Source organism: Salmo salar, chromosome ssa17 (assembly GCF_905237065.1).
Source record: "Salmo salar chromosome ssa17, Ssal_v3.1, whole genome shotgun sequence".
Lineage (NCBI taxonomy): Eukaryota > Metazoa > Chordata > Actinopteri > Salmoniformes > Salmonidae > Salmo > Salmo salar.
Window position 1 is genome coordinate 29,194,340 of NC_059458.1, and position 69,739 is coordinate 29,264,078.

Sequence of the window (69,739 nt, forward strand, 5' to 3'; positions counted from 1 at the left end):
ATTGACTCCCAATCAGGAACAACGATCCCCAGCTGTTCCTGATCAGGAGTCACAAGACCAACACAGAACACAAGACTGCCACGTCCTGACCCCAAAACTACAACAACAGCTCCATCTGCTGGTCAGGACGTGACAACCCCAAATCAATGTAGTTCTCATCATATTTGCGCCTCTTCGATGGTCCAACGTCCCTGTCTGTTCGGTGCTTTCCCGGGTAAGGGGGCAGTAGCACTTCAGGTTGCATCAGATTCACAACTGTCAGTGTCCATGCTAGCTAGGCTAACAACAAATGTAGAATTACTGATGCTAGCATTAGATGTGTCGTGGAAGTAGAACAACTTGTGTCGTTGGCAGGTGCAGGTGTAGTACTGCTGGTAGTAGCAGTACTACCAGTAGAGCTGGTATGTGTCTCTATGGACTCGGGCCTTACTTTTTTTAACCATTTATCAATTTTCGAGCAAACGGAATGAGCAGCAGCTACTACGTTTTGCTACATACGGACCGTTAGTGGAATTCCCACGAGAGAGTAACGGTTAATGTGATTGGATGTTAATTATTTAACGAGGCAACCTGTATTTGACATTGTGTGGTTATTTCGCTGAACACTAGATGGTTTAATTTTATTTTTGGCAGTGAAACGAGGCTACTCAGGCGAGAAAAAAACCTCACCCAAATGTACAGCCCCGTCGGAAAATAGAACTGGACTGTTTGAAAATGTTTTTTTAAATGTGAATCACATTTTTATTTGGCGTACCCCAGTTTGGGAATACCTGGTCTAGACCATCTATCAGATGCTGTCTGGTCCAAAAGTGTATGACATTATTGCCACGTAGCATTGAATGCAAAGGATGCCAGCGAGCATTTGGCCTCCCTTGATAAAAAAGAAGTAGAAAATAATAGCCAATCAGCGTTGAGCTAAACTGAGTGAGCTCAACTGTAAATGGTCCTGGAACACCAAAAAAAAGTGTCAAGGGAAGCCAGTTTGGATTTGGCGTCACTCCTATCAAATCGCATCTAGAGCATATGTAATTGACAGAAACAACTTGAATTGTTGCATCTCGTTGTGTTGTTGTCCTCCAGTGGCTAGCTACCTAAAATTGTCCCTTTCCTAAACTAGCCATGGATGGAGATAGGGATTTGGACTTGTGGTTTTACTTAATTCTCCGTACTGGCCAATGACTATAATGGCGATTCTGATCCAACCATTAATTAATATATTGTGCCCCTGGTCTGAGAGGATGGAAGTTCAACATGTAGCTAGATGTAGTAGGTTAATGTTAACTAGCTGACCTGGTGTATTGTTGTCCATGAAAGGAAGTTAGTCTAGTGAGCAAGTATTTTAGCCAGGTAGCCTAGGACAACAAAAACTAAAAGTGTGTACTGTATGACAGAGTCATCGACCGTTTAAGCAACATGAAAGAGGAGGATGGCATTGGCATTACTCTACAAGTAGGGTGAGTCAACATGTTTTCTACTTGCATGAATGTGCACGTACACACACACACACACACACACACACACACACACACACACACACGCACACAGAAATCAGAAACAATATTCTTTGTGGACTTCGATTTTGTGATGAAAGAAAAGGTGTGGATTAATTTATTCTGCCACTGTCTTCTTATTGTCTCTGTCTTTAGGCCTATATATCACGGTGTCAAGGCATATCAACTAACAGGTTATAGAGCAAACAACTCAATTATCACAACACACAGGTTGTAATATTACTTTTTTATCTGGCTTCCCCAGTGATTTTACCCACACACCGCTACTGGAATTGACACTTGACAGTAGGTACCAATTGGTAAATTTGATGAGGGTGGCAGGTTAGCCTGGTCCCACCCAGATCTGTTTCTTGTAGCATGACAATGACCACAGGAGTTGGCTTTACAGCACAAAAAGATCAAGGATCAGGCTAACAACAGGTCATTTGGGTGGAACGCATGGCCAAAATGGCCACTAATATGTTAGCATATATGACTCAGCTCAATGGATGTCCGGAGGACCAGGATCATGTGACCCACAGCACGGCCTCAATGGCCCCCCTCACTTCCTCTCTAACTCTTGGTGTGTAACAAAGAAAAAGGACACTAGGGGGTTAACATGGGTTATGCACAACAACAGAGGGAGCAGACACCAGGGGGTTAACATGGGTTACACAAGACAACAGAAGGAGCAGACACCAGGGGGTTAACATGGGTTACACACAACAACAGAGGGAGCAGACACCAGGGGGTTAACATGGGTTACACACAACAACAGAGGGAGCAGACACCAGGGGGTTAACATGGGTTACACACAACAACAGAGGGAGCAGACACCAGCTTGGATGTTTCCACTCCATGTCAATGCATAACTAGCTCTGCATCTCAAATGTACCACCAGTCAGACATGACTATTCATTACATCCAGACTGGAAATATCATGCCTGTCAGTCAGTTAACACACAGACACACAGAGACACACACACTCACACAGAGACACACAAACTCACACACACACAATAAATTGCATATGAATCACAGTACATATGAATATGTGTGACCTTACACATGTTATTCACCCAAGTCTAAATAACCTGCATCCCACATGAGCCACCACCCTCCTGGCTGTCATGTTGCCATGGTTACAGTCAATACCCAAACTTCCCTTTGACATATGTAATCCACAGAGAATCAAGTTAATTTATGACATTTCTATCTGCAATTTTCCACGTTTGCCAACTGAACATGGCCCAGGATTCTCAGAGGCCTGGGCCCTTAGGCCTCCTCAGAGTACGAGTGCCGTTCTAGGGTCATGCCCCTATGTCCATGTAATGTTGATCATTATGGTGTAAATTACTAAACTGATTCTAGATCAGCAATCCAACTCTTAGACAAATTTTCGGAATAATATGGGCTTTGATTTTGTCAACTGGTCCTCTGCAGTTGCTCTCTACCATCCTACCACAAAGTGGCAGTATGGCCGAAGCCAAGCATGGTGTTGATCAATGCTGAGGTTAAGGAAGAAGCAGACCAAGCAGGTTATCTACATTTACTTCGGTATTTTATTAGGAGACACATTAGCAGTTGCAAAAGCAGCAGAGAAGTAGCGAGAGAGAGAGAGAGAGAGAGAGAGAGAGAGAGAGAGACAGAGAGAGAGAGAGACAGACAGACAGACAGACAGACAGACAGACAGACAGACAGACAGACAGACAGACAGACAGACAGACAGACAGACAGACAGACAGACAGACAGACAGACAGACAGACAGACAGACAGACAGACAGACAGACAGACAGACAGACAGACAGACAGACAGACAGACAGGAGACTGCTAGGAGAGGACAGAGGAATAGCCAGAGAACTGAATGTGTATCTAGGTTTCCTGTTAATCTGGGCAATGGAAAGTATTGGAGGACCTCAATCAATCCGTCAAGGGGTCAACTCATCTCCCTTTCTCTGTCTTCCTCTCCCTCCCCATCTCTTATCTTTCCCTCTGTCCATCCATCTCTCCTACTTGGTTTATCTGTATCTTTCCTCTGTCCATCCATTTCTCCTACTTGGTTTATTTGTATCTTTCCCTCTGTCCATCCATCTCTCCTACTTGGTTTATCTGTATCTTTCCTCTGGCCATCCATCTCTCCTACTTGGTTTATCTGTATCTTTACCTCTGTCCATCCATCTCTCCTACTTGGTTTATCTGTATCTTTCCCTCTGTCCATCCATCTCTCCTACTTGGTTTATCTGTATCTTTCCCTCTGTCCATCCATCTGTACTACTTGGTTTATCTGTGTGGTGTGTGTGTGTGTGCGTGTGGTACCTATTTTGCAATCTTTTAACAAACTATTTCTGGATGATGGTATCTGGATTTTCTCTCATGTTTAGAGTCCTATCCTAACAGAGTGAGCCCAGTGCCATTGTCACCAGAAACCCCAGATGCATTGGTCATCCTCTGGTGACAGTCAGTAGGTGGTGTCTGAGTTCCTCTCCGGCCCACTCGGTAAGAACATTTATGGCAAGGGGGTTTTCACATACAGTCCTCTTTAAAATAACCAATATCAGTCCTCTTTAAAGTGAACTCTGGGGTAAAAAAAGCTGAAGACCTCAGTTCTCTTTGTATTTAAACTCCTTGCCAGTTCACTTCACCTATTCTGTAGTCCAAGTTCTCTTTGCTATGTTTAGAAAGGAAACAAGATAATTTTTCAACATGCACTCAGGGTTTTTATAAAGTGCAGGACAAGGCATTCCATCAGAATGTGTTATTGGAGACAGATTTACCTACTTACATTATGGAAGCTAATAGACTGCAGTTATAAGATGAGACATAATAATTGTAATCAGAAGATACTATTAACATGGAAATATTATCGGTAACTGAATTTTATTTATTTATTTTATTTCACCTTTATTTAACCAGGTAGGCTAGTTGAGAACATGTTCTAATTTGCAACTGCGACCTGGCCAAGATAAAGCGTAGGAATTCGACACATACAACAACAGAGTTACACATGGAATAAACAAAACATACAATCAATAATACAGTAGAACAAAAGAAAACAAAAAGTCTATATACAAATGAGGTAAGTTAAGGCAATAAATAGGCCATGGTGGCAAAGTAATTACAATATAGCAATTAAACACTGGAATGGTAGATGTGCAGAAGATGAATGTGCAAGTAGAAATACTGGGGTGTGAAGGAGCAAGATAAATAAATAAATACAGTATGGGGATGAGGTAGGTAGATAGATGGGCTGTTTACAGATGGGCTATGTACAGGTGCAGTGATCTGTGAGCTGCTCTGACAGCTGGTGCTTAAAGCTAGTGAAGGAGATATGAGTCTCCAGCTTCAGAGATTTTTGCAGTTCGTTCCAGTCATTGGCAGCAGAGAACTGGAAGGAAAGACGACCAAAGGAGGAATTGGCTTTGGGGGTGGCCAGTGAGATATACCTGCTGGAACTCGTGCTACGAGTGGGTGCTGCTATGGTGACCAGTGAGCTGAGATAAGGTGGGGCTTTACCTAGCAGAGACTTGTAGATAACCTGTAGCCAGTGGGTTTGGCAAAGAGTATGAAGCGAGGGCCAACCAACGAGAGCATACAGGTCGCAATGGTGGGTAGTGTATGGGGTTTTGGTGACAAAACGGATGGCATTGTGATAGACTGCATCCAGTTTGTTGAGTAGAGTGTTGGAGGCTATTTTATAGAATAAATAGCAGAAGAATAAATATTGTAATTGAAAATTGTCCACCCAATGTAGGCTACTGCCCCTTTAAGAGACATAATTGCTTGTCCACCCAATGTAGGCTACTGCCTCTTTAAGAGATATCATTGATTGTCCACCCAATGTAGGCTACTGCCCCTTTAAGAGCTAGAATTGATTTTATGTTGTGATTCTCACCAAATATGTTGTCTTCTCACACTATTCCAACCCCACAATCAATAAACAGCTTATGAAACTCTCTTAGCCTATAGATTACATATTACAAACAAATAATCTTGAACTAAAAACTCCACACATATTTTGGAATATCTGTGCATCCTTGACAATCGCTCATTAATAACCAAAAACAGCAAGCGATTTTTCTATCAACTGGCACATCATCATCTTCTCTCTTTTGTGACACCAATGTGAGTGGTTATGGCAGGGGAAACGGTGCTACAGCAGTCTAGTGAGAGGGGTTATGGCAGGGGAAACGGTGTTACAGTTGTCTAGTGTGAGGGATTATGGCAGGGGAAACGGTGTTACAGTTGTCTAGTGTGAGGGATTATGGCAGGGGAAACGGTGCTGCAGTAGTCTAGTGTGAGGGGTTATGGGAGGGGAAATGGTGTTACAGTAGTCTAGTGTGAGGGGTTATGGCAGTAGTCTAGTGTGAGGGGTTATGGCAGGGGAAACGGTGTTACAGTAGTCTAGTGTGTGGGGTTATGGCAGGGGAAACGGTGCTGCAGTAGTCTAGTGTGAGGGGTTATAGTAGGGGAAACAGTGTTACAGTAGTCTAGTGTGAGGGGTTATGGCAGGGGAAATGGTGTTACAGTAGTCTAGTGTGAGGGGTTATGGCAGGGGAAACGGTGTTACAGTAGTCTAGTGTGAGGGGTTATGGCAGGGGAAACGGTGTTACAGTAGTCTAGTGTGAGGGGTTATGGCAGAAGTCTAGTGTGAGGGGTTATGGCAGGGGAAACGGTGTTACAGTAGTCTAGTGTGAGGGGTTATGGCAGGGGAAACGGTGTCAAGTAGTCTAGTGTGAGGGGTTATGGCAGTAGTCTAGTGTGAGGGGTTATGGCAGGGGAAACAGTGTTACAGTAGTCTAGTGGTTATGACAGGGGAAATGGTGTTTCAGTAATCTTGTGTGAGGGGTTATGGCAGTAGTCTAGTGTGAGGGGTTATGGCAGGGGAAACGGTGTTACAGTAGTCTAGTGTGAGGGGTTATGGCAGGGGAAACGGTGTTACAGTAGTCTAGTGTGAGGGGTTATGGCAGAAGTCTAGTGTGAGGGGTTATGGCAGGGGAAACGGTGTTACAGTAGTCTAGTGTGAGGGGTTATGGCAGGGGAAACGGTGTCGCAGTAGTCTAGTGTGAGGGGTTATGGCAGTAGTCTAGTGTGAGGGGTTATGGCAGGGGAAACAGTGTTACAGTAGTCTAGTGGTTATGACAGGGGAAATGGTGTTTCAGTAATCTTGTGTGAGGGGTTATGGCAGTAGTCTAGTGTGAGGGGTTATGGCAGGGGAAACGTTGTTACAATTGTCTAGTGTGAGGGATTATGGCAGGGGAAACGGTGTTACAGTTGTCTAGTGTGAGGGATTATGGCAGGGGAAACGGTGCTGCAGTAGACTAGTGTGAGGGGTTATGGGAGGGGAAATGGTGTTACAGTAGTCTAGTGTGAGGGGTTATGGCAGTAGTCTAGTGTGAGGGGTTATGGCAGGGGAAACGGTGTTACAGGAGTCTAGTGTGTGGGGTTATGGCAGGGGAAACGGTGCTGCAGTAGTCTAGTGTGAGGGGTTATAGTAGGGGAAACAGTGTTACAGTAGTCTAGTGTGAGGGGTTATGGCAGGGGAAATGGTGTTACAGTAGTCTAGTGTGAGGGGTTATGGCAGGGGAAACGGTGTTACAGTAGTCTAGTGTGAGGGGTTATGGCAGAAGTCTAGTGTGAGGGGTTATGGCAGGGGAAACGGTGTTACAGTAGTCTAGTGTGAGGGGTTATGGCAGGGGAAACGGTGTCGCAGTAGTCTAGTGTGAGGGGTTATGGCAGTAGTCTAGTGTGAGGGGTTATGGCAGGGGAAACGTTGTTACAGTTGTCTAGTGTGAGGGATTATGGCAGGGGAAACGGTGTTACAGTTGTCTAGTGTGAGGGATTATGGCAGGGGAAATGGTGCTGCAGTATTCTAGTGTGAGGGGTTATGGGAGGGGAAATGGTGTTACAGTAGTCTAGTGTGAGGGGTTATGGCAGTAGTCTAGTGTGAGGGGTTATGGCAGGGGAAACGGTGTTACAGTAGTCTAGTGTGTGGGGTTATGGCAGGGGAAACAGTGTTACAGTAGTCTAGTGGTTATGGCAGGGGAAACGGTGTTACAGTAGTCTAGTGTGTGGGGTTATGGCAGGGGAAACGGTGCTGCAGTAGTCTAGTGTGAGGGGTTATAGTAGGGGAAACAGTGTTACAGTAGTCTAGTGTGAGGGGTTATGGCAGGGGAAATGGTGTTACAGTAGTCTAGTGTGAGGGGTTATGGCAGGGGAAACGGTGTTACAGTAGTCTAGTGTGAGGGGTTATGGCAGGGGAAACGGTGTTACAGTAGTCTGGTGTGAGGGGTTATGGCAGAAGTCTAGTGTGAGGGGTTATGGCAGGGGAAACGGTGTCGCAGTAGTCTAGTGTGAGGGGTTATGGCAGTAGTCTAGTGTGAGGGGTTATGGCAGGGGAAACAGTGTTACAGTAGTCTAGTGGTTATGACAGGGGAAACGGTGTTTCAGTAATCTTGTGTGAGGGGTTATGGCAGTAGTCTAGTGTGAGGGGTTATGGCAGGGGAAACGGTGTTACAGTTGTCTAGTGTGAGGGATTATGGCAGGGGAAACGGTGTTACAGTTGTCTAGTGTGAGGGATTATGGCAGGGGAAACGGTGCTGCAGTAGTCTAGTGTGAGGGGTTATAGTAGGGGAAACAGTGTTACAGTAGTCTAGTGTGAGGGGTTATGGCAGGGGAAATGGTGTTACAGTAGTCTAGTGTGAGGGGTTATGGCAGGGGAAACGGTGTTACAGTAGTCTAGTGTGAGGGGTTATGGCAGGGGAAACGGTGTTACAGTAGTCTAGTGTGAGGGGTTATGGCAGAAGTCTAGTGTGAGGGGTTATGGCAGGGGAAACGGTGTTACAGTAGTCTAGTGTGAGGGGTTATGGCAGGGGAAACGGTGTTACAGTAGTCTAGTGTGAGGGGTTATGGCAGGGGAAACGGTGTCGCAGTAGTCTAGTGTGAGGGGTTATGGCAGGGGAAATGGTGTCGCAGTAGTCTAGTGTGAGGGGTTATGGCAGGGGAAACAGTGTTACAGTTGTCTAGTGTGTGTCACGACAGTGACGGATGGTGGCGCCCCTCCTCGGCCGGGCGGAGCTCGGCGGTCGTCGTCGCCGGCCTACTAGCTACCATCGATCCCTTTTTGTTTCACTTTCGTTTGGTTAGGTCTAGGTAGGCACACACCTGTTTTGGGTTAGTCATTAGTAAGGGGGGGTTATTTAGGTTAGCGTAGGATGTATGTGGTTGTACGTGATTGTGTTGCTTGTCCGGGTTTTGTGTGTTCGTAAGAACGTGTATTTAGTTTCTCCTTCTGCCAGTGGTTTCTTTTATTTTGTGTACACCACCGCAGAATCGTTCAGGGCTGCGCCCCTATACCCTGTCGACCACGTACAGTGCTTCAAATAAAGAAGGGTGGTCACGAACTCTCTCTGTCTCCTGCGCCTGACTCTACCTCTCCTGTTGTTCCTCGAGCCAGCCCGTGACAGAAATCACGTACCGTAACTAAATGGAGTCAGCAGGAGCTTCAGCGCCAGCCATGTCCATGGAGGAAACCGTCGACCAACACTCCACCCTGCTCCACCGGCTGGGGAACGCCATGGATCAGGTGTTGGCGCGCCTGGAGAGCTGGGACCGACGCGCTCTCGGCCCCCTGAACGCGGCAGGCCAACAGCCTGCGCCCCACCAGCACCCACAGCACCCAGTACCAGTGGGGTGAAACTCGCTCCCCCAGGGAGTACGATGGAACGGCCGCTGGGTGTAAGGGCTTCTTGCTCCAGTTGGAGTTATACCTGGCGACCGTTCGTCCCTCTCCCTCGGGGAGGAGAGCGTCAGCGTCCTCGTCTCCTGCCTCACGGGTAAGGCCCTGGAATGGGCAAACGCCGTGTGGGACAGTCCGGACTCAGCCAGGGACAACTACCCAGAGTTCACCCGCCGCTTCGGGCAGTATTCGATCATCCCCCGGAGGGGAGAGCGGCGGGTGAGCGGCTGTTTCACCTGAGGCAGGAGACGAGGAGCGCGCAGGACTTCGCTCTCGAGTTCGGACCCTGGCCGCGGGAGCAGGGTGGAATGAGAGGGCCCTTATAGATCACTACCGTTGTAGTTTGAGGGAGGACGTCCGCCGGGAATTAGCCTGTCGGGACACGACCCACACACTGGACCAACTGGTGGATCTGTCCATCCGACTGGACAATCTGCTGGCCGCCCGCGGACGTCCGACCCGGGCCCCTGCTCATTCCACCCTCCAGTCCTCCTGCTCCCACGCCTATGGAGATAGGGGGGGCAGCAGCCAGGAAGACTGGAGGGGAGGTCGCTCCTGCACCTCATGTGGTCGCAGAGGGCACACTGTGGACCGGTGCTGGGGAGACTCCCCTAGGAGTCCAGAGGGCAGGCAGAGCGCTCCTTTGACACCTCAGGTGAGTCAGCACCAGCCTCACCCAGAGCCCCCTGTCCGTCACATGTATGTGTCAGTGTCCTTTCCTTGTTTCTCCCCTCACTCCCGGTTTAAGGCGCTAGTCGATTCAGGCGCAGCAGGGGAGTTTTATGGACCGTGGGGTCGCGGCTAAGTTAGGGATTCCCCTGGTCCAGTTGGACCAACCCTTCCCCGTGCACGCCCTAGACAGTCGACCACTAGGGTCAGGGCTGGTCAGGGAGGTCACTGTGCCTCTGGTCATGGTAATGCGGGGGGGTCATGAGGAATGGATTAGTCTTTTCCTCATCGATTCCCCAGCATTTCCAGTGGTTCTAGGGATTCCCTGGCTAGCCACCACAACCCTAAGATTTCGTGGGGACAGAGGGCTCTTAAGGGGTGGTCAAATGAGTGCTCGGGCAGGTGCATAGGAGTTTCCACCGGTGCGACTACGGTGGAGAGTCCAGACCAAGTATCCACCGTGCACATTCCCTCAGAGTATGCCGATTTGGCTATCGCCTTCAGTAAAACGGGCGACCCAATTACCACCTCATCGACGAGGAGACTGTGCGATAAACCTCCAGGTGGGCGCTGCCCTTCCTCGTAGTCACGTTTATCCCCTGTCTCAGGAGGAAACAGCGGCTATGGAGACATACGTCACTGAGTCCTTGAGGCAGGGATACATTCGGCCATCTCACTCACCCGTCTCTCGAGCTTCTTTTTCGTGAAGAAGAAGGAGGGAGGTCTGCGCCCGTGCATTGACTATAGAGGTCTAAATGCCATCACAGTGGGTTTCAGTTACCCACTACCTCTCATCGCCTCGGCGATGGAGTCATTTCACGGGCGCGCTTCTTCACGAAATTGGATCTCAGGAGCGCATATAATCTGGTGCGTATCCGAGGAGGGGACGAGTGGAAAACGGCATTTAGTACCACATCTGGCCATTATGAGTACCTCGTCATGCCGTATGGGTTAAAGAATGCTCCCGCAGTCTTTCAATCCTTTGTGGATGAGATTCTACGGGACCTGCTCGGTCAGGGTGTAGTGGTGTACATCGATGACATTCTGGTCTACTCCACTACACGCGCCGAGCATGTGTCTCTGGTGCGTAAAGTGCTTGGGCGACTGGTGGAGCATGACCTATACGTCAAGGCTGAGAAATGTGAGTTTTCCAAACCAGCCGTCTCTTTCTTGGGGTATCGCATTTCCTCATCAGGGGTAGTGATGGAATGTGACCGCGTTTCAGCCGTGCGTAATTGGCCGACTCCCACCACGGTGAAGGAGGTGCAGCGGTTTTTGGGATTTGCCAATTACTACCGGAGGTTTATCCGGGGCTTTGGTCAGGTGGCGGCTCCCATTACCTCACTGTTGAAGGGGGGCCCGGTGCGGTTGCAGTGGTCCGCGGAGGCGGACAGGGCCTTTAGTCGTCTGAAGGTTTTGTTCACCGACGCTCCGGTGCTGGCGCACCCGGACCCCTCTTTGCCCTTCATAGTGGAGGTGGACGCGTCCGAGGCTGGGGTAGGAGCCGTGCTGTCCCAGCGCTCGGGCGCCCCAAAGCTCCGCCCCTGCGCCTTCTTCTCTAGGAAGTTGAGTCCGGCGGAGCGTAACTATGATGTGGGGGACAGGGAGCTGTTGGCTGTGGTCAGAGCCCTGAAGGTGTGGAGACATTGGCTTGAGGGGGGCACGTCACCCTTTTTCTCATCTGGACTGACCACCGCAATCTGGAGTATATCCGGGCGGCGAGGAGACTGAACCCGCGTCAAGCCAGGTGGGCGATGTTCTTTACGAGATTTCGGTTTAACATCTCGTGATATCCCAGGTTCCCGGAACACTAAGGCCGACGCACTGTCTCGTCTCCATGACGCCGAGGAACGGTCCACCGATCCCACGCCCATACTTCCAGCCTCCTGCCTGGTGGCACCGTGGTCTGGGAGGTGGACGCGACATCGAAGCGGGCGTTACGGACGGAGCCTACTCCTCCGCAGTGTCCAGTGGGTCGTAAAGTACGTTCCGCTCGATGTTCGCGATCGGCTGATTCGGTGGGCTCACACGCTTCCCTCCTCGGGTCACCCAGGGGTTGAGCGGACAGTGCGTGGTCTTAGTGGGAGATACTGGTGGCCCACCTTGGTGAGGGACGTGAGGCACTATGTCTCCTCCTGTTCGGTGTGCGCTCAGAGTAAGGCTCCCAGGCACCTGCCTAGAGGGAAATTACAACCCCTCCCGGTTCCACAACGACCATGGTCCCACCTGGCGGTGGATTTCTTGACCGATCTCCCGCCGTCTCAGGGCAACACTACGATCCTGGTCGTTGTGGACCGGTTTTCTAAGTCCTGCCGTCTGCTTCCGTTACCCGGTCTTCCCTACGGCCCTGCAGACCGCAGAAGCCTTATTCACCCACGTCTTCCGGCACTACGGGGTGCCCGAGGATATCGTCTCAGATCGAGGCCCCCAGTTCACGTCCAGAGTGTGGCGGGGCGTTTATGGAGCGACTGGGGGTTTCGGTCAGTCTGACCTCGGGGTTTCACCCCGAAAGTAATGGGCAGGTGGAAAGGGTAAACCAGGAGGTGGGCAGGTTCCTGCGGTCCTACTGCCAGGACCGCCAGGGGAGTGGGCAAGGTTCGTGCCATGGGCCGAAATGGCTCAGAACTCTTTGCGCCACTCCTCCACCAACATATCACCATTCCAATGTGTGTTGGGTTATCAGCCGGTCCTGGGGCCATGGCATCAGAGCCAGACGGAGGCCCCTGCGGTGGAGGAATGGGTTCAGCGCTCAAGGGAGACCTGAACGCTGTGCAGGAATCCCTGGAACGAACCAGGGTACGACAAAAAGCGAGCGCTGACCGGCACCGCAGCGAGGCCCCGGTGTTCACCCCAGGGGAGAGAGTCTGGCTCTCGACCCGGAACCTGCCCCTCCGCCTGCCCTGCCGGAAGCTGGGTCCGCGGTTTGTGGGGCCATTTAAAGTCCTGAGGAGAATAAACGAGGTGTGTTACAGATTACAACTTCCTTCTTATTATCGCATTAACCCCTCGTTTCATGTGTCTCTCCTCAGGCCGGTGGTAGCTGGTCCGCTGCAGGAAAATGAGGTCAGGAGGTCCCTCCACCCCCTGGACATCGGGGGGCCCCCGGCGTACACAGTCCGGTCCATCTTGGACTCCAGACGCCGGGCGAGGGGCCTGCAGTACCTCGTGGACTGGGAGGGGTACGGCCCGGAGGAGAGGTGCTGGGTACCGGTGGAGGACATACTGGACCCAGCGCTCATCCGGGAGTTCCACAGCCTCCATCCGGATCGCCCCTGCGCCTCGCCCTCCGGGGCGTCCTCGAGGCCGGCGTCGGCGCGCTGCGGAGCCGCGCGTCAGGGGGGGAGTACTGTCACGACAGTGACGGATGGTGGCGCCCCTCCTCGGCCGGGCGGAGCTCGGGCGGTCGTCGTCGCCGGCCTACTAGCTACCATCGATCCCTTTTGTTTCACTTTCGTTTGGTTAGGTCTAGGTAGGCACACACCTGTTTTGGGTTAGTCATTAGTAAGGGGGGGTTATTTAGGTTAGCGTAGGATGTATGTGGTTGTACGTGATTGTGTTGCTTGTCCGGGTTTTGTGTGTTCGTAAGAACGTGTATTTAGTTTCTCCTTCTGCCAGTGGTTTCTTTTATTTTGTGTACACCACCGCAGAATCGTTCAGGGCTGCGCCCCTATACCTTGTCGACCACGTACAGTGCTTCAAATAAAGAAGGGTGGTCACGAACTCTCTCTGTCTCCTGCGCCTGACTCTACCTCTCCTGTTGTTCCTCGAGCCAGCCCGTGACAGTGTGAGGGATTATGGCAGGGGAAACGGTGCTGCAGTAGTCTAGTGTGAGGGGTTATGGCAGGGGAAACGGTGTCGCAGTAGTCTAGTGTAAGGGGTTATGGCAGGGGAAACAGTGTTACAGTAGTCTAGTGGTTATGACAGGGGAAATGGTGTTACAGTAGTCTAGTGTGAGGGATTATGGCAGGGGAAACGGTGTTACAGTTGTCTAGTGTGAGGGATTATGGCAGGGGAAACGGTGCTGCAGTAGTCTAGTGTGAGGGGTTATGGGAGGGGAAATGGTGTTACAGTAGTCTAGTGTGAGGGGTTATGGCAGTAGTCTAGTGTGAGGGGTTATGGCAGGGGAAACGGTGTTACAGTAGTCTAGTGTGTGGGGTTATGGCAGGGGAAACGGTGCTGCAGTAGTCTAGTGTGAGGGGTTATAGTAGGGGAAACAGTGTTACAGTAGTCTTGTGTGAGGGGTTATGGCAGGGGAAACGGTGTTACAGTAGTCTAGTGTGAGGGGTTATGGCAGGGGAAACGGTGTTACAGTAGTCTAGTGTGAGGGGTTATGGCAGAAGTCTAGTGTGAGGGGTTATGGCAGGGGAAACGGTGTTACAGTAGTCTAGTGTGAGGGGTTATGGCAGTAGTCTAGTGTGAGGGGTTGTGGCAGGGGAAACAGTGTTACAGTAGTCTAGTGGTTATGACAGGGGAAATGGTGTTTCAGTAATCTTGTGTGAGGGGTTATGGCACTAGTCTAGTGTGAGGGGTTATGGCAGGGGAAACGGTGTTACAGTTGTCTAGTGTGAGGGATTATGGCAGGGGAAACGGTGTTACAGTTGTCTAGTGTGAGGGATTATGGCAGGGGAAACGGTGCTGCAGTAGTCTAGTGTGAGGGGTTATGGGAGGTGAAATGGTGTTACAGTAGTCTACTGTGAGGGGTTATGGCAGTAGTCTAGTGTGAGGGGTTATGGCAGGGGAAACGGTGTTACAGTAGTCTAGTGTGTGGGGTTATGGCAGGGGAAACGGTGCTGCAGTAGTCTAGTGTGAGGGGTTATAGTAGGGGAAACAGTGTTACAGTAGTCTAGTGTGAGGGGTTATGGCAGGGGAAATGGTGTTACAGTAGTCTAGTGTGAGGGGTTATGGCAGGGGAAACGGTGTTACAGTAGTCTAGTGTGAGGGGTTATGGCAGGAAACGGTGTTACAGTAGTCTAGTGTGAGGGGTTATGGCAGAAGTCTAGTGTGAGGGGTTATGGCAGGGGAAACGGTGTTACAGTAGTCTAGTGTGAGGGGTTATGGCAGGGGAAACGGTGTCGCAGTAGTCTAGTGTGAGGGGTTATGGCAGTAGTCTAGTGTGAGGGGTTATGGCAGGGGAAACAGTGTTACAGTAGTCTAGTGGTTATGACAGGGGAAATGGTGTTTCAGTAATCTTGTGTGAGGGGTTATGGCAGTAGTCTAGTGTGAGGGGTTATGGCAGGGGAAACGGTGTTACAGTTGTCTAGTGTGAGGGACTATGGCAGGGGAAACGGTGTTACAGTTGTCTAGTGTTTAGGGATTATGGCAGGGGAAACGGTGCTGCAGTAGTCTAGTGTGAGGGGTTATAGTAGGAGAAACAGTGTTACAGTAGTCTAGTGTGAGGGATTATGGCAGGGGAAATGGTGTTACAGTAGTCTAGTGTGAGGGGTTATGGAAGGGGAAACGGTGTTACAGTAGTCTAGTGTGAGGGGTTATGGCAGGGGAAACGGTGTTACAGTAGTCTAGTGTGAGGGGTTATGGCAGAAGTCTAGTGTGAGGGGTTATGGCAGGGGAAACGGTGTTACAGTAGTCTAGTGTGAGGGGTTATGGCAGGGGAAACGGTGTTACAGTAGTCTAGTGTGAGGGGTTATGGCAGGGGAAACGATGTCGCAGTAGTCTAGTGTGAGGGGTTATGGCAGGGGAAATGGTGTCGCAGTAGTCTAGTGTGAGGGGTTATGGCAGGGGAAACAGTGTTACAGTTGTCTAGTGTGAGGGATTATGGCAGGGGAACCGGTGCTGCAGTAGTCTAGTGTGAGGGGTTATGACAGGGGAAATGGTGTTACAGTAGTCTAGTGTGAGGGGTTATGGCAGGGGAAACGGTGTTACAGTTGTCTAGTGTGAGGGATTATGGCAGGGGAAACGGTGCTGCAGTAGTCTAGTGTGAGGGGTTATGGCAGGGGAAACGGTGTCGCAGTAGTCTAGTGTGAGGGGTTATGGCAGTGGAAACAGTGTTACAGTAGTCTAGTGGTTATGACAGGGGAAATGGTGTTACAGTAGTCTAGTGTGAGGGATTATGGCAGGGGAAACGGTGTTACAGTTGTCTAGTGTGAGGGATTATGGCAGGGGAAACGGTGCTGCAGTAGTCTAGTGTGAGGGGTTATGGGAGGGGAAATGGTGTTACAGTAGTCTAGTGTGAGGTGTTATGGCAGTAGTCTAGTGTGAGGGGTTATGGCAGGGGAAACGGTGTTACAGTAGTCTAGTGTGTGGGGTTATGGCAGGGGAAACGGTGCTGCAGTAGTCTAGTGTGAGGGGTTATAGTAGGGGAACAGGTGTTACAGTAGTCTAGTGTGAGGGGTTATGGCAGGGGAAATGGTGTTACAGTAGTCTAGTGTGAGGGGTTATGGCAGGGGAAACGGTGTTACAGTAGTCTAGTGTGAGGGGTTATGGCAGGGGAAACGGTGTTACAGTAGTCTAGTGTGAGGGGTTATGGCAGAAGTCTAGTGTGAGGGGTTATGGCACGGGAAACGGTGTTACAGTAGTCTAGTGTGAGGGGTTATGGCAGGGGAAACGGTGTCGCAGTAGTCTAGTGTGAGGGGTTATGACAGGGGAAATGGTGTTACAGTAGTCTAGTGTGAGGGTTTATGGCAGTAGTCCAGTGTGATTTGTTATGGCAGTAGTCTAGTGTGATGTGTTATGGCAGTAGTCTAGAGTGAGTGGTTATGGCAGGGGAAACGGTGTTACAGTAGTCTAGTGTGAGGGTTTATGGCAGTTGTCTAGCGTGAGGGGTTATGGCAGGGGAAATGGTGTTACAGTAGACTAGTGTGAGGGGTTATGGCAGCGGAAACGGTGTTGCAGTAGTCTAGTGTGAGGGGTTATGACAGGGGAAATGGTGTTACAGTAGTCTAGTGTGAGGGGTTATGGCAGGGGAAACAGTGTTACAGTTGTCTAGTGTGAGGGATTATGGCAGGGGAAACGGTGCTGCAGTAGTCTAGTGTGAGGGGTTATGGCAGGGGAAACGGTGTCGCAGTAGTCTAGTGTGAGGGGTTATGGCAGGGGAAACAGTGTTACAGTAGTCTAGTGGTTATGACAGGGGAAATATGGTTACAGTAGTCTAGTGTGAGGGATTATGGCAGGGGAAACGGTGTTACAGTTGTCTAGTGTGAGGGATTATGGCAGGGGAAACGGTGCTGCAGTAGTCTAGTGTGAGGGGTTATGGGAGGGGAAACGGTGTTACAGTAGTCTAGTGTGTGGGGTTATGGCAGGGGAAACGGTGCTGCAGTAGTCTAGTGTGAGGGGTTATAGTAGGGGAAACAGTGTTACAGTAGTCTAGTGTGAGGGGTTATGGCAGGGGAAATGGTGTTACAGTATAGTGTGAGGGGTTATGGCAGGGGAAACGGTGTTACAGTAGTCTAGTGTGAGGGGTTATGGCAGGGGAAACGGTGTAACAGTAGTCTATTGTGAGGGGTTATGGCAGACGTCTAGTGTGAGGGGTTATGGCAGGGGAAACGGTGTTACAGTAGTCTAGTGTGAGGGGTTATGGCAGGGGAACCGGTGTAGCAGTAGTCTAGTGTGAGGGGTTATGGCAGTAGTCTAGTGTGAGGGGTTATGGCAGGGGAAACAGTGTTACAGTAGTCTAGTGGTTATGACAGGGGAAATGGTGTTTCAGTAATCTTGTGTGAGGGGTTATGGCAGTAGTCTAGTGTGAGGGGTTATGGCAGGGGAAACGGTGTTACAGTTGTCTAGTGTGAGGGACTATGGCAGGGGAAACGGTGTTACAGTTGTCTAGTGTGAGGGATTATGGCAGGGGAAATGGTGCTGCAGTAGTCTAGTGTGAGGGGTTATAGTAGGGGAAACAGTGTTACAGTAGTCTAGTGTGAGGGGTTATGGCAGGTGAAATGGTGTTACAGTAGTCTAGTGTGAGGGGTTATGGAAGGGGAAACGGTGTTACAGTAGTCTAGTGTGAGGGGTTATGGCAGGGGAAACGGTGTTACAGTAGTCTAGTGTGAGGGGTTATGGCAGGGGAAACGGTGTTACAGTAGTCTAGTGTCAGGGGTTATGGCAGGGGAAACGGTGTCGCAGTAGTCTAGTGTGAGGGGTTATGGCAGGGGAAATGGTGTCGCAGTAGTCTAGTGTGAGGGGTTATGGCAGGGGAAACAGTGTTACAGTTGTCTAGTGTGAGGGATTATGGCAGGGGAAACGGTGCTGCAGTAGTCTAGTGTGAAGGGTTATGACAAGCGAAATGGTGTTACAGTAGTCTAGTGTGAGGGGTTATGGCAGGGGAAACGGTATTACAGTTGTCTAGTGTGAGGGATTCTGGCAGGGGAAACGGTGCTGCAGTAGTCTAGTGTGAGGGGTTATGGCAGGGGAAATGGTGTCGCAGTAGTCTAGTGTGAGGGGTTATGGCAGGGGAAACAGTGTTACAGTAGTCTAGTGGTTATGACAGGGGAAATGGTGTTACAGTAGTCTAGTGTGAGGGATTATGGCAGGGGAAACGGTGTTACAGTTGTCTAGTGTGAGGGATTATGGCAGGGGAAACGGTGCTGCAGTAGTCTAGTGTGAGGGGTTATGGGAGGCGAAATGGTGTTACAGTAGTCTAGTGTGAGGGGTTATGGCAGTAGTCTAGTGTGAGGGGTTATGGCAGGGGAAACGGTGTTACAGTAGTCTAGTGTGAGGGGTTATGGCAGGGGAAACGGTGTTACAGTAGTCTAGTGTGAGGGGTTATGGCAGGGGAAATGGTGTCGCAGTAGTCTAGTGTGACGGGTTATGGCAGGGGAAATGGTGTTACAGTAGTCTAGTGTGAGGGGTTATGGAAGGGGAAACGGTGTTACAGTAGTCTAGTGTGAGGGGTTATGGCAGGGGAAACGGTGTTACAGTAGTCTAGTGTGAGGGGTTATGGCAGAAGACTAGTGTGAGGGGTTATGGCAGGGGAAACGGTGTTACAGTAGTCTAGTGTGAGGGGTTATGGCAGGGGAAACGGTGTTACAGTATTCTAGTGTGAGGGGTTATGGCAGGGGAAACGGTGTCGCAGTAGTCTATTGTGAGGGGTTATGGCAGGGGAAATGGTGTCGCAGTAGTCTAGTGTGAGGGGTTATGGCAGGGGAAACAGTGTTACAGTTGTCTAGTGTGAGGGATTATGGCAGGGGAAACGGTGCTGCAGTAGTCTAGTGTGAGGGGTTATGACAGGCGAAATGGTGTTACAGTAGTCTAGTGTGAGGGGTTATGGCAGGGGAAACGGTGTTACAGTTGTCTAGTGTGAGGGATTATGGCAGGGGAAACGGTGCTGCAGTAGTCTAGTGTGAGGGGTTATGGTAGGGGAAACGGTGTCGCAGTAGTCTAGTGTGAGGGGTTATGGCAGGGGAAACAGTGTTACAGTAGTCTAGTGGTTATGACAGGGGAAATGGTGTTACAGTAGTCTAGTGTGAGGGATTATGGCAGGGGAAACAGTGTTCCAGTAGTCTAGTGGTTATGACAGGGGAAATGGTGTTTCAGTAATCTTGTGTGAGGGGTTATGGCAGTAGTCTAGTGTGAGGGGTTATGGCAGTAGTCTAGTGTGAGGGGTTATGGCAGGGGAAACGGTGTTACAGTTGTCTAGTGTGAGGGACTATGGCAGGGGAAACGGTGTTACAGTTGTCTAGTGTGAGGGATTATGGCAGGGGAAATGGTGCTGCAGTAGTCTAGTGTGAGGGGTTATAGTAGGGGAAACAGTGTTACAGTAGTCTAGTGTGAGGGGTTATGGCAGGGGAAATGGTGTTACAGTAGTCTAGTGTGAGGGGTTATGGAAGGGGAAACGGTGTTACAGTAGTCTAGTGTGAGGGGTTATGGCAGGGGAAACGGTGTTACAGTAGTCTAGTGTGAGGGGTTATGGCAGGGGAAACAGTGTTACAGTAGTCTAGTGGTTATGACAGGGGAAATGGTGTTACAGTAGTCTAGTGTGAGGGATTATGGCAGGGGAAACGGTGTTACAGTTGTCTAGTGTGAGGGATTATGGCAGGGGAAACGGTGCTGCAGTAGTCTAGTGTGAGGGGTTATGGGAGGCGAAATGGTGTTACAGTAGTCTAGTGTGAGGGGTTATGGCAGGGGAAACGGTGTTACAGTAGTCTAGTGTGAGGGGTTATGGCAGGGGAAACAGTGTTACAGTAGTCTAGTGGTTATGACAGGGGAAATGGTGTTACAGTAGTCTAGTGTGAGGGATTATGGCAGGGGAAACGGTGTTACAGTTGTCTAGTGTGAGGGATTATGGCAGGGGAAACGGTGCTGCAGTAGTCTAGTGTGAGGGGTTATGGGAGGCGAAATGGTGTTACAGTAGTCTAGTGTGAGGGGTTATGGCAGTAGTCTAGTGTGAGGGGTTATGGCAGGAAAACGGTGTTACAGTAGTCTAGTGTGAGGGGTTATGGCAGGAAAACGGTGTTACAGTAGTCTAGTGTGAGGGGTTATGGCAGGGGAAACGTGTCGCAGTAGTCTAGTGTGAGGGGTTATGGCAGGGGAAATGGTGTTACAGTAGTCTAGTGTGAGGGGTTATGGAAGGGGAAACGGTGTTACAGTAGTCTAGTGTGAGGGGTTATGGCAGGGGAAACGGTGTTACAGTAGTCTAGTGTGAGGGGTTATGGCAGAAGACTAGTGTGAGGGGTTATGGCAGGGGAAACGGTGTTACAGTAGTCTAGTGTGAGGGGTTATGGCAGGGGAAACGGTGTTACAGTATTCTAGTGTGAGGGGTTATGGCAGGGGAAACGGTGTCGCAGTAGTCTATTGTGAGGGGTTATGGCAGGGGAAATGGTGTCGCAGTAGTCTAGTGTGAGGGGTTATGGCAGGGGAAACAGTGTTACAGTTGTCTAGTGTGAGGGATTATGGCAGGGGAAACGGTGCTGCAGTAGTCTAGTGTGAGGGGTTATGACAGGCGAAATGGTGTTACAGTAGTCTAGTGTGAGGGGTTATGGCAGGGGAAACGGTGTTACAGTTGTCTAGTGTGAGGATTATGGCAGGGGAAACGGTGCTGCAGTAGTCTAGTGTGAGGGTTATGGTAGGGGAAACGGTGTCGCAGTAGTCTAGTGTGAGGGGTTATGGCAGGGAAACAGTGTTACAGTAGTCTAGTGGTTATGACAGGGGAAATGGTGTTACAGTAGTCTAGTGTGAGGGATTGTGGCAGGGGAAACAGTGTTCCAGTAGTCTAGTGGTTATGACAGGGGAAATGGTGTTTCAGCAATCTTGTGTGAGGGGTTATGGCAGTAGTCTAGTGTGAGGGGTTATGGCAGTAGTCTAGTGTGAGGGGTTATGGCAGGGGAAACGGTGTTACAGTTGTCTAGTGTGAGGGACTATGGCAGGGGAAACGGTGTTACAGTTGTCTAGTGTGAGGATTATGGCAGGGGAAATGGTGCTGCAGTAGTCTAGTGTGAGGGGTTATAGTAGGGGAAACAGTGTTACAGTAGTCTAGTGTGAGGGGTTATGGCAGGGGAAATGGTGTTACAGTAGTCTAGTGTGAGGGGTTATGGAAGGGAAAACGGTGTTACAGTAGTCTAGTGTGAGGGGTTATGGCAGGGGAAACGGTGTTACAGTAGTCTAGTGTGAGGGGTTATGGCAGGGGAAACAGTGTTACAGTAGTCTAGTGGTTATGACAGGGGAAATGGTGTTACAGTAGTCTAGTGTGAGGATTATGGCAGGGGGAAACGGTGTTACAGTTGTCTAGTGTGAGGGATTATGGCAGGGGAAACGGTGCTGCAGTAGTCTAGTGTGAGGGGTTATGGGAGGCGAAATGGTGTTACAGTAGTCTAGTGTGAGGGGTTATGGCAGGGGAAACGGTGTTACAGTAGTCTAGTGTGAGGGGTTATGGCAGGGGAAACGGTGCTGCAGTAGTCTAGTGTGAGGGGTTATAGTAGGGGAAACAGTGTTACAGTAGTCTAGTGTGAGGGGTTATGGCAGGGGAAATGGTGTTACAGTAGTCTAGTGTGAGGGGCTTTGGCAGGGGAAATGGTGTTACAGTAGTCTAGTGTGAGGGGTTATGGCAGGGGAAACGGTGTTACAGTAGTCTAGTGTGAGGGGTTATGGCAGGGGAAACGGTGTTACAGTAGTCTAGTGTGAGGGGTTATGGCAGAAGTCTAGTGTGAGGGGTTATGGCACGGGAAACGGTGTTACAGTAGTCTAGTGTGAGGGGTTATGGCAGGGGAAACGGTGTTACAGTATTCTAGTGTGAGGGGTTATGGCAGGAAAGCGGTGTCGCAGTAGTCTATTGTGAGGGGTTATGGCAGGGGAAATGGTGTCGCGAGTAGTCTAGTGTGAGGGGTTATGGCAGGAAACAGTGTTACAGTTGTCTAGTGTGAGGGATTATGGCAGGGGAAACGGTGCTGCAGTAGTCTAGTGTGAGGGGTTATGACAGGCGAAATGGTGTTACAGTAGTCTAGTGTGAGGGGTTATGGCAGGGGAAACGGTGTTACAGTTGTCTAGTGTGAGGGAGTTATGGCAGGAAAACGGTGCTGCAGTAGTCTAGTGTGACGGGGTTATGGTAGGGAAACGGTGTCGCAGTAGTCTAGTGTGAGGGGTTATGGCAGGGAAACAGTGTTACAGTAGTCTAGTGGTTATGACAGGGAAATGGTGTTACAGTAGTCTAGTGTGAGGGATTATGGCAGGGAAACAGTGTTCCAGTAGTCTAGTGGTTATGACAGGGGAAATGGTGTTTCAGTAATCTTGTGTGAGGGGTTATGGCAGTAGTCTAGTGTGAGGGGTTATGGCAGTAGTCTAGTGTGAGGGGTTATGGCAGGGAAACGGTGTTACAGTTGTCTAGTGTGAGGGACTATGGCAGGAAACGGTGTTACAGTTGTCTAGTGTGATGGATTATGGCAGGGAAATGGTGCTGCAGTAGTCTAGTGTGAGGGGTTATAGTAGGAAACAGTGTTACAGTAGTCTAGTGTGAGGGGTTATGGCAGGGGAAATGGTGTTACAGTAGTCTAGTGTGAGGGGTTATGGAAGGAAACGGTAGTTACAGTAGTCTAGTGTGAGGGGTTATGGCAGGGAAACGGTGTTACAGTAGTCTAGTGTGAGGGGTTATGGCAGGGGAAACAGTGTTACAGTAGTCTAGTGGTTATGACAGGGAAATGGTGTTACAGTAGTCTAGTGTGAGGGATTATGGCAGGGGAAAACAGTGTTACAGATTGTCTAGTGTGAGGGATTATGGCAGGGGAAACGGTGCTGCAGTAGTCTAGTGTGAGGGGTTATGGGAGGCGAAATGGTGTTACAGTAGTCTAGTGTGTGGGGTTATGGCAGGGAAACAGTGCTGCAGTAGTCTAGTGTGAGGGTTATAGTAGGAAACAGTGTTACAGTAGTCTAGTGTGAGGGGTTATGGCAGGAAATGGTGTTACAGTAGTCTAGTGTGAGGGGTTATGGCAGGGGAAACGGTGTTACAGTAGTCTAGTGTGAGGGTTATGGCAGGGGAAACGGTGTTACAGTAGTCTAGTGTGAGGGGTTATGGCAGAAGTCTAGTGTGAGGGTTATGGCAGGGGAAACGGTGTTACAGTAGTCTAGTGTGAGGGTTAGCAGAAACCAAGTCGTTAGGGTTATGGCAGGTCTAGTGTGAGGGTTATGGCAGGAAACAGTGTTACAGTAGTCTAGTGGTTATGACAGGGGAAATGGTGTTTCAGTAATCTTGTGTGAGGGTTATGGCAGTAGTCTAGTGTGAGGGGTTATGGCAGGGGAAACGGTGTTACAGTTGTCTAGTGTGAGGGACTATGGCAGGGGAAACGCGGTGTTACAGTAGTCTAGTGTGAGGGTAATGGCAGGGAAAGCGGTGTTACAGTAGTCTAGTGTGAGGGGTTATGGCAGGGGAAACGATGTCGCAGTAGTCTAGTGTGAGGGGTTATGGCAGGGGAAATGGTGTCGCAGTAGTCTAGTGTGAGGGGTTATGGCAGGGGAAACAGTGTTACAGTTGTCTAGTGTGAGGGATTATGGCAGGGAACCGGTGCTGCAGTAGTCTAGTGTGAGGGGTTATGACAGGGGAAATGGTGTTACAGTAGTCTAGTGTGAGGGGTTGTGGCAGGGGAAACGGTGTTACAGTTGTCTAGTGTGAGGGATTATGGCAGGGGAAACGGTGCTGCAGTAGTCTAGTGTGAGGGGTTATGGCAGGGGAAACGGTGTCGCAGTAGTCTAGTGTGAGGGGTTATGGCAGTGGAAACAGTGTTACAGTAGTCTAGTGGTTATGACAGGGGAAATGGTGTTACAGTAGTCTAGTGTGAGGATTTGGCAGGGGAAACGGTGTTACAGTTGTCTAGTGTGAGGGATTATGGCAGGGGAAACGGTGCTGCAGTAGTCTAGTGTGAGGGGTTATGGGAGGGGAAATGGTGTTACAGTAGTCTAGTGTGAGGTGTTATGGCAGTAGTCTAGTGTGAGGGGTTATGGCAGGGGAAAGCGGTGTTACAGTAGTCTAGTGTGTGGGGTTATGGCAGGGGAAAACGGTGCTGCAGTAGTCTAGTGTGAGGGGTTATAGTAGGGGAACAGGTGTTACAGTAGTCTAGTGTGAGGGGTTATGGCAGGGGAAATGGTGTTACAGTAGTCTAGTGTGAGGGGTTATGGCAGGAAACGGTGTTACAGTAGTCTAGTGTGAGGGGTTATGGCGAGGGAAAACGGTGTTACAGTAGTCTAGTGTGAGGGGTTATGGCAGAAGTCTAGTGTGAGGGGTTATGGCACGGGAAACGGTGTTACAGTAGTCTAGTGTGAGGGGTTATGGCAGGGGAAACGGTGTCGCAGTAGTCTAGTGTGAGGGGTTATGACAGGGGAAATGGTGTTACAGTAGTCTAGTGTGAGGGTTTATGGCAGTAGTCCAGTGTGATTTGTTATGGCAGTAGTCTAGTGTGATGTGTTATGGCAGTAGTCTAGAGTGAGTGGTTATGGCAGGGAAACACGGTGTTACAGTAGTCTAGTGTGAGGGTTTATGGCAGTTGTCTAGCGTGAGGGGTTATGGCAGGGGGAAATGGTGTTACAGTAGACTAGTGTGAGGGGTTATGGCAGCGAAAACGGTGTTGCAGTAGTCTAGTGTGAGGGGTTATGACAGGGGAAATGGTGTTACAGTAGTCTAGTGTGAGGGGTTATGGCAGGGAAACAGTGTTACAGTTGTCTAGTGTGAGGGATTATGGCAGGGAAACCGGTGCTGCAGTAGTCTAGTGTGAGGGGTTATGGCAGGAAACGGTGTCGCAGTAGTCTAGTGTGAGGGTTATGGCAGGGGAAACAGTGTTACAGTAGTCTAGTGGTTATGACAGGGAAATATGGTTACAGTAGTCTAGTGTGAGGGATTATGGCAGGGAAACGGTGTTACAGTTGTCTAGTGTGAGGGATTATGGCAGGGGAAACGGTGCTGCAGTAGTCTAGTGTGAGGGGTTATGGGAGGAAACGGTGTTACAGTAGTCTAGTGTGTGGGGTTATGGCAGGGAAAACGGTGCTGCAGTAGTCTAGTGTGAGGGGTTATAGTAGGGGAAACAGTGTTACAGTAGTCTAGTGTGAGGGGTTATGGCAGGGGAAATGGTGTTACAGTATAGTGTGAGGGGTTATGGCAGGGGAAACGGTGTTACAGTAGTCTAGTGTGAGGGGTTATGGCAGGGGAAACGGTGTAACAGTAGTCTATTGTGAGGGGGTTATGGCAGACGTCTAGTGTGAGGGGTTATGGCAGGGGAAACGGTGTTACAGTAGTCTAGTGTGAGGGGTTATGGCAGGGAAACGGTGTAGCAGTAGTCTAGTGTGAGGGGTTATGGCAGTAGTCTAGTGTGAGGGGTTATGGCAGGGAAACAGTGTTACAGTAGTCTAGTGGTTATGACAGGGGAAAATGGTGTTTCAGTAATCTTGTGTGAGGGGTTATGGCAGTAGTCTAGTGTGAGGGGTTATGGCAGGGGAAACGGTGTTACAGTTGTCTAGTGTGAGGGACTATGGCAGGGAAACGGTGTTACAGTTGTCTAGTGTGAGGGATTATGGCAGGGGAAATGGTGCTGCAGTAGTCTAGTGTGAGGGGTTATAGTAGGGGAAACAGTGTTACAGTAGTCTAGTGTGAGGGTTATGGCAGAAATGGTGTTACAGTAGTCTAGTGTGAGGGGTTATGGAAGGGGAAACGGTGTTACAGTAGTCTAGTGTGAGGGGTTATGGCAGGGAAACGGTGTTACAGTAGTCTAGTGTGAGGGGTTATGGCAGGGGAAACGGTGTTACAGTAGTCTAGTGTCAGGGGTTATGGCAGGGAAACGGTGTCGCAGTAGTCTAGTGTGAGGGGTTATGGCAGGGGAAATGGTGTCGCAGTAGTCTAGTGTGAGGGGGTTATGGCAGGGGAAACAGTGTTACAGTTGTCTAGTGTGAGGGATTATGGCAGGGAAACGGTTGCTGCAGTAGTCTAGTGTGAAGGGTTATGACAAGCGAAATGGTGTTACAGTAGTCTAGTGTGAGGGGGTTATGGCAGGTGGAAACGGTATTACAGTTGTCTAGTGTGAGGGATTATGGCAGGAAACGGTGCTGCAGTAGTCTAGTGTGAGGGGTTATGGCAGGAAATGGTGTCGCAGTAGTCCAGTGTGAGGGGTTATGGCAGGGGAAACAGTGTTACAGTAGTCTAGTGGTTATGACAGGGGAAATGGTGTTACAGTAGTCTAGTGTGAGGGATTATGGCAGGAAACGGTGTTACAGTTGTCTAGTGTGAGGGATTATGGCAGGGGGAAAACGGTGCTGCAGTAGTCTAGTGTGAGGGTTATGGGAGGCGAAATGGTGTTACAGTAGTCTAGTGTGAGGGTTATGGCAGTAGTCTAGTGTGAGGGGTTATGGCAGGAAACGGTGTTACAGTAGTCTAGTGTGAGGGGTTATGGCAGGGGAAGCGGTGTTACAGTAGTCTAGTGTGAGGGGTTATGGCAGGAAATGGTGTCGCAGTAGTCTAGTGTGACGGGTTATGGCAGGGGAAATGGTGTTACAGTAGTCTAGTGTGAGGGTTATGGAAGGGGAAACGGTGTTACAGTAGTCTAGTGTGAGGGTTATGGCAGGGGAAACGGTGTTACAGTAGTCTAGTGTGAGGGGTTATGGCAGAAGACTAGTGTGAGGGGGTTATGGCAGGGAAACGGTGTTACAGTAGTCTAGTGTGAGGGGTTATGGCAGGGAAACGGTGTTACAGTATTCTAGTGTGAGGGGTTATGGCAGGGGAAACGGTGTCGCAGTAGTCTATTGTGAGGGGTTATGGCAGGGGAAATGGTGTCGCAGTAGTCTAGTGTGAGGGGTTATGGCAGGAAACAGTGTTACAGTTGTCTAGTGTGAGGGATTATGGCAGGGGAAACGGTGCTGCAGTAGTCTAGTGTGAGGGGTTATGACAGGCGAAATGGTGTTACAGTAGTCTAGTGTGAGGGTTATGGCAGGAAACGGTGTTACAGTTGTCTAGTGTGAGGGATTATGGCAGGGGAAAACGGTGCTGCAGTAGTCTAGTGTGAGGGGTTATGGTAGGGGAAACGGTGTCGCAGTAGTCTAGTGTGAGGGGTTATGGCAGGGAAACAGTGTTACAGTAGTCTAGTGGTTATGACAGGGGAAATGGTGTTACAGTAGTCTAGTGTGAGGGATTATGGCAGAAACAGTGTTCCAGTAGTCTAGTGGTTATGACAGGGGAAATGGTGTTTCAGCAATCTTGTGTGAGGGGTTATGGCAGTAGTCTAGTGTGAGGGTTGTGGCAGTAGTCTAGTGTGAGGGGTTATGGCAGCGGTGTTACAGTTGTCTAGTGTGAGGGACTATGGCAGGAACGGTGTTACAGTTGTCTAGTGTGAGGGATTATGGCAGAAAATGGTGCTGCAGTAGTCTAGTGTGAGGGTTATAGTAGGGGGGAACAGTGTTACAGTAGTCTAGTGTGAGGGGTTATGGCAGGGAAATGGTGTTACAGTAGTCTAGTGTGAGGGGTTATGGAAGGAAACGGTGTTACAGTAGTCTAGTGTGAGGGGTTATGGCAGGGGAAACGGTGTTACAGTAGTCTAGTGTGAGGGGTTATGGCAGAAACAGTGTTACAGTAGTCTAGTGGTTATGACAGAAATGGTGTTACAGTAGTCTAGTGTGAGGGATTGTGGCAGGGGAAAACGGTGTTACAGTTGTCTAGTGTGAGGGATTATGGCAGGGAAACGGTGCTGCAGTAGTCTAGTGTGAGGGGTTATGGGAGGCGAAATGGTGTTACAGTAGTCTAGTGTGAGGGGTTATGGCAGGGAAACGGTGTTACAGTAGTCTAGTGTGAGGGGTTATGGCAGGGGAAACAGTGTTACAGTAGTCTAGTGGTTATGACAGGAAATGGTGTTACAGTAGTCTAGTGTGAGGGATTATGGCAGGAACGGTGTTTACAGTTGTCTAGTGTGAGGGATTATGGCAGGGGAACGGTGCTGCAGTAGTCTAGTGTGAGGGGTTATGGGAGCGAAATGGTGTTACAGTAGTCTAGTGTGAGGGGTTATGGCAGTAGTCTAGTGTGAGGGGTTATGGCAGGAAAACGGTGTTACAGTAGTCTAGTGTGAGGGGTTATGGCAGGGGAAACGGTGTTACAGTAGTCTAGTGTGAGGGGGTTATAGCAGGAAACGGTGTCGCAGTAGTCTAAGTGTGGGGGGTTATGGCAGGGGAAATGGTGTTACAGTAGTCTAGTGTGAGGGGTTATGGAAGGGAAACGTGTTACAGTAGTCTAGTGTGAGGGTTATGGCAGGGGAAACGGTGTTACAGTAGTCTAGTGTGAGGGGTTATGGCAGAAGACTAGTGTGAGGGGTTATGGCAGGGGAAAACGGTGTTACAGTAGTCTAGTGTGAGGGTTATGGCAGGAACGGTGTTACAGTATTCTAGTGTGAGGGGTTATGGCAGGGGAAACGGTGTCCAGTAGTCTATTGTGAGGGGTTATGGCAGGGAAATGGTGTCGCAGTAGTCTAGTGTGAGGGTTATGGCAGAAACAGTGTTACAGTTGTCTAGTGTGAGGGATTATGGCAGGGAAACGGTGCTGCAGTAGTCTAGTGTGAGGGTTATGACAGGCGAAATGGTGTTACAGTAGTCTAGTGTGAGGGGCTTATGGCAGGGAAACGGTGTTACAGTTGTCTAGTGTGAGGGATTATGGCAGGGAAAACGGTGCTGCAGTAGTCTAGTGTGAGGGTTATGGTAGGGGAAACGGTGTCGCAGTAGTCTGTGTGAGGGGTTATGGCAGGGGAAACAGTGTTACAGTAGTCTAGTGGTTATGACAGGGAAATGGTGTTACAGTAGTCTAGTGTGAGGGATTATGGCAGGAAACAGTGTTCCAGTAGTCTAGTGGTTATGACAGGGGAAATGGTGTTTCAGTAATCTTGTGTGAGGGGTTATGGCAGTAGTCTAGTGTGAGGGTTATGGCAGTAGTCTAGTGTGAGGGGTTATGGCAGGGAAACGGTGTTACAGTTGTCTAGTGTGAGGGACTATGGCAGGGGAAAGCGGTGTTACAGTTGTCTAGTGTGAGGGATTATGGCAGGGAAATGGTGCTGCAGTAGTCTAGTGTGAGGGGGTTATAGTAGGGAAACAGTGTTACAGTAGTCCAGTGTGAGGGGTTATGGCAGAAATGGTGTTACAGTAGTCTAGTGTGAGGGGTTATGGAAGGAAACGGTGTTACAGTAGTCTAGTGTGAGGGTTATGGCAGGGAAACGGTGTTACAGTAGTCTAGTGTGAGGGGTTATGAGCAGAAACAGTGTTACAGTAGTCTAGTGGTTATGACAGGGAAATGGTGTTACAGTAGTCTAGTGTGAGGGATTATGGCAGGAACGGTGTTACAGTTGTCTAGTGTGAGGGATTATGGCAGGGAAACGGTGCTGCAGTAGTCTAGTGTGAGGGGTTATGGGAGGCGAAATGGTGTTACAGTAGTCTAGTGTGAGGGGTTATGGCAGGAAACGGTGTTACAGTAGTCTAGTGTGAGGGGTTATGGCAGAAACGGTGCTGCAGTAGTCTAGTGTGAGGGGTTATAGTAGGGGAAACAGTGTTACAGTAGTCTACTGTGAGGGGTTATAGCAGGGGAAATGGTGTTACAGTAGTCTAGTGTGAGGGGGCTTTGGCAGGGGAAATGGTGTTACAGTAGTCTAGTGTGAGGGGGTTATGGCAGGGAAACCGGTGTTACAGTAGTCTAGTGTGAGGGGTTATGGCAGGGGGAAACGGTGTTACAGTAGTCTAGTGTGAGGGTTATGGCAGGAAGTCTAGTGTGAGGGGTTATGGCACGGAAACAGTGTTACAGTAGTCTAGTGTGAGGGGTTATGGCAGGAAACTGTCGCAGTAGTCTAGTGTGAGGGGGTTATGGCAGTAGTCTAGTGTGAGGGGTTATGGCAGAAACAGTGTTACAGTAGTCTAGTGGTTATGACAGGAAATGGTGTTTCAGTAATCTTGTGTGAGGGTTATGGCAGTAGTCTAGTGTGAGGGTTATGGCAGGGGAAACAGTGTTACAGTTGTCTAGTGTGAGGGATTATGGCAGGGGTAGCGGTGCTGCAGTAGTCTAGTGTGAGGGGTTATGACAGGGGAAATGGTGTTACAGTAGTCTAGTGTGAGGGTTTATGGCAGTAGTCCAGTGTGAGGTGTTATGGCAGTAGTCTAGTGTGATGTGTTATGGCAGTAGTCTAGAGTGAGTGGTTATGGCAGAAAACGGTGTTACAGTAGTCTAGTGTGAGGTTTATAGCAGTTGTCTAGTGTGAGGGGTTATGGCAGGAATTGTTACAGTAGACTAGTGTGAGGGGTTATGGCAGCGGAAGCGGTGTTGCTGTAGTCTAGTGTGAGGGGTTATGGCAGAAATGGTGTTACAGTAGTCTAGTGTGAGGTTATGGCGAAGTCTAGTGTGAGGATTATGGCAGAAACGGTGTTACAGTAGTCTAGTGTGAGGGGTTATGGCAGGAGAACGGTGTTACAGTTGTCTAGTGTGAGGGACTATGGCGGAAAACGGTGTTACAGTTGTCTAGTGTGAGGGATTATGGCAGGGGAAATGGTGCTGCAGTAGTCTAGTGTGAGGGGTTATAGTAGGAAACAGTGTTACAGTAGTCTAGTGTGAGGGGTTATGGCAGAAATGGTGTTACAGTAGTCTAGTGTGAGGGGTTGTGGAAGAACGGTGTTACAGTTCTAGTGTGGGGTTATGGCAGAAACGTTGTTACAGTAGTCTAGTGTGAGGGTTATGGCAGAAGTCTAGTGTGAGGGGTTATGGCAGGAAACCGGTGTTACAGTAGTCTAGTGTGAGGGGTTATGGCAGGAAACGGTGTTACAGTAGTCTAGTGTGAGGGGTTATGGCGCGGTGTCGCAGTAGTCTAGTGTGAGGGGTTTGGCAGAAATGGTGTACGCCAGTAGTCTAGAGTGAGGGTTATGGCAGGGAAACAGTGTTACAGTTGTCTAGTGTGAGGATTATGGCAGAAACGGTGCTGCAGTAGTCTAGTGTGAGGGTTATGACAGGCGAAATGGTGTTACAGTAGTCTAGTGTGAGGGGTTATGGCAGAAAACGGTGTTACAGTTGTCTAGTGTGAGGGATTATGGCAGGGGAAAGCAGTGCTGCAGTAGTCTAGTGTGAGGGGTTATGGCAGGGGAAACGGTGTCGCAGTAGTCTAGTGTGAGGGGTTATGGCAGGAAACAGTGTTACAGTAGTCTAGTGTGAGGGGTTATGGCAGTAGTCTAGTGTGAGGGGTTATGGCAGGAAACGGTGTTACAGTAGTCTAGTGTGAGGGGTTATAGCAGGGGACGGTGTTACAGTAGTCTAGTGTGAGGGTTATGGCAGGGAAGCGGTGTCGCAGTAGTCTAGTGTGAGGGGTTATGGCAGGGGAAATGGTGTTACAGTAGTCTAGTGTGAGGGGTTATGGAAGGGAACGGTGTTACAGTAGTCTAGTGTGAGGGGTTATGGCAGGAAGCGGTGTTACAGTAGTCTAGTGTGAGGGGTTATGGCAGAAGACTAGTGTGAGGGGTTATGGCAGGGGAAACGGTGTTACAGTAGTCTAGTGTGAGGGGTTATGGCAGGAAACGGTGTTACAGTAGTCTAGTGTGAGGGTTATGGCAGGGGAAACGGTGTCGCAGTAGTCTAGTGTGAGGGGTTATGGCGGGAAATGGTGTCGCAGTAGTCTAGTGTGAGGGGTTATGGCAGAAACAGTGTTACAGTTGTCTAGTGTGAGGGATTATGGCAGGGAAACGGTGCTGCAGTAGTCTAGTGTGAGGGGTTATGACAGGCGAAATGGTGTTACAGTAGTCTAGTGTGAGGGTTATGGCAGGAAACGGTGTTACAGTTGTCTAGTGTGAGGGATTATGGCAGGGGAAACGGTGCTGCAGTAGTCTAGTGTGAGGGGTTATGGCAGGAAACGGTGTCGCAGTAGTCTAGTGTGAGGTTATGGCAGAAACAGTGTTACAGTAGTCTAGTGGTTATGACAGGGGAAATGGTGTTACAGTAGTCTAGTGTGAGGGATTATGGCAGGGAAACGGTGTTACAGTTGTCTAGTGTGAGGATTATGGCAGGGGAAACGGTGCTGCAGTAGTCTAGTGTGAGGGGTTATGGGAGGCGAAATGGTGTTACAGTAGTCTAGTGTGAGGGTTATGGCAGGGGAAACGGTGTTACAGTAGTCTAGTGTGGGGGGTTATGGCAGGGAAACGGTGCTGCAGTAGTCTAGTGTGAGGGGTTATGGTAGGGAAACAGTGTTACAGTAGTCTAGTGTGAGGGGTTATGGCAGGGGAAATGGTGTTACAGTAGTCTAGTGTGAGGGGCTTTGGCAGGAAATGGTGTTACAGTAGTCTAGTGTGAGGGGTTATGGCAGAAACGGTGTTACAGTAGTCTAGTGTGAGGGGTTATGGCAGGAAGCGGTGTTACAGTAGTCTAGTGTGAGGGTTATGGCAGAAGTCTAGTGTGGGGGGTTATGGCACGGAAACGGTGTTACAGTAGTCTAGTGTGAGGGGTTATGGCAGGGGAAACGGTGTCGCAGTAGTCTAGTGTGAGGGTTATGGCAGTAGTCCTAGTGTGAGGGTTATGGCGGAAACAATGTTACAGTAGTCTAGTGGTTATGACAGGAAATGGTGTTTCAGTAATCTTGTGTGGGGGTTATAGCAGTAGTCTAGTGTGAGGGTTATGACAGGGGAAATGGTGTTACAGTAGTCTAGTGTGAGGGTTTATGGCAGTAGTCCAGTGTGAGGTGTTATGGCAGTAGTCTAGTGTGATGTGTTATGGCAGTAGACTAGAGTGAGTGGTTATGGCAGGAACGGTGTTACAGTAGTCTAGTGTGAGGTTTATGGCAGTTGTCTAGTGTGAGGGGTTATGGCAGGGAAATGGTGTTACAGTAGACTAGTGTGAGGGGTTATGGCAGCGAAACGGTGTTGCTGTAGTCTAGTGTGAGGGGTTATGGCAGGGAAATGGTGTTACAGTAGTCTAGTGTGAGGGTTATGGCAGAAGTCTAGTGTGAGGGATTATGGCAGAAAGCGGTGTTACAGTAGTCTAGTGTGAGGGGTTATGGCAGGAGAAACGGTGTTACAGTTGTCTAGTGTGAGGACTATGGCAGGGAAACGGTGTTACAGTTGTCTAGTGTGAGGATTATGGCAGGGGAAATGGTACTGCAGTAGTCTAGTGTGAGGGGTTATAGTAGAAACAGTGTTACAGTAGTCTAGTGTGAGGGGTTATAGCGGAAATGGTGTTACAGTAGTCTAGTGTGAGGGTTATGGAAGGAAAACGGTGTTACAGTGTCTAGTGTGAGGGTTATAGCAGAACGTTGTTACAGTAGTCTAGTGTGAGGGGTTATAGCAGAAGTCTAGTGTGAGGGGGTTATGGCAGGAAACGGTGTTACAGTAGTCTAGTGTGAGGGTTATGGCAGAAACGGTGTTACAGTAGTCTAGTGTGAGGGGTTATGGCAGAAACGGTGTCGCAGTAGTCTAGTGTGAGGGGTTATGGCGGAAATGGTGTCGCAGTAGTCTAGAGTGAGGGTTATGGCAGGAAACAGTGTTACAGTTGTCTAGTGTGAGGATTATGGCAGGAAGCGGTGCTGCAGTGTCTAGTGTGAGGGTTATGACAGCGAAATGGTGTTACAGTAGTCTAGTGTGGGGGGTTATGGCGGAAGGCGGTGTTACAGTTGTCTAGTGTGAGGGATTATGGCAGGGGAAGCGGTGCTGCAGTAGTCTAGTGTGAGGGGGTTATGGCAGGAAAGCGTTGTCGCAGTAGTCTAGTGTGAGGGGTTATGGCAGAAACAGTGTTACAGTAGTCTAGTGTGAGGGTTATGGCAGTAGTCTAGTGTGAGGGTTATGGCAGAAAGCGGTGTTACAGTAGTCTAGTGTGAGGGGTTATGGCAGGAAACGGTGTTACAGTAGTCTAGTGTGAGGGGTTATGGCAGGAAACGGTGTCGCAGTAGTCTAGTGTGAGGGGTTATGGCAGGAAATGGTGTTACAGTAGTCTAGTGTGAGGGGTTATGGAGGAAACGGTGTTACAGTAGTCTAGTGTGAGGGTTATAGCAGAACGGTGTTACAGTAGTCTAGTGTGAGGGCTTATGGCAGAAGACTAGTGTGAGGGTTATGGCAGAAGCGGTGTTACAGTAGTCTAGTGTGAGGGGTTATGGCAGAAGCAGTGTTACAGTAGTCTAGTGTGGGGGTTTGCAGAGCGGTCGCAGTAGTCTAGTGTGAGGGTTATGGCAGGGGAAATGGTGTCGCAGTAGTCTAGTGTGAGGGTTATGGCAGAAACAGTGTTACAGTTGTCTAGTGTGAGGATTATGGCAGAAAGCGGTGCTGCAGTAGTCTAGTGTGAGGGGGTTATGACAGGCGAAATGGTGTTACAGTAGTCTAGTGTGAGGGGTTATGGCAGAAAGCGGTGTTACAGTTGTCTAGTGTGAGGATTATGGCAGAAACGGTGCTGCAGTAGTCTAGTGTGAGGGTTATGGCGACTTCGCAGTAGTCTAGTGTGAGGGGTTATGGCAGAAACAGTGTTACAGTAGTCTAGTGGTTTATGACAGAAATGGTGTTACAATAGTCTAGTGTGAGGGATTATGGCAGAAACGTGTTACAGTTGTCTAGTGTGAGGATTATGGCAGAAGCGGTGCTGCAGTAGTCTAGTGTGAGGGGTTTGGGAGGCGAAATGGTGTTACAGTAGTCTAGTGTGAGGGGTTATGGCAGAAAGCGGTGTTACAGTAGTCTAGTGTGAGGAGTTATGGCAGAAAGCGGTGCTGCAGTAGTCTAGTGTGAGGGTTATGGTGGGAAACAGTGTTACAGTAGTCTAGTGTGAGGGGTTATGGCAGGAAATGGTGTTGCAGTAGTCTAGTGTGAGGGCTTTGGCAGGGGAAATGGTGTTACAGTAGTCTAGTGTGAGGGGTTATGGCGGAAGCGGTGTTACAGTGGTCTAGTGTGAGGGGTTTGGCAGGAAACGGTGTTACAGTAGTCTAGTGTGAGGGTTATGGCAGAAGTCTAGTGTGAGGGTTATGGCACGGAAACGTGTTACAGTAGTCTAGTGTGAGGGGTTATGGCAGAAAGCGGTGTCGCAGTAGTCTAGTGTGAGGGGTTATGGCAGTAGTCTAGTGTGAGGGGTTATGGCAGAAACAATGTTACAGTAGTCTAGTGGTTTGACGAATGGTGTTTCAGTAATCTTGTGTGAGGGTTATGGCAGTAGTCTAGTGTGAGGGTTATGGCAGAAACAGTGTTACAGTTGTCTAGTGTGAGGATTATGGCAGGAACGGTGCTGCAGTAGTCTAGTGTGAGGGGTTATGACAGGAAATGGTGTTACAGTAGTCTAGTGTGAGGGTTTATGGCAGTAGTCCAGTTTGAGGTGTTATGGCAGTAGTCTAGTGTGATGTGTTATGGCAGTAGTCTAGAGTGAGTGGTTATGGCAGGGAAACGGTGTTACAGTAGTCTAGTGTGAGGGTTTATAGCAGTTGTCTAGTGTGAGGGGTTATGGCAGGGGAAATGGTGTTACAGTAGTCTAGTGTGGGGGTTATGGCGAAGTCTAGTGTGAGGGGTTATGGCAGGAAACGGTGTTACAGTAGTCTAGTGTCAGGGGTTATGGCAGAAACGTGTTACAGTTGTCTAGTGTGAGGACTATGGCAGGGGAAACGTGTTACAGTTGTCTAGTGTGAGGGATTATGGCAGAAATGGTGCTGCAGTAGTCTAGTGTGAGGATTATAGTAGGAAACAGTGTTACAGTAGTCTAGTGTGAGGGGTTATGGCAGGGAAATGGTGTTACAGTAGTCTAGTGTGAGGGTTATGGGGAAACGGTGTTACAGTAGTCTAGTGTGAGGGTTTGGCAGAAAGCGGTGTTACAGTAGTCTAGTGTGAGGGTTATGGCAGGAGTCTAGTGTGAGGGGTTATGGCAGGAAACGGTGTTACAGTAGTCTAGTGTGAGGGGTTATGGCAGAAACGGTGTTACAGTAGTCTAGTGTGAGGGGTTATAGCAGAAAGCGGTGTCGCAGTAGTCTAGTGTGAGGGGTTATGGCAGGAAATGGTGTCGCAGTAGTCTAAGTGAGGGTTATGGCAGGTGAAACAGTGTTACAGTTGTCTAGTGTGAGGGATTATGGCAGGAAACGGTGCTGCAGTAGTCTAGTGTGAGGGGTTATGACAGGCGAATTGGTGTTACAGTAGTCTAGTGTGAGGGTTATGGCAGAAAGCGGTGTTACAGTTGTCTAGTGTGAGGGATTATGGCAGGAAGCGGTGCTGCAGTAGTCTAGTGTGAGGGGTTATGGCAGGAAGCGGTGTCGCAGTAGTCTAGTGTGAGGGTTATGGCAGAAACAGTGTTACAGTAGTCTAGTGTGAGGGTTATGGCAGTAGTCTAGTGTGAGGGGTTATGGCAGAAACGGTGTTACAGTAGTCTAGTGTGAGGGGTTATGGCAGAAACGGTGTTACAGTAGTCTAGTGTGAGGGGTTATGGCAGGAAGCGGTGTCGCAGTAGTCTAGTGTGAGGGGTTATGGCAGGAAATGGTGTTACAGTAGTCTAGTGTGAGGGTTATGGGGAAACGGTGTTACAGTAGTCTAGTGTGAGGGTTATGGCAGACGGTGTTACAGTAGTCTAGTGTGAGGGTTATGGCGGAAGACTAGTGTGAGGGGTTATGGCAGAAACGGTGTTACAGTAGTCTAGTGTGAGGGGTTATGGCAGAAGCGGTGTTACAGTAGTCTGTGTGAGGGGTTATGGCAGAAGCGTGTCGCAGTAGTCTAGTGTGAGGGGTTATGGCAGAAATGGTGTCGCAGTAGTCTAGTGTGAGGGGGTTATGGCAGGGAAACAGTGTTACAGTTGTCTAGTGTGAGGATTATGGCAGGAAACGGTGCTGCAGTAGTCTAGTGTGAGGGGTTATGACAGGCGAAATGGTGTTACAGTAGTCTAGTGTGAGGGGTTATGGCAGAAACGGTGTTACAGTTGTCTAGTGTGAGGATTATGGCAGAAAGCGGTGCTGCAGTAGTCTAGTGTGAGGGGTTATGGCAGGAAACGGTGTCGCAGTAGTCTAGTGTGAGGGTTATGGCAGAAACAGTGTTACAGTAGTCTAGTGGTTATGACAGGAAATGGTGTTACAGTAGTCTAGTGTGAGGGATTATAGCGGAAAGCGGTGTTACAGTTGTCTAGTGTGAGGATTATGGCAGGAAAGCGGTGCTGCAGTAGTCTAGTGTGAGGGGTTATGGGAGGCGAAATGGTGTTACAGTAGTCTAGTGTGAGGGTTATGGCAGGAAAGCGGTGTTACAGTAGTCTAGTGTGAGGGGTTATGGCAGAAACGGTGCTGCAGTAGTCTAGTGTGAGGGTTATGGTAGGGGAAACAGTGTTACAGTAGTCTAGTGTGAGGGGTTATGGCAGGAAATGGTGTTACAGTAGTCTAGTGTGAGGGCTTTGGCAGAAATGGTGTTACAGTAGTCTAGTGTGGGGGTTATGGCAGCGGTGTTACAGTAGTCTAGTGTGAGGGTTATGGCAGAAACGTGTCGCAGTAGTCTAGTGTGAGGGGTTATGGCAGAAATGGTATCGCAGTAGTCTAGTGTGAGGGTTATGGCAGAAACAGTGTTACAGTTGTCTAGTGTGGGGATTATGGCAGAAACGGTGCTGCAGTAGTCTAGTGTGAGGAGTTATGACAAGCGAAATGGTGTTACAGTAGTCTAGTGTGAGGGGTTATGGCGAACCGGTGTTACAGTTGTCTAGTGTGAGGATTATGGCAGCGGTGCTGCAGTAGTCTAGTGTGAGGGTTATGGCGACGGTGTCACAGTAGTCTAGTGTGAGGAGTTATAGCAGAAACAGTGTTACAGTAGTCTAGTGGTTATGACAGGGGAAATGGTGTTACAGTAGTCTAGTGTGAGGGATTATGGCAGGAAACGGTGTTGCAGTTGTCTAGTGTGAGGATTATGGCAGGAAAGCAGTGCTGCAGTAGTCTAGTGTGAGGGGGTTATGGGAGGCGAAATGGTATTACAGTAGTCTAGTGTGAGGGGTTATGGCAGGAACGGTGTTACAGTAGTCCTAGTGTGAGGGGTTATGGCAGAAAGCGGTGCTGCAGTAGTCTAGTGTGAGGGGTTATGGTGGGAAACAGTGTTACAGTAGTCTAGTGTGAGGGGTTATGGCGAAATGGTGTTACAGTAGTCTAGTGTGAGGGGGCTTTGGCAGGGAAATGGTGTTACAGTAGTCTAGTGTGAGGGGTTATGGCAGGAAACGGTGTTACAGTAGTCTAGTGTGAGGGGTTATAGGCGGAAACGGTGTTACAGTAGTCTAGTGTGAGGGGTTATGGCAGAAGTCTAGTGTGAGGGTTATGGCACGGGAAACGGTGTTACAGTAGTCTAGTGTGAGGGTTATGGCAGGAGCGGTGTCGCAGTAGTCTAGTGTGGGGGTTATGGCAGTAGTCTAGTGTGAGGGTTATGGCAGAAACAATGTTACAGTAGTCTAGTGGTTATGACAGAAATGGTGTTTCAGTAATCTTGTGTGAGGGTTATGGCAGTAGTCTAGTGTGAGGGATTATGGCAGGGGAAACAGTGTTACAGTTGTCTAGTGTGAGGATTATAGCAGTGGTACCGGTGCTGCAGTAGTCTAGTGTGAGGGGTTATGACAGGGGAAATGGTGTTACAGTAGTCTAGTGTGAGGGTTTATGGCAGTAGTCCAGTTTGAGGTGTTATGGCAGTAGTCTAGTATGATGTGTTATGGCAGTAGTCTAGAGTGAGTGGTTATGGCAGGAAACGGTGTTACAGTAGTCTAGTGTGAGGTTTATGGCAGTTGTCTAGTGTGAGGGGTTATGGCAGGAAATGGTGTTACAGTAGTCTAGTGTGAGGGGTTATGGCAGAAGTCTAGTGTGAGGGTTATGGCGGAGCGGTGTTACAGTAGTCTAGTGTCAGGGTTATGGCAGAAACGGTGTTACAGTTGTCTAGTGTGAGGACTATGGCAGAAGCGGTGTTACAGTTGTCTAGTGTGAGGATTATGGCAGGAAATGGTGCTGCAGTAGTCTAGTGTGAGGATTATAGTAGAAACAGTGTTACAGTAGTCTAGTGTGAGGGGTTATGGCAGAAATGGTGTTACAGTAGTCTAGTGTGAGGGGTTATGGAAGGGAAACGGTGTTACAGTAGTCTAGTGTGGGGGGTTATGGCAGAAACGGTGTTACAGTAGTCTAGTGTGAGGGTTATGGCAGAAGTCTAGTGTGAGGGGTTATGGCAGAAACGGTGTTACAGTAGTCTAGTGTGAGGGGTTATGGCAGGAAGCGGTGTTACAGTAGTCTAGTGTGAGGGGTTATGGCAGGACGGTGTCGCAGTAGTCTAGTGTGAGGGGTTATGGCAGGAAATGGTGTACGCAGTAGTCTAGAAGTGAGGGGTTATGGCAGGTGAAACAGTGTTACAGTTGTCTAGTGTGAGGGATTATGGCAGAACAGTGCTGCAGTAGTCTAGTGTGAGGGGTTATGACAGGCGAGTTGGTGTTACAGTAGTCTAGTGTGAGGGTTATGGCAGAAGCGGTGTTACAGTTGTCTAGTGTGAGGTTATGGCAGAAACGGTGCTGCAGTAGTCTAGTGTGAGGGGTTATGGCAGAAAGCGGTGTCGCAGTAGTCTAGTGTGAGGGTTATAGCAGGAAACAGTGTTACAGTAGTCTAGTGTGAGGGTTATGGCAGTAGTCTAGTGTGAGGGGTTATGGCAGGAAGCAGTCGTAGCTGTGTGGGGTTATGGCAGAAACGTGTTGTGTCTGTGTGAGGGTTATGGCAGGGGCCGGTGTGTCAAATGGTGTTACAGTAGTCTAGTGTGAGGGGTTATGGAAGGAAACGGTGTTACAGTAGTCTAGTGTGAGGGTTATGGCAGAAAGCGGTGTTACAGTAGTCTAGTGTGAGGGTTATGGCAGAAGACTAGTGTGAGGGGTTATGGCAGAACGGTGTTACAGTAGTCTAGTGTGAGGGGTTATGGCAGGAAACGGTGTTACAGTAGTCTAGTGTGAGGGTTATGGCGAAGCGGTGTCGCAGTAGTCTAGTGTGAGGGGTTATGGCAGGAAATGGTGTCGCAGTAGTCTAGTGTGAGGGGTTATGGCAGAAACAGTGTTACAGTTGTCTAGTGTGAGGGATTATGGCAGGACGGTGCTGCAGTAGTCTAGTGTGAGGGGTTATGACAGGCGAAAATGGTGTTACAGTAGTCTAGTGTGAGGGTTATGGCAGAAACGGTGTTACAGTTGTCTAGTGTGAGGGATTATGGCAGGAACGGTGCTGCAGTAGTCTAGTGTGAGGGGTTATGGCAGACGGTGTCGCAGTAGTCTAGTGTGAGGTTATGGCAGGGAAACAGTGTTACAGTAGTCTAGTGGTTATGACAGAAATGGTGTTACAGTAGTCTAGTGTGAGGGATTATGGCAGGAAACAGTGTTACAGTTGTCTAGTGTGAGGATTATGGCAGGAAACGGTGCTGCAGTAGTCTAGTGTGAGGGTTATGGGAGGCGAAATGGTATTACAGTAGTCTAGTGTGAGGGGTTATGGCAGGAACGGTGTTACAGTAGTCTAGTGTGGGGGTTATGGCAGAAACGGTGCTGCAGTAGTCTAGTGTGAGGGGTTATGGTAGGGGGAAACAGTGTTACAGTAGTCTAGTGTGAGGGGTTATGGCAGGGAAATGGTGTTACAGTAGTCTAGTGTGAGGGGCTTTGGCAGGAAATGGTGTTACAGTAGTCTAGTGTGAGGGGTTATGGCAGAAACGGTGTTACAGTAGTCTAGTGTGAGGGGGTTATGGCAGGGGAAACGGTGTTACAGTAGTCTAGTGTGAGGGTTATGGCAGAAGTCTAGTGTGAGGGGTTATGGCACGGAAAGCGGTGTTACAGTAGTCTAGTGTGAGGGGTTATGGCAGGGGAAACGGTGTCGCAGTAGTCTAGTGTGAGGGTTATGGCGGTAGTCTAGTGTGAGGGGTTATGGCAGGAAACAATGTTACAGTAGTCTAGTGGTTATGACAGGGGAAATGGTGTTTCAGTAATCTTGTGTGAGGGGTTATGGCAGTAGTCTAGTGTGAGGGGTTATGGCAGGGAAACAGTGTTACAGTTGTCTAGTGTGAGGGATTATGGCAGGGGAAACGGTGCTGCAGTAGTCTAGTGTGAGGGGTTATGACAGGGGAAATGGTGTTACAGTAGTCTAGTGTGAGGGTTTATGGCAGTAGTCCAGTTTGAGGTGTTATGGCAGTAGTCTAGTGTGATGTGTTATGGCAGTAGTCTAGAGTGAGTGGTTATGGCAGAAACGGTGTTACAGTAGTCTAGTGTGAGGTTTATGGCAGTTGTCTAGTGTGAGGGGTTATGGCAGGGGAAATGGTGTTACAGTAGTCTAGTGTGAGGGTTATGGCAGAAGTCTAGTGTGAGGGGTTATGGCAGAAAACGGTGTTACAGTAGTCTAGTGTCAGGGGTTATGGCAGGGGAAAGCGGTGTTACAGTTGTCTAGTGTGAGGGACTATGGCAGGAAACGGTGTTACAGTTGTCTAGTGTGAGGGATTATGGCAGGGGAAATGGTGCTGCAGTAGTCTAGTGTGAGGGTTTATAGTAGGGGAAACAGTGTTACAGTAGTCTAGTGTGAGGGGTTATGGCAGAAATGGTGTTACAGTAGTCTAGTGTGAGGGGTTATGGAAGGGGAAACGGTGTTACAGTAGTCTAGTGTGAGGGGTTATGGCAGGAAACGGTGTTACAGTAGTCTAGTGTGAGGGGTTATGGCAGAAGACTAGTGTGAGGGGGTTATGGCAGGAAACGGTGTTACAGTAGTCTAGTGTGAGGGGTTATGGCAGAAAACGGTGTTACAGTAGTCTAGTGTGAGGGGTTATGGCAGGGGAAACGGTGTCGCAGTAGTCTAGTGTGAGGGGTTATGGCAGGGGAAATGGTGTCGCAGTAGTCTAGAGTGAGGGGTTATGGCAGGTGAAACAGTGTTACAGTTGTCTAGTGTGAGGATTATGGCAGGGAAACGGTGCTGCAGTAGTCTAGTGTGAGGGGTTATGACAGGCGAATTGGTGTTACAGTAGTCTAGTGTGAGGGGTTATGGCAGGGGAAACGGTGTTACAGTTGTCTAGTGTGAGGGATTATGGCAGGGAAACGGTGCTGCAGTAGTCTAGTGTGAGGGGTTATGGCAGGGAAAGCGGTGTCGCAGTAGTCTAGTGTGAGGGGTTATGGCAGGAAACAGTGTTACAGTAGTCTAGTGGTTATGACAGGGGAAAAGGTGTTACAGTAGTCTAGTGTGAGGATTATGGCAGGGAAACGGTGTTACAGTTGTCTAGTGTGAGGGATTATGGCAGGAAACGGTGCTGCAGTAGTCTAGAGTCTCAGGGGTTATGGGAGGCGAAATGGTGTTACAGTAGTCTAGTGTGAGGGGTTATGGCAGGGAAACGGTGTTACAGTAGTCTAGTGTGAGGGGTTATGGCAGAGAAACGGTGCTGCAGTAGTCTAGTGTGAGGGGTTATAGTAGAAACAGTGTTACAGTAGTCTAGTGTGAGGGGTTATGGCAGGGAAATGGTGTTACAGTAGTCTAGTGTGAGGGGCTTTGGCAGGGGAAATGGTGTTACAGTAGTCTAGTGTGAGGGGTTATGGCAGGAAACGGTGTTACAGTAGTCTAGTGTGAGGGGTTATGGCAGGGAAACGGTGTTACAGTAGTCTAGTGTGAGGGTTATGGCAGAAGTCTAGTGTGAGGGGTTATGGCACGGAAACGGTGTTACAGTAGTCTAGTGTGAGGGGTTATGGCAGGAAACGGTGTCACAGTAGTCTAGTGTGAGGGGTTATGGCAGTAGTCTAGTGTGAGGGGTTATGGCAGGGGAAACAGTGTTACAGTAGTCTAGTGGTTATGACAGGGGAAATGGTGTTTCAGTAATCTTGTGTGAGGGGTTATGGCAGTATTCTAGTGTGAGGGGTTGTGGCAGGGAAACAGTGTTACAGTTGTCTAGTGTGAGGGATTATGGCAGGGTAACGGTGCTGCAGTAGTCTAGTGTGAGGGTTATGACAGGAAATGGTGTTACAGTAGTCTAGTGTGAGGGTTTATGGCAGTAGTCCAGTGTGAGGTGTTATGGCAGTAGTCTAGTGTGATGTGTTATGGCAGTAGTCTAGAGTGAGTGGTTATGGCAGAAACGGTGTTACAGTAGTCTAGTGTGAGGGTTTATGGCAGTTGTCTAGTGTGAGGGGTTATGGCAGGGGAAATGGTGTTACAGTAGACTAGTGTGAGGGGTTATGGCAGGAAATGGTGTTACAGTAGTCTAGTGTGAGGGGTTATGGCAGAAGTCTAGTGTGAGGGGTTATGGCAGGGGAAACGGTGTTACAGTAGTCTAGTGTGAGGGGTTATGGCAGGGGAACGGTGTCGCAGTAGTCTAGTGTGAGGGGTTATGGCAGGGGAAATGGTGTCGCAGTAGTCTAGAGTGAGGGGTTATGGCAGGGAAACAGTGTTACAGTTGTCTAGTGTGAGGATTATGGCAGGAAACGGTGCTGCAGTAGTCTAGTGTGAGGGGTTATGGGAGGCGAAATGGTGTTACAGTAGTGTAGTGTGAGGGGTTATGGCAGTAGTCTAGTGTGAGGGTTATGGCAGAAACGGTGTTACAGTAGTCTAGTGTGTGGGGTTATGGCAGGGGAAACGGTGCTGCAGTAGTCTAGTGTGAGGGGGTTATAGTAGGGGAAACAGTGTTACAGTAGTCTAGTGTGAGGGGTTATGGCAGGAAATGGTGTTACAGTAGTCTAGTGTGAGGGGTTATGGCAGGAAACGGTGTTACAGTAGTCTAGTGTGAGGGTTATGGCAGGGGAAACGGTGTTACAGTAGTCTAGTGTGAGGGTTATGGCAGAAGTCTAGTGTGAGGGGTTATGGCAGAAAGCGGTGTTACAGTAGTCTAGTGTGAGGGGTTATGGCAGGGGAAACGGTGTTACAGTTGTCTAGTGTGAGGGACTATGGCAGGAAGCGGTGTTACAGTTGTCTAGTGTGAGGGATTATGGCAGGGAAATGGTGTTACAGTAGTCTAGTGTGAGGGGTTATGGAAGGGGAACGGTGTTACAGTAGTCTAGTGTGAGGGGTTATGGCAGGAAACGGTGTTACAGTAGTCTAGTGTGAGGGTTATGGCAGAAGTCTAGTGTGAGGGGTTATGGCAGGAAACGGTGTTACAGTAGTCTAGTGTGAGGGGTTATGGCAGGGGAAACGGTGTTACAGTAGTCTAGAGTGAGGGGTTATGGCAGGTGAAACAGTGTTACAGTTGTCTAGTGTGAGGGATTATGGCAGGGGAAACGGTGCTGCAGTAGTCTAGTGTGAGGGGTTATGGCAGGGGAAATGGTGTCGCAGTAGTCTAGTGTGAGGGGTTATGGCAGGGGAAACGGTGTTACAGTAGTCTAGAGTGAGGGGTTATGGCAGGTGAAACAGTGTTACAGTTGTCTAGTGTGAGGGGTTATGGCAGGGGAAACGGTGTCGCAGTAGTCTAGTGTGAGGGGTTATGGCAGGGGAAATGGTGTCGCAGTAGTCTAGAGTGAGGGGTTATGGCAGGTGAAACAGTGTTACAGTTGTCTAGTGTGAGGGATTATGGCAGGGGAAACGGTGCTGCAGTAGTCTAGTGTGAGGGGTTATGACAGGCGAATTGGTGTTACAGTAGTCTAGTGTGAGGGGTTATGGCAGGGGAAACGGTGTTACAGTTGTCTAGTGTGAGGGATTATGGCAGGGGAAACGGTGCTGCAGTAGTCTAGTGTGAGGGGTTATGGCAGGGGAAACGGTGTCGCAGTAGTCTAGTGTGAGGGGTTATGGCAGAAACAGTGTTACAGTAGTCTAGTGGTTATGACAGGGAAATGGTGTTACAGTAGTCTAGTGTGAGGGATTATGGCAGGAAACGGTGTTACAGTTGTCTAGTGTGAGGATTATGGCAGGGGAAACGGTGCTGCAGTAGTCTAGTGTGAGGGGTTATGGGAGGCGAAATGGTGTTACAGTAGTCTAGTGTGAGGGGTTATGGCAGGGAAAGCAGTGTTACAGTAGTCTAGTGTGAGGGGTTATGGCAGGAAACGGTGCTGCAGTAGTCTAGTGTGAGGGTTATAGTAGGGGAAACAGTGTTACAGTAGTCTAGTGTGAGGGTTATGGCAGGGAAATGGTGTTACAGTAGTCTAGTGTGAGGGGCTTTGGCAGGGGAAATGGTGTTACAGTAGTCTAGTGTGAGGGGTTATGGCAGGAAACGGTGTTACAGTTGTCTAGTGTGAGGGATTATGGCAGGAAACGGTGCTGCAGTAGTCTAGTGTGAGGGGTTATGGCAGGGGAAAGCAGTGTCGCAGTAGTCTAGTGTGAGGGGTTATGGCAGGGGAAACAGTGTTACAGTAGTCTAGTGGTTATGACAGGGGAAAAGGTGTTACAGTAGTCTAGTGTGAGGGATTATGGCAGGGGAAACGGTGTTACAGTTGTCTAGTGTGAGGGATTATGGCAGGGGAAACGGTGCTGCAGTAGTCTAGAGTCTCAGGGGTTATGGGAGGCGAAATGGTGTTACAGTAGTCTAGTGTGAGGGGTTATGGCAGGGGAAACGGTGTTACAGTAGTCTAGTGTGAGGGGTTATGGCAGGGGAAACGGTGCTGCAGTAGTCTAGTGTGAGGGTTATAGTAGGGGAAACAGTGTTACAGTAGTCTAGTGTGAGGGGTTATGGCAGAAATGGTGTTACAGTAGTCTAGTGTGAGGGGGCTTTGGCAGGGGAAATGGTGTTACAGTAGTCTAGTGTGAGGGGTTATGGCAGGGGAAACGGTGTTACAGTAGTCTAGTGTGAGGGGTTATGGCAGGGGAAACGGTGTTACAGTAGTCTAGTGTGAGGGGTTATAGCAGAAGTCTAGTGTGAGGGGTTATGGCACGGAAACGGTGTTACAGTAGTCTAGTGTGAGGGGTTATGGCAGGAAACGGTGTCACAGTAGTCTAGTGTGAGGGGTTATGGCAGTAGTCTAGTGTGAGGGGTTATGGCAGGGAAACAGTGTTACAGTAGTCTAGTGGTTATGACAGGAAATGGTGTTTCAGTAATCTTGTGTGAGGGGTTATGGCAGTATTCTAGTGTGAGGGGTTATGGCAGGGAAACAGTGTTACAGTTGTCTAGTGTGAGGATTATGGCAGGGGTAACGGTGCTGCAGTAGTCTAGTGTGAGGGGTTATGACAGGAAATGGTGTTACAGTAGTCTAGTGTGAGGGTTTATGGCAGTAGTCAGTGTGAGGGTGTTATGGCAGTAGTCTAGTGTGATGTGTTATGGCAGTAGTCTAGAGTGAGTGGTTATGGCAGGAAAGCGGTGTTACAGTAGTCTAGTGTGAGGGTTTATGGCAGTTGTCTAGTGTGAGGGGTTATGGCAGGAAATGGTGTTACAGTAGACTAGTGTGAGGGGTTATGGCAGGGGAAATGGTGTTACAGTAGTCTAGTGTGAGGGGTTATGGCAGAAGTCTAGTGTGAGGGGTTATGGCAGAAACGGTGTTACAGTAGTCTAGTGTGAGGGGTTATGGCAGGGGAAACGGTGTCGCAGTAGTCTAGTGTGAGGGGTTATGGCAGGGAAATGGTGTCGCAGTAGTCTAGAGTGAGGGGTTATGGCAGGAAACAGTGTTACAGTTGTCTAGTGTGAGGATTATGGCAGGGAAACGGTGCTGCAGTAGTCTAGTGTGAGGGGTTATGGGAGGCGAAATGGTGTTACAGTAGTGTAGTGTGAGGGGTTATGGCAGTAGTCTAGTGTGAGGGGTTATGGCAGGGAAACGGTGTTACAGTAGTCTAGTGTGTGGGGTTATGGCAGGAAAGCGGTGCTGCAGTAGTCTAGTGTGAGGGGTTATAGTAGGGAAACAGTGTTACAGTAGTCTAGTGTGAGGGGTTATGGCAGGGAAATGGTGTTACAGTAGTCTAGTGTGAGGGGTTATGGCAGGAAACGGTGTTACAGTAGTCTAGTGTGAGGGGTTATGGCAGGGGAAACGGTGTTACAGTAGTCTAGTGTGAGGGGTTATGGCAGAAGTCTAGTGTGAGGGGTTATGGCAGGAAAACGGTGTTACAGTAGTCTAGTGTGAGGGGTTATGGCGGAAAGCGGTGTTACAGTTGTCTAGTGTGAGGGACTATGGCAGGAAAGCGGTGTTACAGTTGTCTAGTGTGAGGGATTATGGCAGGGGAAATGGTGTTACAGTAGTCTAGTGTGAGGGGTTATGGAAGGAAAACGGTGTTACAGTAGTCTAGTGTGAGGGGTTATGGCAGGAAAACGGTGTTACAGTAGTCTAGTGTGAGGGGTTATGGCAGAAGTCTAGTGTGAGGGTTATGGCAGGGAAACGGTGTTACAGTAGTCTAGTGTGAGGGGTTATGGCAGGGAAACGGTGTTACAGTAGTCTAGAGTGAGGGGTTATGGCAGGTGAAACAGTGTTACAGTTGTCTAGTGTGAGGATTATGGCAGGGGAAACAGTGCTGCAGTAGTCTAGTGTGAGGGGTTATGGCAGGGGAAATGGTGTCGCAGTAGTCTAGTGTGAGGGGTTATGGCAGGAACGGTGTTACAGTAGTCTAGAGTGAGGGGTTATGGCAGGTGAAACAGTGTTACAGTTGTCTAGTGTGAGGGGTTATGGCAGGGAAACGGTGTCGCAGTAGTCTAGTGTGAGGGGTTATGGCAGGGAAATGGTGTCGCAGTAGTCTAGAGTGAGGGTTATGGCAGGTGAAACAGTGTTACAGTTGTCTAGTGTGAGGGATTATGGCAGGAAACGGTGCTGCAGTAGTCTAGTGTGAGGGGTTATGACAGGCGAATTGGTGTTACAGTAGTCTAGTGTGAGGGGTTATGGCAGGAAACGGTGTTACAGTTGTCTAGTGTGAGGGATTATGGCAGGGAAAGCGGTGCTGCAGTAGTCTAGTGTGAGGGGTTATGGCAGGAACGGTGTCGCAGTAGTCTAGTGTGAGGGGTTATGGCAGGGAAACAGTGTTACAGTAGTCTAGTGGTTATGACAGGGGAAATGGTGTTACAGTAGTCTAGTGTGAGGGATTATGGCAGGAAACGGTGTTACAGTTGTCTAGTGTGAGGATTATGGCAGGGGAAACGGTGCTGCAGTAGTCTAGTGTGAGGGGTTATGGGAGGCGAAATGGTGTTACAGTAGTCTAGTGTGAGGGGTTATGGCAGGAAAGCGGTGTTACAGTAGTCTAGTGTGAGGGTTATGGCAGAAACGGTGCTGCAGTAGTCTAGTGTGAGGGGTTATAGTAGGAAACAGTGTTACAGTAGTCTAGTGTGAGGGGTTATGGCAGGGAAATGGTGTTACAGTAGTCTAGTGTGAGGGGCTTTAGCAGGGGAAATGGTGTTACAGTAGTCTAGTGTGAGGGGTTATGGCAGGAAACGGTGTTACAGTAGTCTAGTGTGAGGGTTATGGCAGGGAAACGGTGTTACAGTAGTCTAGTGTGAGGGTTATGGCAGAAGTCTAGTGTGAGGGGTTATGGCACGGGAAACGGTGTCACAGTAGTCTAGTGTGAGGGGTTATGGCAGTAGTCTAGTGTGAGGGGTTATGGCAGGGGAAACAGTGTTACAGTAGTCTAGTGGTTATGACAGGAAATGGTGTTTCAGTAATCTTGTGTGAGGGGTTATGGCAGTATTCTAGTGTGAGGGGTTATGGCAGGGAAACAGTGTTACAGTTGTCTAGTGTGAGGGATTATGGCAGGGAACGGTGCTGCAGTAGTCTAGTGTGAGGGGTTATGACAGGGAAATGGTGTTACAGTAGTCTAGTGTGAGGTTTATGGCAGTAGTCCAGTGTGAGGTGTTATGGCAGTAGTCTAGTGTGATGTGTTATGGCAGTAGTCTAGAGTGAGTGGTTATGGCAGGGGAAACGGTGTTACAGTAGTCTAGTGTGAGGGTTTATGGCAGTTGTCTAGTGTGAGGGGTTATGGCAGGGGAAATGGTGTTACAGTAGACTAGTGTGAGGGGTTATGGCAGGGGAAATGGTGTTACAGTAGTCTAGTGTGAGGGGTTATGGCAGAAGTCTAGTGTGAGGGGTTATGGCAGGGGAAACGGTGTTACAGTAGTCTAGTGTGAGGGGTTATGGCAGGGGAAACGGTGTCGCAGTAGTCTAGTGTGAGGGGTTATGGCAGGGGAAATAGTGTCGCAGTAGTCTAGAGTGAGGGGTTATGGCAGGGGAAACAGTGTTACAGTTGTCTAGTGTGAGGGATTATGGCAGGGGAAACGGTGCTGCAGTAGTCTAGTGTGAGGGGTTATGGGAGGCGAAATGGTGTTACAGTAGTGTAGTGTGAGGGGTTATGGCAGTAGTCTAGTGTGAGGGGTTATTGCAGGGGAAACGGTGTTACAGTAGTCTAGTGTGTGGGGTTATGGCAGGGGAAACGGTGCTGCAGTAGTCTAGTGTGAGGGGTTATAGTAGGGAAACAGTGTTACAGTAGTCTAGTGTGAGGGGTTATGGCAGGGAAATGGTGTTACAGTAGTCTAGTGTGAGGGTTATGGCAGAAAGCGGTGTTACAGTAGTCTAGTGTGAGGGGTTATGGCAGGAAACGGTGTTACAGTAGTCTAGTGTGAGGGTTATGGCACAGGAAACGGTGTTACAGTAGTCTAGTGTGAGGGGTTATGGCAGTAGTCTAGTGTGAGGGTTATGGCAGAAACAGTGTTACAGTTGTCTAGTGTGAGGGATTATGGCAGGGGAAACGGTGCTGCAGTAGTCTAGTGTGAGGGGTTATGACAGGAAATGGTGTTACAGTAGTCTAGTGTGAGGGTTTATGGCAGTAGTCCAGTGTGAGGTGTTATGGAAGTAGTCTAGTGTGATGTGTTATGGCAGTAGTCTAGAGTGAGTGGTTATGGCAGGGGAAACGGTGTTACAGTAGTCTAGTGTGAGGGTTTATGGCAGTTGTCTAGTGTGAGGGGTTATGGCAGGGGAAATGGTGTTACAGTAGACTAGTGTGAGGGGTTATGGCAGCGGAAACGGTGTTGCTGTAGTCTAGTGTGAGGGGTTATGGCAGGGGAAATGGTGTTACAGTAGTCTAGTGTGAGGGGTTATGGCAGGGGAAACGGTGTTACAGTTGTCTAGTGTGAGGGATTATGGCAGGGGAAACGGTGCTGCAGTAGTCTAGTGTGAGGGGTTATGGCAGGGGAAACGGTGTCGCAGTAGTCTAGTGTGAGGGGTTATGGCAGGGGAAACAGTGTTACTGTAGTCTAGTGGTTATGACAGGGGAAATGGTGTTACAGTAGTCTAGTGTGAGGGATTATGGCAGGGGAAACGGTGTTACAGTTGTCTAGTGTGAGGGATTATGGCAGGGGAAACGGTGCTGCAGTAGTCTAGTGTGAGGGGTTATGGGAGGCGAAATGGTGTTACAGTAGTCTAGTGTGAGGGGTTATGACAGGCGAATTGGTGTTACAGTAGTCTAGTGTGAGGGGTTATGGCAGGAAAGCGGTGTTACAGTTGTCTAGTGTGAGGGATTATGGCAGGGAAACGGTGCTGCAGTAGTCTAGTGTGAGGGGTTATGGCAGGGGAAACGGTGTCGCAGTAGTCTAGTGTGAGGGGTTATGGCATGGGAAACAGTGTTACAGTAGTCTAGTGGTTATGACAGGGGAAATGGTGTTACAGTAGTCTAGTGTGAGGGATTATGGCAGGAAACGGTGTTACAGTTGTCTAGTGTGAGGGATTATGGCAGGAAACGGTGCTGCAGTAGTCTAGTGTGAGGGGTTATGGGAGGCGAAATGGTGTTACAGTAGTCTAGTGTGAGGGGTTATGGCAGGAAACGGTGTTACAGTAGTCTAGTGTGAGGGGTTATGGCAGGGGAAACGGTGCTGCAGTAGTCTAGTGTGAGGGGTTATAGTAGGAAACAGTGTTACAGTAGTCTAGTGTGAGGGGTTATGGCAGGGAAATGGTGTTACAGTAGTCTAGTGTGAGGGGCTTTGGCAGGAAATGGTGTTACAGTAGTCTAGTGTGAGGGGTTATGGCAGAAAACGGTGTTACAGTAGTCTAGTGTGAGGGGTTATGGCAGGGGAAACGGTGTTACAGTAGTCTAGTGTGAGGGGTTATGGCAGAAGTCTAGTGTGAGGGGTTATGGCACGGGAAACGGTGTTACAGTAGTCTAGTGTGAGGGGTTATGGCAGGGGAAACGGTGTCACAGTAGTCTAGTGTGAGGGGTTATGGCAGTAGTCTCGTGTGAGGGTTATGGCAGGAAACAGTGTTACAGTAGTCTAGTGGTTATGACAGGGGAAATGGTGTTTCAGTAATCTTGTGTGAGGGGTTATGGCAGTATTCTAGTGTGAGGGGTTATGGCAGGGGAAACAGTGTTACAGTTGTCTAGTGTGAGGGATTATGGCAGGGGTAACGGTGCTGCAGTAGTCTAGTGTGAGGGGTTATGACAGGGGAAATGGTGTTACAGTAGTCTAGTGTGAGGGTTTATGGCAGTAGTCCAGTGTGAGGTGTTATGGCAGTAGTCTAGTGTGATGTGTTATGGCAGTAGTCTAGAGTGAGTGGTTATGGCAGGGGAAACGGTGTTACAGTAGTCTAGTGTGAGGGTTTATGGCAGTTGTCTAGTGTGAGGGGTTATGGCAGGGGAAATGGTTACAGTAGACTAGTGTGAGGGGTTATGGCAGGGGAAATGGTGTTACAGTAGTCTAGTGTGAGGGGTTATGGCAGAAGTCTAGTGTGAGGGGTTATGGCAGGGGAAACGGTGTTACAGTAGTCTAGTGTGAGGGGTTATGGCAGGGGAAACGGTGTCGCAGTAGTCTAGTGTGAGGGGTTATGGCAGGGGAAATGGTGTCGCAGTAGTCTAGAGTGAGGGGTTATGGCAGGGGAAACAGTGTTACAGTTGTCTAGTGTGAGGGATTATGGCAGGGGAAACGGTGCTGCAGTAGTCTAGTGTGAGGGGTTATGGGAGGCGAAATGGTGTTACAGTAGTGTAGTGTGAGGGGTTATGGCAGTAGTCTAGTGTGAGGGGTTATGGCAGGGGAAACGGTGTTACAGTAGTCTAGTGTGTGGGGTTATGGCAGGGGAAACGGTGCTGCAGTAGTCTAGTGTGAGGGGTTATAGTAGGGGAAACAGTGTTACAGTAGTCTAGTGTGAGGGGTTATGGCAAGGGAAATGGTGTTACAGTAGTCTAGTGTGAGGGGTTATGGCATGGGAAACGGTGTTACAGTAGTCTAGTGTGAGGGGTTATGGCAGGGGAAACGGTGTTACAGTAGTCTAGTGTGAGGGGTTATGGCACGGGAAACGGTGTTACAGTAGTCTAGTGTGAAGGGTTATGGCAGTAGTCTAGTGTGAGGGGTTATGGCAGGGGAAACAGTGTTACAGTAGTCTAGTGGTTATGACAGGGGAAATGGTGTTTCAGTAATCTTGTGTGAGGGGTTATGGCAGTAGTCTAGTGTGAGGGGTTATGGCAGGGGAAACAGTGTTACAGTTGTCTAGTGTGAGGGATTATGGCAGGGGAAACGGTGCTGCAGTAGTCTAGTGTGAGGGGTTATGACAGGGGAAATGGTGTTACAGTAGTCTAGTGTGAGGGTTTATGGCAGTAGTCCAGTGTGAGGTGGTATGGAAGTAGTCTAGTGTGATGTGTTATGGCAGTAGTCTAGAGTGAGTGGTTATGGCAGGGGAAACGGTGTTACAGTAGTCTAGTGTGAGGGTTTATGGCAGTTGTCTAGTGTGAGGGGTTATGGCAGGGGAAATGGTGTTACAGTAGACTAGTGTGAGGGGTTATGGCAGCGGAAACGGTGTTGCTGTAGTCTAGTGTGAGGGGTTATGGCAGGGGAAATGGTGTTACAGTAGTCTAGTGTGAGGGGTTATGGCAGGGGAAACGGTGTTACAGTTGTCTAGTGTGAGGGATTATGGCAGGGGAAACGGTGCTGCAGTAGTCTAGTGTGAGGGGTTATGGCAGGAAAACGGTGTCGCAGTAGTCTAGTGTGAGGGGTTATGGCAGGGGAAACAGTGTTACTGTAGTCTAGTGGTTATGACAGGGGAAATGGTGTTACAGTAGTCTAGTGTGAGGGATTATGGCAGGGGAAACGGTGTTACAGTTGTCTAGTGTGAGGGATTATGGCAGGGGAAACGGTGCTGCAGTAGTCTAGTGTGAGGGGTTATGGGAGGCGAAATGGTGTTACAGTAGTCTAGTGTGAGGGGTTATGGCAGTAGTCTAGTGTGAGGGTTATGGCAGGGGAAACGGTGTTACAGTAGTCTAGTGTGTGGGGTTATGGCAGGGAACGGTGCTGCAGTAGTCTAGTGTGAGGGGTTATAGTAGGGGAAACAGTGTTACAGTAGTCTAGTGTGAGGGGTTATGGCAGGGGAAATGGTGTTACAGTAGTCTAGTGTGAGGGGTTATGGCAGGGGAAACGGTGTTACAGTAGTCTAGTGTGAGGGGTTATGGCAGGAAACGGTGTTACAGTAGTCTAGTGTGAGGGTTATGGCAGAAGTCTAGTGTGAGGGTTATGGCACGGGAAACGGTGTTACAGTAGTCTAGTGTGAGGGGTTATGGCAGTAGTCTAGTGTGAGGGGTTATGGCAGGGGAAACAGTGTTACAGTAGTCTAGTGGTTATGACAGGGGAAAATGGTGTTTCAGTAATCTTGTGTGAGGGGTTATGGCAGTAGTCTAGTGTGAGGGGTTATGGCAGGGGAAACAGTGTTACAGTTGTCTAGTGTGAGGGATTATGGCAGGGAAACGGTGCTGCAGTAGTCTAGTGTGAGGGGTTATGACAGGGGAAATGGTGTTACAGTAGTCTAGTGTGAGGGTTTATGGCAGTAGTCCAGTGTGAGGTGTTATGGAAGTAGTCTAGTGTGATGTGTTATGGCAGTAGTCTAGAGTGAGTGGTTATGGCAGGGGAAACGGTGTTACAGTAGTCTTGTGTGAGGGGTTATGGCAGGGGAAACGGTGTCGCAGTAGTCTAGTGTGAGGGGTTATGGCAGTAGTCTAGTGTGAGGGGTTATGGCAGGGGAAACAGTGTTACAGTAGTCTAGTGGTTATGACAGGGGAAATGGTGTTTCAGTAATCTTGTGTGAGGGGTTATGGCAGTAGTCTAGTGTGAGGGGTTATGGCAGGGGAAACAGTGTTACAGTTGTCTAGTGTGAGGGATTATGGCAGGGGAAACGGTGCTGCAGTAGTCTAGTGTGAGGGGTTATGACAGGGGAAATGGTGTTACAGTAGTCTAGTGTGAGGGTTTATGGCAGTAGTCCAGTGTGAGGTGTTATGGCAGTAGTCTAGTGAGATGTGTTATGGCAGTAGTCTAGAGTGAGTGGTTATGGCAGGGGAAACGGTGTTACAGTAGTCTAGTGTGAGGGGTTATAGTAGGGGAAACAGTGTTACAGTAGTCTAGTGTGAGGGGTTATGGCAGGGGAAATGGTGTTACAGTAGTCTAGTGTGAGGGGCTTTGGCAGGGGAAATGGTGTTACAGTAGTCTAGTGTGAGGGGTTATGGCAGGGGAAACGGTGTTACAGTAGTCTAGTGTGAGGGGTTATGGCAGGGGAAACGGTGTTACAGTAGTCTAGTGTGAGGGGTTATGGCAGAAGTCTAGTGTGAGGGGTTATGGCACGGAAACGGTGTTACAGTAGTCTAGTGTGAGGGGTTATGGCAGGGGAAACGGTGTCACAGTAGTCTAGTGTGAGGGGTTATGGCAGTAGTCTCGTGTGAGGGGTTATGGCAGGGGAAACAGTGTTACAGTAGTCTAGTGGTTATGACAGGGGAAATGGTGTTTCAGTAATCTTGTGTGAGGGGTTATGGCAGTATTCTAGTGTGAGGGGTTATGGCAGGGGAAACAGTGTTACAGTTGTCTAGTGTGAGGGATTATGGCAGGGGTAACGGTGCTGCAGTAGTCTAGTGTGAGGGGTTATGACAGGGGAAATGGTGTTACAGTAGTCTAGTGTGAGGGTTTATGGCAGTAGTCCAGTGTGAGGTGTTATGGCAGTAGTCTAGTGTGATGTGTTATGGCAGTAGTCTAGAGTGAGTGGTTATGGCAGGGAAACGGTGTTACAGTAGTCTAGTGTGAGGTTTATGGCAGTTGTCTAGTGTGAGGGGTTATGGCAGGGGAAATGGTTACAGTAGACTAGTGTGAGGGGTTATGGCAGGGGAAATGGTGTTACAGTAGTCTAGTGTGAGGGGTTATGGCAGAAGTCTAGTGTGAGGGGTTATGGCAGGGAAACGGTGTTACAGTAGTCTAGTGTGAGGGGTTATGGCAGGAAAGCGGTGTCGCAGTAGTCTAGTGTGAGGGGTTATGGCAGGGGAAATGGTGTCGCAGTAGTCTAGAGTGAGGGGTTATGGCAGGGGAAACAGTTTACAGTTGTCTAGTGTGAGGGATTATGGCAGGGGAAACGGTGCTGCAGTAGTCTAGTGTGAGGGGTTATGGGAGGCGAAATGGTGTTACAGTAGTGTAGTGTGAGGGGTTATGGCAGTAGTCTAGTGTGAGGGGTTATGGCAGGGGAAACGGTGTTACAGTAGTCTAGTGTGTGGGGTTATGGCAGGGGAAACGGTGCTGCAGTAGTCTAGTGTGAGGGGTTATAGTAGGGGAAACAGTGTTACAGTAGTCTAGTGTGAGGGGTTATGGCAAGGGAAATGGTGTTACAGTAGTCTAGTGTGAGGGGTTATGGCATGGGAAACGGTGTTACAGTAGTCTAGTGTGAGGGGTTATGGCAGGGGAAACGGTGTTACAGTAGTCTAGTGTGAGGGGTTATGGCACGGGAAACGGTGTTACAGTAGTCTAGTGTGAAGGGTTATGGCAGTAGTCTAGTGTGAGGGGTTATGGCAGGGGAAACAGTGTTACAGTAGTCTAGTGGTTATGACAGGGGAAATGGTGTTTCAGTAATCTTGTGTGAGGGGTTATGGCAGTAGTCTAGTGTGAGGGGTTATGGCAGGGAAACAGTGTTACAGTTGTCTAGTGTGAGGGATTATGGCAGGGGAAACGGTGCTGCAGTAGTCTAGTGTGAGGGGTTATGACAGGGGAAATGGTGTTACAGTAGTCTAGTGTGAGGGTTTATGGCAGTAGTCCAGTGTGAGGTGGTATGGAAGTAGTCTAGTGTGATGTGTTATGGCAGTAGTCTAGAGTGAGTGGTTATGGCAGGGAAACGGTGTTACAGTAGTCTAGTGTGAGGGTTTATGGCAGTTGTCTAGTGTGAGGGGTTATGGCAGGGGAAATGGTGTTACAGTAGACTAGTGTGAGGGGTTATGGCAGCGGAAACGGTGTTGCTGTAGTCTAGTGTGAGGGGTTATGGCAGGGGAAATGGTGTTACAGTAGTCTAGTGTGAGGGGTTATGGCAGGGGAAACGGTGTTACAGTTGTCTAGTGTGAGGGATTATGGCAGGGGAAACGGTGCTGCAGTAGTCTAGTGTGAGGGGTTATGGCAGGGGAAACGGTGTCGCAGTAGTCTAGTGTGAGGGGTTATGGCAGGGGAAACAGTGTTACTGTAGTCTAGTGGTTATGACAGGGGAAATGGTGTTACAGTAGTCTAGTGTGAGGGATTATGGCAGGAAACGGTGTTACAGTTGTCTAGTGTGAGGGATTATGGCAGGGGAAACGGTGCTGCAGTAGTCTAGTGTGAGGGGTTATGGGAGGCGAAATGGTGTTACAGTAGTCTAGTGTGAGGGGTTATGGCAGTAGTCTAGTGTGAGGGGTTATGGCAGGGGAAACGGTGTTACAGTAGTCTAGTGTGTGGGGTTATGGCAGGAAACGGTGCTGCAGTAGTCTAGTGTGAGGGGTTATAGTAGGGGAAACAGTGTTACAGTAGTCTAGTGTGAGGGGTTATGGCAGGAAATGGTGTTACAGTAGTCTAGTGTGAGGGGTTATGGCAGGGGAAACGGTGTTACAGTAGTCTAGTGTGAGGGGTTATGGCAGGGGAAACGGTGTTACAGTAGTCTAGTGTGAGGGGTTATGGCAGAAGTCTAGTGTGAGGGGTTATGGCACGGGAAACGGTGTTACAGTAGTCTAGTGTGAGGGGTTATGGCAGGGGAAACGGTGTCACAGTAGTCTAGTGTGAGGGGTTATGGCAGTAGTCTAGTGTGAGGGGTTATGGCAGGGAAACAGTGTTACAGTAGTCTAGTGGTTATGACAGGGGAAATGGTGTTTCAGTAATCTTGTGTGAGGGGTTATGGCAGTAGTCTAGTGTGAGGGGTTATGGCAGGGGAAACAGTGTTACAGTTGTCTAGTGTGAGGGATTATGGCAGGGGAAACGGTGCTGCAGTAGTCTAGTGTGAGGGGTTATGACAGGGGAAATGGTGTTACAGTAGTCTAGTGTGAGGGTTTATGGCAGTAGTCCAGTGTGAGGTGTTATGGAAGTAGTCTAGTGTGATGTGTTATGGCAGTAGTCTAGAGTGAGTGGTTATGGCAGGGGAAACGGTGTTACAGTAGTCTTGTGTGAGGGGTTATGGCAGGGGAAACGGTGTCGCAGTAGTCTAGTGTGAGGGGTTATGGCAGTAGTCTAGTGTGAGGGGTTATGGCAGGGGAAACAGTGTTACAGTAGTCTAGTGGTTATGACAGGGGAAATGGTGTTTCAGTAATCTTGTGTGAGGGGTTATGGCAGTAGTCTAGTGTGAGGGGTTATGGCAGGGGAAACAGTGTTACAGTTGTCTAGTGTGAGGGATTATGGCAGGGGAAACGGTGCTGCAGTAGTCTAGTGTGAGGGGTTATGACAGGGGAAATGGTGTTACAGTAGTCTAGTGTGAGGGTTTATGGCAGTAGTCCAGTGTGAGGTGTTATGGAAGTAGTCTAGTGTGATGTGTTATGGCAGTAGTCTAGAGTGAGTGGTTATGGCAGGGGAAACGGTGTTACAGTAGTCTTGTGTGAGGGGTTATGGCAGGGGAAACGGTGTCGCAGTAGTCTAGTGTGAGGGGTTATGGCAGTAGTCTAGTGTGAGGGGTTATGGCAGGGAAACAGTGTTACAGTAGTCTAGTGGTTATGACAGGGAAATGGTGTTTCAGTAATCTTGTGTGAGGGGTTATGGCAGTAGTCTAGTGTGAGGGGTTATGGCAGGGAAACAGTGTTACAGTTGTCTAGTGTGAGGGATTATGGCAGGGAAACGGTGCTGCAGTAGTCTAGTGTGAGGGGTTATGACAGGGAAATGGTGTTACAGTAGTCTAGTGTGAGGGTTTATGGCAGTAGTCCAGTGTGAGGTGTTATGGCAGTAGTCTAGTGAGATGTGTTATGGCAGTAGTCTAGAGTGAGTGGTTATGGCAGGGGAAACGGTGTTACAGTAGTCTAGTGTGAGGGGTTATAGTAGGGGAAACAGTGTTACAGTAGTCTAGTGTGAGGGGTTATGGCAGGGGAAATGGTGTTACAGTAGTCTAGTGTGAGGGGCTTTGGCAGGGGAAATGGTGTTACAGTAGTCTAGTGTGAGGGGTTATGGCAGGGGAAACGGTGTTACAGTAGTCTAGTGTGAGGGGTTATGGCAGGGGAAACGGTGTTACAGTAGTCTAGTGTGAGGGGTTATGGCAGAAGTCTAGTGTGAGGGGTTATGGCACGGGAAACGGTGTTACAGTAGTCTAGTGTGAGGGGTTATGGCAGGGGAAACGGTGTCACAGTAGTCTAGTGTGAGGGGTTATGGCAGTAGTCTCGTGTGAGGGGTTATGGCAGGGGAAACAGTGTTACAGTAGTCTAGTGGTTATGACAGGGGAAATGGTGTTTCAGTAATCTTGTGTGAGGGGTTATGGCAGTATTCTAGTGTGAGGGGTTATGGCAGGGGAAACAGTGTTACAGTTGTCTAGTGTGAGGGATTATGGCAGGGGTAACGGTGCTGCAGTAGTCTAGTGTGAGGGGTTATGACAGGGGAAATGGTGTTACAGTAGTCTAGTGTGAGGGTTTATGGCAGTAGTCCAGTGTGAGGTGTTATGGCAGTAGTCTAGTGTGATGTGTTATGGCAGTAGTCTAGAGTGAGTGGTTATGGCAGGGGAAACGGTGTTACAGTAGTCTAGTGTGAGGGTTTATGGCACTTGTCTAGTGTGAGGGGTTATGGCAGGGAAATGGTTACAGTAGACTAGTGTGAGGGGTTATGGCAGGGGAAATGGTGTTACAGTAGTCTAGTGTGAGGGTTATGGCAGAAGTCTAGTGTGAGGGGTTATGGCAGGGGAAACGGTGTTACAGTAGTCTAGTGTGAGGGGTTATGGCAGGGGAAACGGTGTCGCAGTAGTCTAGTGTGAGGGGTTATGGCAGGGGAAATGGTGTCGCAGTAGTCTAGAGTGAGGGGTTATGGCAGGGGAAACAGTGTTACAGTTGTCTAGTGTGAGGGATTATGGCAGGGGAAACGGTGCTGCAGTAGTCTAGTGTGAGGGGTTATGGGAGGCGAAATGGTGTTACAGTAGTGTAGTGTGAGGGGTTATGGCAGTAGTCTAGTGTGAGGGGTTATGGCAGGGGAAACGGTGTTACAGTAGTCTAGTGTGTGGGGTTATGGCAGGGGAAACGGTGCTGCAGTAGTCTAGTGTGAGGGGTTATAGTAGGGGAAACAGTGTTACAGTAGTCTAGTGTGAGGGGTTATGGCAAGGGAAATGGTGTTACAGTAGTCTAGTGTGAGGGGTTATGGCATGGGAAACGGTGTTACAGTAGTCTAGTGTGAGGGGTTATGGCAGGGGAAACGGTGTTACAGTAGTCTAGTGTGAGGGGTTATGGCACGGGAAACGGTGTTACAGTAGTCTAGTGTGAAGGGTTATGGCAGTAGTCTAGTGTGAGGGGTTATGGCAGGGGAAACAGTGTTACAGTAGTCTAGTGGTTATGACAGGGGAAATGGTGTTTCAGTAATCTTGTGTGAGGGGTTATGGCAGTAGTCTAGTGTGAGGGGTTATGGCAGGGGAAACAGTGTTACAGTTGTCTAGTGTGAGGGATTATGGCAGGGGAAACGGTGCTGCAGTAGTCTAGTGTGAGGGGTTATGACAGGGGAAATGGTGTTACAGTAGTCTAGTGTGAGGGTTTATGGCAGTAGTCCAGTGTGAGGTGTTATGGCAGTAGTCTAGTGTGATGTGTTATGGCAGTAGTCTAGAGTGAGTGGTTATGGCAGGGGAAACGGTGTTACAGTAGTCTAGTGTGAGGGTTTATGGCAGTTGTCTAGTGTGAGGGGTTATGGCAGGGGAAATGGTTACAGTAGACTAGTGTGAGGGGTTATGGCAGGGGAAATGGTGTTACAGTAGTCTAGTGTGAGGGTTATGGCAGAAGTCTAGTGTGAGGGGTTATGGCAGAAAGCGGTGTTACAGTAGTCTAGTGTGAGGGGTTATGGCAGGAAACGGTGTCGCAGTAGTCTAGTGTGAGGGGTTATGGCAGGGGAAATGGTGTCGCAGTAGTCTAGAGTGAGGGGTTATGGCAGGGAAACAGTGTTACAGTTGTCTAGTGTGAGGGATTATGGCAGAAACGGTGCTGCAGTAGTCTAGTGTGAGGGGTTATGGGAGGCGAAATGGTGTTACAGTAGTGTAGTGTGAGGGTTATGGCAGTAGTCTAGTGTGAGGGGTTATGGCAGGAAACGGTGTTACAGTAGTCTAGTGTGTGGGGTTATGGCAGGGGAAACGGTGCTGCAGTAGTCTAGTGTGAGGGGTTATAGTAGGGAAACAGTGTTACAGTAGTCTAGTGTGAGGGGTTATGGCAAGGAAATGGTGTTACAGTAGTCTAGTGTGAGGGTTATGGCATGGGAAACGGTGTTACAGTAGTCTAGTGTGAGGGGTTATGGCAGGGGAAACGGTGTTACAGTAGTCTAGTGTGAGGGGTTATGGCACGGGAAACGGTGTTACAGTAGTCTAGTGTGAGGGGTTATGGCAGTAGTCTAGTGTGAGGGGTTATGGCAGGGGAAACAGTGTTACAGTAGTCTAGTGGTTATGACAGGGGAAATGGTGTTTCAGTAATCTTGTGTGAGGGGTTATGGCAGTAGTCTAGTGTGAGGGGTTATGGCAGGGGAAACAGTGTTACAGTTGTCTAGTGTGAGGGATTATGGCAGGAAAACGGTGCTGCAGTAGTCTAGTGTGAGGGGTTATGACAGGAAATGGTGTTACAGTAGTCTAGTGTGAGGGTTTATGGCAGTAGTCCAGTGTGAGGTGGTATGGAAGTAGTCTAGTGTGATGTGTTATGGCAGTAGTCTAGAGTGAGTGGTTATGGCAGGGGAAACGGTGTTACAGTAGTCTAGTGTGAGGGTTTATGGCAGTTGTCTAGTGTGAGGGGTTATGGCAGGGGAAATGGTGTTACAGTAGACTAGTGTGAGGGGTTATGGCAGCGGAAACGGTGTTGCTGTAGTCTAGTGTGAGGGGTTATGGCAGGGGAAATGGTGTTACAGTAGTCTAGTGTGAGGGGTTATGGCAGGGGAAACGGTGTTACAGTTGTCTAGTGTGAGGGATTATGGCAGGGGAAACGGTGCTGCAGTAGTCTAGTGTGAGGGGTTATGGCAGGGGAAACGGTGTCGCAGTAGTCTAGTGTGAGGGGTTATGGCAGGAAACAGTGTTACTGTAGTCTAGTGGTTATGACAGGGGAAATGGTGTTACAGTAGTCTAGTGTGAGGGATTATGGCAGAAACGGTGTTACAGTTGTCTAGTGTGAGGGATTATGGCAGGGAAACGGTGCTGCAGTAGTCTAGTGTGAGGGGTTATGGGAGGCGAAATGGTGTTACAGTAGTCTAGTGTGAGGGTTATGGCAGTAGTCTAGTGTGAGGGGTTATGGCAGGAAACGGTGTTACAGTAGTCTAGTGTGTGGGGTTATGGCAGGAAACGGTGCTGCAGTAGTCTAGTGTGAGGGGTTATAGTAGGGAAACAGTGTTACAGTAGTCTAGTGTGAGGGGTTATGGCAGGGAAATGGTGTTACAGTAGTCTAGTGTGAGGGGTTATGGCAGGAAACGGTGTTACAGTAGTCTAGTGTGAGGGTTATGGCAGGAAAACGGTGTTACAGTAGTCTAGTGTGAGGGGTTATGGCAGAAGTCTAGTGTGAGGGGTTATGGCACGGGAAACGGTGTTACAGTAGTCTAGTGTGAGGGGTTATGGCAGGGGAAACGGTGTCACAGTAGTCTAGTGTGAGGGGTTATGGCAGTAGTCTAGTGTGAGGGGTTATGGCAGGAAACAGTGTTACAGTAGTCTAGTGGTTATGACAGGGGAAATGGTGTTTCAGTAATCTTGTGTGAGGGTTATGGCAGTAGTCTAGTGTGAGGGGTTATGGCAGGAAACAGTGTTACAGTTGTCTAGTGTGAGGATTATGGCAGGGAAAGCGGTGCTGCAGTAGTCTAGTGTGAGGGGTTATGACAGGAAATGGTGTTACAGTAGTCTAGTGTGAGGGTTTATGGCAGTAGTCCAGTGTGAGGTGTTATGGAAGTAGTCTAGTGTGATGTGTTATGGCAGTAGTCTAGAGTGAGTGGTTATGGCAGGGGAAACGGTGTTACAGTAGTCTTGTGTGAGGGGTTATGGCAGGGGAAACGGTGTCGCAGTAGTCTAGTGTGAGGGGTTATGGCAGTAGTCTAGTGTGAGGGGTTATGGCAGGGGAAACAGTGTTACAGTAGTCTAGTGGTTATGACAGGGAAATGGTGTTTCAGTAATCTTGTGTGAGGGGTTATGGCAGTAGTCTAGTGTGAGGGGTTATGGCAGGAAACAGTGTTACAGTTGTCTAGTGTGAGGGATTATGGCAGGGAAACGGTGCTGCAGTAGTCTAGTGTGAGGGGTTATGACAGAAATGGTGTTACAGTAGTCTAGTGTGAGGGTTTATGGCAGTAGTCCAGTGTGAGGTGTTATGGAAGTAGTCTAGTGTGATGTGTTATGGCAGTAGTCTAGAGTGAGTGGTTATGGCAGGGAAACGGTGTTACAGTAGTCTTGTGTGAGGGGTTATGGCAGGAAACGGTGTCGCAGTAGTCCGTCTAGTGTGAGGTTATGGCAGAAGTCTAGTGTGAGGGGTTATGGCAGGAAACAGTGTTACAGTAGTCTAGTGGGTTATGACAGGGGAAATGGTGTTTCAGTAGTCTAGTGTGAGGGGTTATGGCAGGTAGTCTAGTGTGAGGGGTTATGGCAGGGGAAACAGTGTTACAGTTGTCTAGTGTGAGGGATTATGGCAGGGAAACGGTGCTGCAGTAGTCTAGTGTGAGGGGTTATGGGCAGAAATGGTGTTACAGTAGTCTAGTGTGAGGGGTTATGGCAGTAGTCTAGTGTGAGGTGTTATGGCAGAAAGGCGTGTTACAGTAGTCTAGTGTGTGGGGTTATGGCAGGAAACGGTGCTACAGTAGTCTAGTGTGAGGGGTTATAGTGGGGGAAACGGTGTTACAGTAGTCTAGTGTGAGGGGTTATGGCAGGGAAATGGTGTTACAGTAGTCTAGTGTGAGGGTTATGGCAGGGGAAACGGTGTTACAGTAGTCTAGTGTGAGGGGTTATGGCAGGAAACGGTGTTACAGTAGTCTAGTGTGAGGGGTTATGGCAGAAACGGTGTTACAGTAGTCTAGTGTGAGGGGTTATGGCAGTAGTCTAGTGTGAGGGGTTATGGCAGGGAAACAGTGTTACAGTAGTCTAGTGGTTATGACAGGAAATGGTGTTTCAGTAATCTTGTGTGAGGGTTATGGCAGTAGTCTAGTGTGAGGGGTTATGGCAGGAAACAGTGTTACAGTTGTCTAGTGTGAGGGATTATGGCAGGGGAAACGGTGCTGCAGTAGTCTAGTGTGAGGGGTTATGACAGGGGAAATGGTGTTACAGTAGTCTAGTGTGAGGGTTTATGGCAGTAGTCCAGTGTGAGGTGTTATGGCAGTAGTCTAGTGTGATGTGTTATGGCAGTAGTCTAGAGTGAGTGGTTATGGCAGGAAACGGTGTTACAGTAGTCTAGTGTGAGGGTTTATGGCAGTTGTCTAGTGTGAGGGGTTATGGCAGGAAATGGTGTTACAGTAGACTAGTGTGAGGGGTTATGGCGGCGGAAACGGTGTTGCTGTAGTCTAGTGTGAGGGGTTATGGCAGGGAAATGGTGTTACAGTAGTCTAGTGTGAGGGGTTATGGCAGGGGAAACGGTGTTACAGTTGTCTAGTGTGAGGGTTATGGCAGGAAACCGGTGCTGCAGTAGTCTAGTGTGAGGGGTTATGGCAGGGAAACGGTGTCGCAGTAGTCTAGTGTGAGGGGTTATGGCAGGAAACAGTGTTACTGTAGTCTAGTGGTTATGACAGGAAATGGTGTTACAGTAGTCTAGTGTGAGGGGTTATGGCAGGAAACGGTGTTACAGTTGTCTAGTGTGAGGGATTATGGCAGGGGAAACGGTGCTGCAGTAGTCTAGTGTGAGGGTTATGACAGGCGAAATGGTGTTACAGTAGTCTAGTGTGAGGGTTATGGCAGTAGTCCAGTGTGAGGGTTGTGGCAGGAAAACGGTGTTACAGTAGTCTAGTGTGTGGGGTTATGACAGGGAAACGGTGTTACAGTAGTCTAGTGTGAGGGTTTATGGCAGTAGTCCGTGTGGGTGTTATGAGTAGTCTAGTGTGATGTGTTATGGCAGTAGTCTAGAGTGAGTGGTTATGGCAGGGAAACGGTGTTACAGTAGTCTTGTGTGAGGGGTTATGGCAGGAAACGGTGTCACAGTAGTCTAGTGTGAGGGGTTATGGCAGTAGTCTAGTGTGAGGGGTTATGGCAGGAAACAGTGTTACAGTAGTCTAGTGGTTATGACAGGAAATGGTGTTTCAGTAATCTTGTGTGAGGGGTTATGGCAGTAGTCTAGTGTGAGGGGTTATGGCAGGAAACAGTGTTACAGTTGTCTAGTGTGAGGGATTATGGCAGAAACGGTGCTGCAGTAGTCTAGTGTGAGGGGTTATGACAGGGGAAATGGTGTTACAGTAGTCTAGTGTGAGGGTTTATGGCAGTAGTCCAGTGTGAGGTGTTATGGCAGTAGTCTGTGAGAGTGTTATGGCAGTAGTCTAGAGTGAGTGGTTATGGCAGGAAACGGTGTTACAGTAGTCTAGTGTGAGGGGTTATAGTAGAAACGGTGTTACAGTAGTCTAGTGTGAGGGGTTATGGCAGGAAATGGTGTTACAGTAGTCTAGTGTGAGGGGCTTTGGCAGAAATGGTGTTACAGTAGTCTAGTGTGAGGGGTTATGGCAGGGAAACGGTGTTACAGTAGTCTAGTGTGAGGGGTTATGGCAGGGGAAACGGTGTTACAGTAGTCTAGTGTGAGGGTTATGGCAGAAGTCTAGTGTGAGGGGTTATGGCACGGAAAACGGTGTTACAGTAGTCTAGTGTGAGGGGTTATGGCAGGAAACGGTGTCACAGTAGTCTAGTGTGAGGGGTTATGGCAGTAGTCTCGTGTGAGGGGTTATGGCAGGAAACAGTGTTACAGTAGTCTAGTGGTTATGACAGAAATGGTGTTTCAGTAATCTTGTGTGAGGGGTTATGGCAGTATTCTAGTGTGAGGGGTTATGGCAGGGAAACAGTGTTACAGTTGTCTAGTGTGAGGGATTATGGCAGGGGAACGGTGCTGCAGTAGTCTAGTGTGAGGGGTTATGACAGGAAATGGTGTTACAGTAGTCTAGTGTGAGGGTTTATGGCAGTAGTCCAGTGTGAGGTGTTATGGCAGTAGTCTAGTGTGATGTGTTATGGCAGTAGTCTAGAGTGAGTGGTTATGGCAGGGAAACGGTGTTACAGTAGTCTAGTGTGAGGGTTTATGGCAGTTGTCTAGTGTGAGGGGTTATGGCAGGAAATGGTTACAGTAGACTAGTGTGAGGGGTTATGGCAGGGAAATGGTGTTACAGTAGTCTAGTGTGAGGGGTTATGGCAGAAGTCTAGTGTGAGGGGTTATGGCAGGAAAGCGGTGTTACAGTAGTCTAGTGTGAGGGTTATGGCAGGGAAAGCGGTGTCGCAGTAGTCTAGTGTGAGGGGTTATGGCAGGGGAAATGGTGTCGCAGTAGTCTAGAGTGAGGGGTTATGGCAGAAACAGTGTTACAGTTGTCTAGTGTGAGGATTATGGCAGGAAGCGGTGCTGCAGTAGTCTAGTGTGAGGGGTTATGGGAGGCGAAATGGTGTTACAGTAGTGTAGTGTGAGGGGTTATGGCAGTAGTCTAGTGTGAGGGGTTATGGCAGGGAAACGGTGTTACAGTAGTCTAGTGTGTGGGGTTATGGCAGGAAACGGTGCTGCAGTAGTCTAGTGTGAGGGGTTATAGTAGGAAACAGTGTTACAGTAGTCTAGTGTGAGGGGTTATGGCAAGGAAATGGTGTTACAGTAGTCTAGTGTGAGGGTTATGGCATGGAAACGGTGTTACAGTAGTCTAGTGTGAGGGGTTATGGCAGGAAACGGTGTTACAGTAGTCTAGTGTGAGGGGTTATGGCACGGAAACGGTGTTACAGTAGTCTAGTGTGAAGGGTTATGGCAGTAGTCTAGTGTGAGGGGTTATGGCAGAAAACAGTGTTACAGTAGTCTAGTGGTTATGACAGGGGAAATGGTGTTTCAGTAATCTTGTGTGAGGGGTTATGGCAGTAGTCTAGTGTGAGGGTTATGGCAGAACGTTCTGTCTAGTGTGAGGTTATGGCGGAGCGGTGCTGCGTTCATGGTTTGACAGAAATGGTGTTACAGTAGTCTAGTGTGAGGGTTTATGGCAGTAGTCCAGTGTGAGGTGGTATGGAAGTAGTCTAGTGTGATGTGTTATGGCAGTAGTCTAGAGTGAGTGGTTATGGCAGAAAGCGGTGTTACAGTAGTCTAGTGTGAGGGTTTATGGCAGTTGTCTAGTGTGAGGGGTTATGGCAGGGAAATGGTGTTACAGTAGACTAGTGTGAGGGGTTATGGCAGCGAAAGCGGTGTTGCTGTAGTCTAGTGTGAGGGGTTATGGCAGGGGAAATGGTGTTACAGTAGTCTAGTGTGAGGGGTTATGGCAGAAACGGTGTTACAGTTGTCTAGTGTGAGGGATTATGGCAGGGGAAACGGTGCTGCAGTAGTCTAGTGTGAGGGGTTATGGCAGGAAACGGTGTCGCAGTAGTCTAGTGTGAGGGGTTATGGCAGGAAACAGTGTTACTGTAGTCTAGTGGTTATGACAGGAAATGGTGTTACAGTAGTCTAGTGTGAGGGATTATGGCAGGAAAGCGGTGTTACAGTTGTCTAGTGTGAGGGATTATGGCAGGAAAACGGTGCTGCAGTAGTCTAGTGTGAGGGGTTATGGGAGGCGAAATGGTGTTACAGTAGTCTAGTGTGAGGGGTTATGGCAGTAGTCTAGTGTGAGGGGTTATGGCAGAAACGGTGTTACAGTAGTCTAGTGTGTGGGGTTATGGCAGGAAACGGTGCTGCAGTAGTCTAGTGTGAGGGGTTATAGTAGGGAAACAGTGTTACAGTAGTCTAGTGTGAGGGGTTATGGCAGGGGAAATGGTGTTACAGTAGTCTAGTGTGAGGGGTTATGGCAGAAACGGTGTTACAGTAGTCTAGTGTGAGGGGTTATGGCAGGAAACGGTGTTACAGTAGTCTAGTGTGAGGGTTATGGCAGAAGTCTAGTGTGAGGGTTATGGCACGGGAAACGGTGTTACAGTAGTCTAGTGTGAGGGGTTATGGCAGGAGCTGTCCAGTAGTCTAGTGTGAGGGGTTATGGCAGAAACAGTGTTACAGTAGTCTAGTGGTTATGACAGGAAATGGTGTTTCAGTAATCTTGTGTGAGGGTTATGGCAGTAGTCTAGTGTGAGGGGTTATGGCAGGAAACAGTGTTACAGTTGTCTAGTGTGAGGATTATGGCAGAAAACGGTGCTGCAGTAGTCTAGTGTGAGGGGTTATGACAGGGAAATGGTGTTACAGTAGTCTAGTGTGAGGGTTTATGGCAGTAGTCCAGTGTGAGGTGTTATGGAAGTAGTCTAGTGTGATGTGTTATGGCAGTAGTCTAGAGTGAGTGGTTATGGCAGAAAGCGGTGTTACAGTAGTCTTGTGTGAGGGGTTATGGCAGAAAGCGGTGTCGCAGTAGTCTAGTGTGAGGGTTATGGCAGTAGTCTAGTGTGAGGGGTTATGGCAGAAACAGTGTTACAGTAGTCTAGTGGTTATGACAGGGGAAATGGTGTTTCAGTAATCTTGTGTGAGGGGTTATGGCAGTAGTCTAGTGTGAGGGGTTATGGCAGAAACAGTGTTACAGTTGTCTAGTGTGAGGGATTATGGCAGGGGAAACGGTGCTGCAGTAGTCTAGTGTGAGGGGTTATGACAGGGAAATGGTGTTACAGTAGTCTAGTGTGAGGGTTTATGGCAGTAGTCCAGTGTGAGGTGTTATGAAGTAGTCTAGTGTGATGTGTTATGGCAGTAGTCTAGAGTGAGTGGTTATGGCAGAAACGGTGTTACAGTAGTCTTGTGTGAGGGGTTATGGCAGGAAACGGTGTCGCAGTAGTCTAGTGTGAGGGGTTATGGCAGTAGTCTAGTGTGAGGGGTTATGGCAGAAACAGTGTTACAGTAGTCTAGTGGTTATGACAGGAAATGGTGTTTCAGTAGTCTTGTGTGAGGGTTATGGCAGTAGTCTAGTGTGAGGGGTTATGGCAGGAAACAGTGTTACAGTTGTCTAGTGTGAGGGTTATGGCAGGGAACGGTGCTGCAGTAGTCTAGTGTGAGGGGTTATGGCAGGAAATGGTGTTACAGTAGTCTAGTGTGAGGGTTTATGGCAGTAGTCTAGTGTGAGGTGTTATGGCAGTAGTCTAGTGAGATGTGTTATGGCAGTAGTCTAGTGTGAGTGGTTATGGCAGAAACGGTGTTACAGTAGTCTAGTGTGAGGGGTTATGGCAGGGGAAACAGTGTTACAGTAGTCTAGTGTGAGGGGTTATGGCAGGGAAATGGTGTTACAGTAGTCTAGTGTGAGGGCTTTAGCAAAATGGTGTTACAGTAGTCTAGTGTGAGGGGTTATGGCAGAAAACGGTGTTACAGTAGTCTAGTGTGAGGGGTTATGGCAGAAACGGTGTTACAGTAGTCTAGTGTGAGGGTTATGGCAGAAGTCTGTGTGAGGGTTGTGGCGGGAAACGGTGTTACAGTAGTCTAGTGTGAGGGGTTATGGCAGGGAAACGGTGTCACAGTAGTCTAGTGTGAGGGGTTATGGCAGTAGTCTCGTGTGAGGGTTATGGCAGGAAACAGTGTTACAGTAGTCTAGTGGTTATGACAGGGGAAATGGTGTTTCAGTAATCTTGTGTGAGGGGTTATGGCAGTATTCTAGTGTGAGGGGTTATGGCAGAAACAGTGTTACAGTTGTCTAGTGTGAGGGATTATGGCAGAGCGGTGCTGCAGTAGTCTAGTGTGAGGGGGTTATGACAGGAAATGGTGTTACAGTAGTCTAGTGTGAGGGTTTATGGCAGTAGTCCAGTGTGAGGTGTTATGGCAGTAGTCTAGTGTGATGTGTTATGGCAGTAGTCTAGGAGTGAGTGGTTATGGCAGGGAAACGGTGTTACAGTAGTCTAGTGTGAGGTTTATGGCAGTTTGTGAGGTTTGGCAGAAACGGTGTTACAGTAGTCTAGTGTGAGGGGTTATGGCAGGAAACGGTGTTACAGTAGTCTAGTGTGAGGGTTATGGCAGTAGTCTAGTGTGAGGGGTTATGGCAGGAAACGGTGTTACAGTAGTCTAGTGTGAGGGTTATGGCAGGGAAACGGTGTCGCAGTAGTCTAGTGTGAGGGGTTATGGCAGGAACGGTGTCGCAGTAGTCTAGTGTGAGGGGTTATGGCAGAAACGGTGTTACAGTTGTCTAGTGTGAGGGATTATGGCAGGGGAAACGGTGCTGCAGTAGTCTAGTGTGAGGGGTTATGGGAGGCGAAATGG